Source organism: Schistosoma haematobium, chromosome 7, assembly GCF_000699445.3.
Source record: "Schistosoma haematobium chromosome 7, whole genome shotgun sequence".
Lineage (NCBI taxonomy): Eukaryota > Metazoa > Platyhelminthes > Trematoda > Strigeidida > Schistosomatidae > Schistosoma > Schistosoma haematobium.
In genome coordinates, this window is record NC_067202.1 from 18,423,026 (window position 1) to 18,495,114 (window position 72,089).

General features: G+C 34.7%; 1 protein-coding gene across 2 annotated transcripts; it reads right to left on the reverse strand.

Moving 5' to 3' along the window:
* Positions 1-2,849: 2,849 nt before the first annotated feature.
* Positions 2,850-35,475, reverse strand: MS3_00009754 (uncharacterized protein; the record flags this gene model as incomplete). Of its 2 annotated transcripts, none has more annotated exons than XM_051218154.1 (3): positions 34,276-35,475; positions 6,921-7,031; positions 2,850-5,492 (listed from the first exon to the last, which is right to left on the reverse strand). In XM_051218154.1, exon 3 carries the CDS (start codon positions 5,016-5,018, stop codon positions 3,858-3,860), a length of 1,161 nt encoding a protein of 386 aa, XP_051064597.1. In that variant the 5' UTR covers positions 5,019-5,492; positions 6,921-7,031; positions 34,276-35,475. The 2 variants fall into 2 exon arrangements, with proteins under 2 accessions (XP_051064597.1, XP_012800545.3); XM_012945091.3 differs by having other exon boundaries at positions 3,858-5,038.
* Between the last annotated feature and the right edge of the window lie 36,614 nt (positions 35,476-72,089).

Genomic DNA, 72,089 nt, shown 5'->3' on the forward strand with positions numbered 1-72,089 from the left:
GACCTAATTTTTAACCGTAATCGACAGTTGTAAATCCCAATTCTAATTCCTCACACTGGTTTATAGTTATCATTCATTTCAAGTACATAAATGAATGTTTTCAAAGTCATTTTAACACTGCTCAAAGGTCGTCTATTAATTATAGTCTCACCACCTACGTTAGGAGTGAGCACTTTTTATTCATAATATGTGATTTATATCAATTGCGACGATCAATTCACCGAACTAAGATTGTTACAATGAATAATCTAAATGAAGAGTTATGACCTAAACTCTTATCATGAGGTCTCACAACCTACTAACTGTTTTGTTTCAATGAAGACTGAGTCGCTTGTAACATATTTCCAACAACTGATTGTTTAAACAATGTTAAAACTTTGTTTATTTGTTTATTTCAAGGCATTATGCTTTGACTTTAGCCAGTTAGGGAATTCAAACACTATTCAAATATCATTTTAAAGGCAGTTAAGAATATCTTTGTCCTTCGATACTAAAAAGAATAACTTTATTGACCTTGTCCGATGTAATAATTTGTCGACTGATCCCATTTGGGATAAGGTGGTGATTTATAGGTAGTCGACCCAGGTTTCATGTTATCTGACACTTGTCAGCAAGGTGTGCCTGTAATCGTGAGGGAGCTAATGCCCCCTGACGGACCTAACTCCTTGTCACCCAGCTTCACAGTAAGTCGATTACCTCCAACTATCGCTTCATCTCAGTATAATGCAGGCAACATCAAGTCATCTAGATTAGTGGCCATATTATAATTTGGCCTATGGAATTCGATCTGCATTAAGAAGGACTTGATACAAATTATATTGGTCACTATCTAGTGATCAATCAATACCAGTGAAAGCCAGGAAACACATGGTAACTTTTTCTACCTAGTATGGGGCTCTTCTGAAATGCGCACTTATGATCCCGTAGGCATAGAAACCAGGATCTCCAGGTCTCATAATCAGGTTATTATCTTAAGTCCATTGGTTTGGGGTCCTGTGGTCGGGATTTCCGAGTTCAATTGATTCATAATATGGCTTCACTGCTTATCCAACTGAACCCCGTAGACCACAACTTTTGAGTGGAAAATTTGTAATTCGTCAAGAATTATGTTATCAGTAAGAACGTGATCATAGTTTTATGCCAAGAATGTTGAACAGTTCGAAATCATAACCCATAGATCAGGGAGATTGTTTACATTTGAAAAAAAACAGAGAGAAATGAAAATCACATACTATTTATCGTCAATCAACAATAAGCATGATATAGATATTCTTAAGTCACCTTGAACAGTACTTATATTTGCTAGTCGACTTATATAATCTTTCCATAAGACTATAATTTATAGACGACCTTTGAGTGACGTTAAAATTACCTTTTGAATGTACATTCTACTTACTAAGACTGAATGAGAGTTATAAACCAGTGTGAAGAATAAGGATTATGATTTACAGTTGATGATTAAGGTTAGGAATTAGATTTAAAGATTTTCATCACGAACTGTCATCAACTAAAATGACCAAACTCTAAATAGCCAAATGGATGAACGAATTTTGCACCAAAATCCAAGATTTGATATCCTAAACTGGATTGGTTCGTTCATAAATCGTGGTCTTATCAATCTTTCTCCTCAATTGTATTTTAATTGCAAAAATTGTCTACTCATGTTATTTCCTCTTGATTGTTTAGGCTGAAGTTATTAACTTAAACAAATTAAATTTTGCCCTGGTACGGCCGAGAGTAAGGAGAGTCCGCTCTCCCTCTTGAAATGCTCTCACATGGTTACGCATATATAGCCTCTGACAGGGAAGCCCTATTCACTGCCTTCTCGCACCACGGGTGTTGAGAAGACGAAAAGCGAATGCCTGGCGCTTTCACCGAGTTGGTGGACATGGAGAGTCCACCTAGGAGAGTTGGAAAATCCTCATTCCAAACCAATGGTGCACATGAGCTTCAGTATCCTGCGGGAACAAATGGCGTATGAACCAATCGTTGGTCACCGGTTACCATGGGACTGCATCTCCTTACGATGCTCCACTGCCCTGTAGATCCGACCTTTAGGTTGGAGGCTCCGGGTGTGGTACCCTAAGAAAACCACCTGCTTCGGTTTGGGCACCCGGGCAGTATCACAGCCCTCACATAAATCAAATGAGATCTGTGTGGCGCATGTTTATTTGGTACCCCCTTGTACCTTGTAGTTGAAGATCATGTAGGCACTAATAACTTGATAGTATTTATCCTCCCAATATGATTATCCTTAAAACAGTAAATTCTGTTCTGTGAATATATAGTTGATTCCTTACTCTGAATCTGCCTTTGAATACTGTTATGTCTTTGTCAATGTGGTATCCAGACACACTGTTCTGTATGTACATATAATAGCAGACCATATTATCTTTCCTATGTCAAAATGGATTCAAAGATGAGATAAAAAAAATTTTTGTATAATAAATAGGATTATGAACGGCGTAAGGTTCTTGTTAAAGACTTTAGTCATCTCACACTTGTCTACTGAAATATCCCGTTAACTTCACTTGGTATTGTTGGCTTGTATCTTCCCATTGTCGTTGAGGACTGCAATTGATCAGTCTCTTGTCGGCATATGTTCATTCTGTGCGGACTGCCTCAATATTTCGTTAATTCACAAGAATTGTAAGCAATGACAAATGATGACTAACAGTGGAACCCAGGACATGAGTTTCGTCTTATTAGGGACTCATCAGTTGGATGTACCTGCATCTCAAAGTTGATGTTCACTCTAGGACAAACAATACCAAGTGAATTTATACTTCACATCATTGCACAAGCAAGTGGCTATCAGAGCCCAGTAACTAAGTGGATAACGCGATGGCGTTTGAAGCGAACCGTACTAGTAAGAAGTCCAAGAGTGGACATCCAGCTGACGAGTTCTGACTAGGATGAAACACGCCTGCTGAATTCCACTACTAGCCACTAACCATCTTTGCTTATATCCTGCTAACTGTTTATATAAGTCATTACTATCAGACTGACTGAACAAGACGTAAATGTTATGTTTTGTAGAGAATGAACATAGTATATCAGGCAACATAAACCATTCTAGGAAAAAATAACAACGATTTAATTAAATCCACCGTCATTTTACTTTTTATGGATTATCACAACTCAAAATGAAGGTGTAGAAAGATTCTTATCCTAGAATTCTTTTCAAAAACAAAAAAAGAAAAGAAGTCATCAACGAAATAACGAAATACAATATTCCCTAATGATAACCATGCAATATATATTCTTCCAAGAAACTTTTTAATAGAAAGAAACAAGGTACTTATTTATTAGTCAGTAGTATAACTAAATAAACATAATTTTCAAATGAATTGTGCTTAGGGTTTATGGGAAGAAAATAATGATTTATTTTTTGTAGGAAAACATTATTATTTTTTTCCAGTGAAAATTGATTTTCAGAAAAAGAAAGAAAGAAAGAAACTTTCCTATGATTATCGTTATTATTATAAAAGAGTGATTCATTGTAGCCATTCTTGGCTTAGTATTTGATGTTTGTTTTTTTGTTTATGGTTCGTATTCAAACCATGAAAATTATGACTAGTATGTGTAATTTTAAAAGAAGAAAAAAGACTTCCATTTCTCTTAGAGATTAAATTTTGTAAATAAAAGATAAACATTTAAATAGAATATTATTTTGATTGTTTGGGAAGTTTTCCACTCTCTCTCTTTCTCCCTCTCTCCCCATTCACCCCCCTCTCTTCTCCTCCTCCACACCCCTATCACTCACACACACATACTCTCTCTTTTGTCATGAAACTTTATCAATATCCATTTTAATAAATAAATTGAACATTGAATCTCTCTGTCTCTCTCATTTATTAAAATGAATTAATTTTATTCTCTGATGAATCCATTGAAATTTTTCCACTTCCTGAACCAGCTCCACTATCTGATTGTGAATTTAAAGTATCACTAAGAGTTGATAAATGAGTTAAAATTTGTTCATTATGAATTGATTGATTATTAGTAGTATTATTAGTAGTATTAGTAGTATAATTTAATTTATTCATTAATGTAATTAATTGTGATTGTGATGATCCTATGGGTTGTATACGATTGATATTTGGTGTTAATTGATTAGTATAATTATTGATTAATGGATTTATTGAATCTATAGGTATGATATAATTCGATGGATTCATAGATGAATTTGTTAAGGGCATTATATTGTTTAATATGATATGATTATCATTATTATGTCTATTCATTATAGGTGATTCACAATTCATTGCATTTGATGGATTGATGTTAATATCTGATAAAATACTTGAATCTGGTTGACCAATACTACCAAAACATGAATTCATACCATCGGAACCAAGTTGATTCATTGTAACCGTATCTATATTACTATTATTATTAGTAGTAGTATTAGTCGTATTAGTATTATTTAAATGATTTTGTAATTCTTTAAAATGTTGTTGATGTTGTAAATAGAAATTAGTAACAGCTTCGGTAATTTGTTGTTGAGATGAATGATGTGAAGCGAGAGAATTACCACCATTACGTTGGATACTAGTTATGGATCGACGATGAGCTTCAATATTACTATTACTATTATTATGATGAGTCCATGATATTGGAAATTGACCGGGTACAATAGAGAATGCCGATATAGATTGTCTATTACCTGATTTACCATCTGGTAAATATCTTAAATGGATATCACTTGATAAACCATTTGATGATTGATTATCATTCAATAAAAATCCAGGACAATTTAAACCAGTTAAATATTCTGATCCATAATCAATAGATGGTTGATATGATTCATAACCATTAGATTGTGATTGAATTTTATTCATTAATAATAGACTGCTTCCTTTTTTATTCATTTTATGACCATCATGAAGTAATGTACCTAAATGTTGTTGTTGTTCATATCCTACTTTATCACGATAATTAAAACCTTTCCCATTGATTTGTTTCACAATACGTGCATTACGTATTTCTTCAGCCATACAGAATAAATGTTGCATATGTGGTTGATCTTTTGATCCTGAAATATAACAAAAAAAACGAAGTGAATGTGTGTACTTTTATTGGGGATCTTAGATCCCCAGAACTCACTTGGGAAAGGACCTAAGTTTGTGATTTTATTTAGAACATTTGAATTTCTTTGTTTTTGCGCCAAAGGTGCTCTTGTCACCGTCATGTCGTGTTTTCCACTGGGAAGTATCTCAAATGTTATTGGTCCGTTGCATCTTTTAGTATGCTATTTGGTAACTCTCCCCAAGGACAGTTTTGTACTGTATACATGTATACGTTTTGAATTGTGTTTGTTGTTATCGCTCGTTTCTGGCGGTTTGCAGAATATACTTCCCTATTCCAAGCTTGAACTTCTCCCTCTAGTTAGCGGAGCTTGGACGCATCAAATAGCTAGCTTATTGGTCTTTGGTCACTGAGTCTTTGTTCTCGTTCGCAGATTAAGTGAACTCGTGATAGCTTCAAACCTAGCAAGTTTTGATAGACAAATGAATGATCTAATAGGCAGATATGAAACTGTTGTTAGTTACAAATGTTACCTGATAATATTTAAGAAGGTAAATGGTTCAGATCAATAACGATTGTTACTATTTATATTAATGGAGCAAAATATTATCGTTACATAATTCTGTTATATCTACAGATTAGTTTCTTAATATACTGCGTATGACCTAAGCATTCGAATGGGGGGACCCTCACAAGTCATAAAGAAGAAAGATAGAAGAAGATTAGAGAAATTGATTGTTGAGCAAGAATCAAAATGTATAGAAATTTATAGGTATTTATAGATATAAGCGTTTGTTAAATCAACATTATGATCCAATCAATCCACAAAGAGGCATATTATGATACTGACTAATTGTAACATGCCACGTTAGTATTCTACAAAGCTCCATTACGTTCTCATTGGATGGAACTCTTTAGCTTTTCTAGAGCCTCGTGAGGCTTCGTCATAGTTCATGGAAACCGTATCAACAAATTCTTTCTTTTTGTCACTTCCAATCACAAGTCTATATCCACTAACAGATCAAAAAGTCATTTAATCTTTTATAATTGTAGGTTATATGTGGCAAATTGTACAGGATTTTTTGATGAGTCTTACTAATTGAACGCTGGATTTGGGTTCCTAAGCTCTTCTAGTAGTCCTCAGGTTAAATCTTCACTTTTGATTGATGATACATACTTTAACATACATATGCGCCACACAGATCTCATTTGATATGTGTGAGGGCTGTGATACTGCCCGGGTGCCCAAACCGAAGCAGGTGGTTTTCTTAGGGGGCCACACTCGGAACCTTCGATCTGAAGGTCTCACCCACAAGGCAGTGGAGCATCGTAAAGAGATGCGGTCCCATGGTAGCCGGTGACCAACGATTGGTTCATACGCCATTTGTTCCTTCAGGATACTGGAGCCCATGTGCACCATTTGTTTTGAATGAGAGTCTTCCAACTCCCGGAGGTGGACTCTACATGTCCACTAACCCGGTGAAAGCGCCAAGCATTAGCTTCTCATCCTCTCAATTTCGTAAACAACACGCATGGTGCGAGATGGCAGTGAATAGGACTTCCCTGTCAGAGGATATATACGTGTGTAAATGTGAGAGCATTTGGGTAGGGAGAGCGAACTCTCTCCACTCTCGGGCGTACCAGAGCATTTGGCTGCTGATACATACTACTTATATCTACGGATATTAGTAGTACATATGACAATATTGTTTAGAAAGACAATGAAACTTTTATGATCATACTTATTTAGAACAAAGAATATAATCTGTTCAACATAGATTGTCACAAGACAACATGAACATATTGAATTATGTAATGACTAATGAACATTTCTCAATTCAGGATACACTTTATTGAGTGATTATCAAAATAAACTATTGACTGCTTACTTGAATATTGACGAATTAATGCACATCGAATACAACAGAACACATTGAGTATAACTGAGATGAACACTATAATAATTGCACCAATAATTAATACTTCACGTGTTAAAGCAGCTAGAAATAATAAAAAAGAAGAGATGAATTTACATTCGACTAAAGCTCCAGTAATTTTAAAAAGAAATATATAAAAGTTCTAGAGATTAAGCGTTCTCACATGAGACCGATAGGTCCTGGGTTCGAATCTCACGAGGTGGAATCGTGGATGCGCATTCACACTGAGTAGTCTTACAATAGGACGAAACGGCTGTCCATTGCTTCCAGGTTTTCCATGATGCTCTAGCTTCAATTGACTCATGATCTCAACTACTGAAATGTTTATATTGATACTGTGTTAATCATTAATCATGAGTCATACAAAAAGTACTTGCTCCAGGTATACTTTCAAGGAAGTTAAAAAACGTCGGCTATTACAACTGGAATATTTACAAACATATCATTGCTAAACTTCAGAGAATGGACGATTGTGAAAAGTAGTCTTGTATTTATGTTAAATGGTTGGACCAAACTAGAAAAAAAGATTTGAATATAGATTTCACGCTAGATGGATCCAGGATGTTTCTGTTAAAATTTGTGGCCCTGTGCCCCCTCAAATATATGACGTAATAATACTGCCAATTAGAGAACAATGATACATCGACCGGACCAGTGACACATAAAATCCGTACTAGCGGTTTAGAGTTTTTACCGGTCCTGGATGTTGAGTCCAGAACACCAATCTCAGCTTTTGAGATATGAGTCATGTATTTCAAACATACTGCGTTTATATACCAACCACACAGGCCACATCACACCATAAAATGGAAAATAACATTTGTACAAGATTTGGCCAAATGTGGCTGTGAATGAGGGAGATAGTAATTGATAGAAAGGGCATAAATCAAGAATGGTAAATCGTATAATGACAGTTCATAGGTCAAAATAAAGCTCATAATAATAGGGAGATGAATATGTATAGTTTAGTTATTGAAGATTATTACATAAATAGATTTCAACAGTTACCATTCATTATTCTCATAGGGATATAACAGTTTCAGAAGTCTTTTTGATGTGCTTCACTGTTAACCACTATTTCCAGTCGATTAAACTTATCCATGGAAATAATATTATGGGATTTATTTAAAGGATTCGTATTACAACATAGATGGATTATCAGTATAGGTTTGTGGAGATTGTTGAGTTCTTATTGAGATCATGAACCGATCAAAGTTAAAACACCATTAAAAACCTTCAACCACTGGATAATCATTTTATTCTAGTATGAAACCACTCATTAGTGTGCATCCACTATCCTAAATATGGGAATCGGACACAGAATCTTCAGTCTTACGTGAACATTTTACGTCTAGATCACTGATCCGGCAACCAATGGTGTTAATGTCTGACTTCAACTAATCCATGATATTGTGCGACCATCTTCTAGTGTTTTCGATGGGCAACTGACCCACACCTAACACTGTTCAACTCTGCTAGTCACGGCTTCTCACTAGAACTCCGAAAATCACTTATTGACACTAATCACTAATGAGCATATGAAAATTATCAGTATAGCGAAATATCATGGATTGATTGAAGTTAAACATTAGATTGTTGGATGCCGAATCGGTGGGCTAGACATCAAGCGTTCGCGCTCGAGACCGACGGTCCTGGGTTCGAGTCCCGCAAGAGGGAGAGAGGAGAATTTTCCACTTTTCTACTATCTACTATTTGTTCAACACATTTGGTGTGTTGACGAGAATGATAATGATTGGTTGTTGTCGAGTTTTGGCATGGAAATATATTTACGTTCTAATCAGGTGAATCATGAGTTCTTGATTTGAGTTCTGTTGAACACTTGTAGAATATAGACATTGGGAAAGAATCTAATGTAGATATTTTGTCTAAGATAACTTCACAGTTCATTCGTGTAAAAACGTAGGAAACTTCAAGTGTTATCACCATTTCACTGAATGTGTGTTATTATCAAATCACTAAAATGCGATCAACTAGATCATATTCACAATTTCCATTATAATACAATCAATATTCATTGTTATCCATAGTAATACCCTATTCATCCTTATATTGATTGAATTTGATTAGTTAGAGATTCTCATTGGTTTTATTGTGTTGAATAGTCATTATGATATTTATTGTTATTCATCATCAATAAGGTTAGTAACTAATAAGAACATGAATTTATTTACTAACGAATAACCTAATTATTTGACTAAACAATAAAGTAAAACATAGTTCATTACTGTTTTAGGGTATTAGTCATATGGTGGATGATGATGATCGGTGCCGAAAAAAAACAAGTAGTTAAACAGTAAACATGAAAAGTTATTCACTTTTATTTAATTAGTATTGTATAATAATTATATTACTTGTAAATAGAACTATACTATTAAAACTACTTATTAGTAGTATGATAAAACTAACGTAATTATATATTTCAACAGTTGAGATCATGAGTCAATTGAAGCTGCACCACCATGGAAAACCTGGAAGCACTGGATGGCCGTTTCGCCCTATTGCGGGACTCCTCAGCAGCGGAGTTCAACCGGCTCGCTTGTGAGGTAGTAACTCACTAATGACAATGTAGGATCTGTGAAATTTCTAAAATCTCCACAAAACCCATTCTGATAATGTAGGATGTGTCGCTCAATTTCGTGGATTAGTTGAAGTTAGACATTAACACAGTTGGATGACGGCCAGCTCAGTGGTCTAGTTAGTTAAGCGCCTGGTGCGAGACTGATGGGTCATGGGTTCGAATCCCTTGAGGCGGGGCCGTAGATGCGCACTGCTGCGGAGTCTCACAATAGGATGAAACGACCGTCCAGTGCTTCCGGGTTTCCCATGGTGGTCTAGCTTCAATTGACTCATGATCTCAACTGTTGAAATTACTACAATCTCCACAAAACCCCTTCTGATAATAATTATATGTTGTCAGAAAGGGGTTTTATGAATACTATAGTGATTTAATAGTTGAGTTCATGAATCCATTGATGTTAGATCACCACTGAAAATCTGAAAGCACTGGACTGTTGTTTCTTCCTAGTATAAGACACCTCAACAGTGTGCATCCACGATCCCGTTCGAAGGATTCAAACTCAGGACCTTAGGTCTGACGAGCGAACGCTTAACCTCCAGACCATTATTTTCACTGATATTTATGTATCAGGATGGTTTGTAAGTTGCCTTTGATATTATGATATAAATCGTTAGCTATGAAAATATCATGAAGTGGTTCCCCACTAGACTTAATACTGAATATCACTTGACTTGATTCTGTACAGACCATATGTAAAAGTTTGATTAGAAGTTGGAGCTTTTAGAATCCAATTAATTGATTTATTTTGAGCTTCTGCTGACCATAATAAATTAATGGCGTTAATTAGGCATTAACGTATGAGTTTAAATGGTTTAATTCGTTTCTAGCATGATTTTTTATACGGGATGGAGTTACCGACCCCACACCCAATCCTCCTCGTTTACCCTGACTTGGAACCGGCAGTATGCTTAGAATGAACGTTAATATAATCCTACTGTATGGAGCTGAAATGTGGAGAACGATTACAACCATCATCAATAAGGTACAAGTATTTATAAACAATTGTCTACGTAAGAAACTGAATGTCTGCTGGTCGAATACCATTAGTAAAAGCCTACTGTGGGAGAGAACAAACCAACTTCCAGCTGAAGAGGAGATTAAGAAAACACGATGGAAATGGATAGGATATACATTACGGAAATCATCAGACTGCATCACGAGGCAATTACTATCTTGGAATCATGAAGAGAAACGGAAAAGTGGAAGGTCAAAGAACACACTACTTCTGGAATTGGAATCAGACATATAAAAGATGAATAGTAACTAGATACAAATGGAAATGATTTTAGAGGACAGAGCTGTATAAAGAATGCTAGTAAGTAGCCTATACACTTTCACGAGGAATAACAGGCATAAATCAGTCAATCAATAAAACAATTTCAGTAGACAATAAGAATGAAATAAAAGTAAAATATCACTAGTTAGTAACTAATTTATATGAATAAATCAATAGAACATCTTTTCCATTGTACTACTATAGAAGAAAAACAAAAAGCCCATTCAAATTTGTGACATTTTGTTGTTGACATATACTAAATCTTATTCATCTCCTATTCATGTGTTTATAATGAAACGATCTTCTTATTGTCTATACTACTATACTACTTAGTTAGACTATTACTTATTAGAACAACCAAATATCAATATGATCAATGTTTACCATAACTGAGTCATTTCTTATTACAAAAGAATACTATACCGTTAACAATTCCTTCTTTCCCCTCCCCTCAATTTATAAATGTCTCCATGGTACATGTATTCATATATATTGATGTATATGTATATCAATAGAAACATGTATTCATCTACCGTTTATACAATATTCATTGAAGATTTCCACAAGCATTAGGAGTACATTCTATATGGTATCCATATATATAGAATAAGGAGATATGTTTATGTATAGAAAGATTTGATCTTATAAGTTAGTCATGAATTTCCACTTCCATCCCCATCCCACCACTAACCTCACCCCCAGCAAAAAAGATACCCAACATACATAGATAGATAACACATCGATGTAAAATGAATAATATTTTTCTTCAAATGAATAGTAATAGAAAACAATTGTATATTCTTTATGGTAGTTACACTGTTGACAAACTAAACAGGAAACTAGCAACCAAAAAATACGGGGGAAAACTGTGGGAAACCGAAAAAAATCAACTCACCAATCATAAGAGTAACTCATTCCATATCTAACCTTCCTAATTTAACTGAGCTCGAGATGAAGAATGCTACTGAGTGGCATATTTTACTTTATGAGGGGTAACAAGCGTAAGTAAGTAAGTAAGTAAGTGAGTGTTGAAGTAAGTAAGTAAGTAAGTAAATAAGTAAGTAAGTAAGTAAGTAAGTAAGTAAATAAATAAATAAATAAATAAATAAATAAGTATGAGTTGAACTCAGATTTCAAGAAAAGTCATTCATCTATTGACAAAATGAGATAGCAACTTTATTCATACAGACAAATACCTTCATGATGTTATGTATTCAGTTAAGTATAATTTTAACTCATAATAATGAAAAAATCTGTTATTTAAATAGAATTATTTTGTGCCTTGACATTCTTTTAGTTGAATAGTTTAGATATGAATGTTCTAGTGTCATTCTTGACAATGTTACCAACTTTTATTCTAAGTAATAATGAATTTCTTTTAAAGAAAATGATTCTGAACGGCCATTTCGTTTTGGAATGGGACTCATCAGCACTAAGCATTCATCATACCAAACGTTGGAATCGGACACATCATCTTCAATCTTGAACGTCAGTGCTTAAGCTCTAGACCACTGAGTTAAAATCCAACGTCCTTAATACACGACGAAGATAAATCCATAATACTGTGCAACTATCTTCTAATTAGTGCTACAAATCGTGAACAATTTCAATGAACATACCCTCAAAACTGTTGTACCTAATATTCAATTAATTTATCTCTGAAAATTATTTTCTAGTCGATATCAGTACTCGATGAAAACCGTCTTTTTTTTAAGCATTCATGAATTACAAACAAAATATGGAGTGAATTCAACAAATATCCAATTCATATCGGATAGAGATTGGTATCTGCATCAGATAATGAATGAAAGGTTGCGCAAAATCATGAATTGATTAAAATAAGACATGAACACCTTTGGATGCCAGATCAGTGGTCTAGACGTTAAACAGTCGCGCTCGAAAGCGAAGGTCCTAGAATCGAGTCCCGTCGGCGCAGGATTATGGATGTGCACTGCTGAAAAGTTCCATACTGGGACGAAACGGTTGTTTAGTATCTTTGGGTTTCTAATACTGGTTTAGCTTAAATCGATTCATGAATATTCAACTAGGAAAATGTTGTTATTTCTTCATTTACAACTTGGTACAATGATTAAAATGTCATACATTTGCTGAAAATTAGTTAAATCTCATAGAATCAATTATTTTACACGGATAAAGTAAAGGAAAGTTATTAATTATGGTTAATACATGTAAATGTCATGTATTTTAAAAAGGGAAGTTAAACGGTAAGAGAAACTAAGCAAAGATAGATAGTGGTTAACAGTAGAATCCAGGATATGCGTTTCTTCCTATTTGAGATTCATCAACTGGATATACTTGTATCTCAGTGTTAATGTTCACCCTGGGATTCGAACTTAATAAGGGAATGATCAATGACAGTTCTAAATATTGATCGAAAGATTCAAGTAAACAATACCAAATGAAGGTAAGATATAATGTTTGTAACCGTTAACTATTCATAATTGAAACAAATCTTACTTATCAATTAATGAATACAAACAAATTAGTCTCAGGAAGATGATAAACGATCAGTCTAAATCACAACTGGTTGAATTCATGAGTTGATTAAAGCTAGATCATCATCATAGGACTCTTCAGCAGTGTTCATCCACGATCCTGCTCATGGGATTCTAACCCAAGACCTTTTGTCTTGTATGTGAACTTGCCTACGGGATCGTGGATGGGTGCTTCTGAAGAGTTCAATACTAGGACGAAACAGCCGTTCGTTGCTTCCTGGTTTTTCATAGTGGTATAACTTTAATCGACTCATGAATTCAACTATTAAATTACTATAATCTCTACAAAACCCCTTTTCTGATAAATTACAAATGTTTATGGATGAATGGAAATGTCTTGAAAATATTCCAATCAATAACCATTAAGTGTAATATCGTAACATTTAACTAATTACAAAACTGATACTATGGAGTAGATCATTAAAAAGTTTATTAAACTGGATGAAACTAGGCTAGCTAGTGTTTTTCAGCGAGTTAGTTTTCTGCGGGATGGGGTTGTTTATTCCATGCCCAACCCTTCTCCTTTATCCGGTTTTTCGGACCGGCAGTGGCCCCAGAGGGGCTCAATGAGGGTTTTTTATCCTACTTGGGACTCATCAGCAAGGTGTATCTGTAATCTTGAGGGGACTGATGTTCCCTAGCGGATTCGATCCCGTGTCACCCAGCTTCACAGTCAGAGACGTTACCACTGAGCTATCCGGGCTGCCTCTAATTAGGTTAGTTGATCAATAGTTGGAAAGCTTAACTTTAAATGTATATTCATTTAGTGAGCTATTTTATTAATCCAAGTTAATTATTTCTACTCATGAAATGTATCATACATTAGGAAATTAAGATACTTCAATATAGTATGAGTCGTGTTAAGTAGCTATGAATTAGGTAAAATACTTTGCTTAATCATCGGAGTACTGTACGGAGCTGAAACTTGCAGACTTACTGCAACCATAATCAATAAGGTACAAGTATTTATAAATAGTTGTCTACGCAAGATGCTCAACATCCATTGGTCGGATACCATCAGTAACAGCCTACTGTGTGAGAGAACAAACCAGCTCCCAACTGAAGAGGAAATTAAGAAAAGACGTTGGAAGTGGATAGGACATACATTGAGGAAATCATCAAACTGAATCACGAGGCAAGCACTATCTTCGAATCATGAAGGGAAACGGAAAAGTGGAAGGCCAAAGAACACATTACATTGAAAAAAAGAAACAATTATGAAAAGGACGAATAATAACTGCAAATAACTGGGAAGGATTGCCCAGGGCAGTGTTGAATGAATTTTGCTGGTGAGCGACCTATGCTCCTCCACGAGGAGTAACAGGCGTAAGTAAGTAAGTTCATCATCGGACAGTTAGATGATTCATAGAGTTTTTGATTTAGAGAGTTGAAAATATGAATTCAACTTATGGGATTCTGGGATTCTGGATTATGTGGTTATAAGAATTCAAAGGGATAATTAGAAACAATGTATTTATATCGATCAATGATCACTAATGACACTGATGTAAGTATTATTTATCCATCAATAGTTCAAGAGAGTTAACACTATGCATACTGTGTTTTGATGTTATTCCATTGAAGAGAATCGGTAAGAAATTTTGAAAGCAAATTTTTGGTTGGTTGAAACAAGTCACTTTGTAAGTAACTTATCAGTCTCATCTCTGATAATGAAACGGAATACGATAAGAGAGAATCTAACAAGGAACATGACTTTCCTAAAGAAAGCAGGTATTTCTTGCTAACAAGCACTGACTTGTACAAACCGAATGTTCCAAGCTTTCTGTAAATTAACAATCAACACTCAATTTTAATGATCAGTATAGTGTTGTGAAGATTATTAAGTTATTGAATGATATTTTGAACTGACCGATGTTAGACCACCATTGAAAACCTGAAAGCACTGGAAGGTCGTTTCGTCCTAGTACGAGATTCATCAATAGTGCGTATCCACGATCCCGCTTCGCGAGATTTGAACCTAGCTCCTATCAGTCATGCGCCCAAACGATTAATATCTAGACCACTGAGTTCAACTATAAAATTACTAAAATCTCCACAAAACCCCTTATGATAATAATCATCGTATGCTCATTAATGAATGACTTCAAGAGGAATTTCTTGGAGTTCTAGTGGGAAGCAGTGACCGATGGAGTTCAACCAGGTCTGTTGTGAGATAACAAATCACTAAAGACAATGGTTGACGTGTCGCTCAATTTTGATGATTAGTTGGAGTAAAGCATTAACACAATTGGATGCCCACTCAGTGGTCTAGACGTTGAGCATTCGCATGCGAGACTGGTAGGTCCTGAGTTCGAATCTCTCTGAGTGTGATCGTGGATGTGCATTACTGTGGAGTCACATATTAAGATGAAACGGTCGTCCAATGCTTCCAGGTTTTCGATGATGGTCTAGTTTCAATTAACTCATGAATTCAACTATAAAATGACTGAAATCTTCATAAAACCCCTTTTGACAAATATGAATCAACGTAATAATCTAATAGAATATACTCAATGTTTTATATAAGGCAACTATTATTAATCAATTTATAATCGATTTCAGTATATAATAAGTAGTTCAACCAAAAATCTGTGCTTTTTATTACGTATCAATAAGCTGATACAAATATGTTGGCATTACTGTGTGTGTGTGTGTGTATTTTTATAAACTATTGTACTTCTTAAATGATTACTAAAGGATTTCACCTTTTGTATTTATTTATGTGGGCAGTTGTGCGTACGTACTTGTGTGTGTGTGTGTGCGTGCACGAGTGTAATGAGTGTACCAGTGCACATTTGTGGTTACCATGTGAATAGGATGGTTTAAAGAAACTATCTATCAATAAAAAGAAAATTAGTCAATAATTTTGAAGAAACAATCTTTATTAGAATATACAAATGTAATGTGATATATACATATATCAATGTATCCCCCCCCTCTCATAAGAATAATCAACTACGGAATAGTTCATTGATTTTAATGTTACATAACAAAATAGTTGGTATATCATGATTATTATGATTGGATTATAATGAAATCTAACTAACATTATCCCTATTACAAGAGATTCATGGGAATAATTCTTCATCAATCAAAATATACGATGATATTTAAGTTGTATGAATTGACAGTGATAATTAATTATCAGTATGGGATTGTGAAGATGATTGATTGAGATCATGAATAGATTGATGATTGAATCAAACTGAATTGGGTTTAAATCCCACGAGTGGGATCATGGATGTGAATTGTTGACGAGTCCCATAAAAGGACGAAATGGCCATCCAGGTTTTCGTTGTTGGTCTAACATCAATCAATTCATGATCTCAATCAATAATGAATTTTATTTTATTATGTATCTTATTACTAAAGAGTATTATTGATTAACATTGAATTGAAAATGATCTGTTAAATGTTGAATGTTTTGATGTTTGTATATTGTGGTAATAAACTATTTTAGGAAAATGTATCTTAGAAACCATTATCATTTAGTGGTTTTAACTTGATTTATGTGAACAGAAAGAAAAAGATGGTTAACCTTTAATGATATGATGGTAGTTAATAGGAAACCTTAGATCTAGGTTTCGTACTACTTGACACTTGTTAGTAAGGTGTACCTATAATCTTGAAGGGACGGATGATCTCTGACGGATTTGATCCCGTGTCAAGCAGCTTCATAGTCAAAGAAGTTATCATTGAGCTTTCTGGGCCGTGACTGACCTCCCATAGGAATGAGATGTATTTCAATTGGTTGATCATTGTGTGGTGATCATTGTCATGTATTTCAGGTCTTTTTCAGTGCAGATCGAATACTATCGACTAATCTAGGTGATTCGACATTGTATGTATTATGTTGAGATATGGTGGTGGTTAGAGATAGTCAACAGGATATAAGTTATATATTATATAATATACTCTTGTGGGCCAGTGTAATGTTACATTGGTTTTCAGGAGAACTAGACACCATCTAGTCTTTTACATGACAACCCATACAGTGTAGCTCAATCCCGTTTAACAGGAGAGCTAGACACCATCCAGGCTTAACCTGAGCAGTACAGCTAAATCCTACTTCACAGGACAACCAGATACCATATAGGCTCTAACGCTACAATCTGAATAGTACAACTCAATTCTGTGGCGCAACCACACAGGTAACAAGCACCCTGGTGGACTACAAGGATCAAATTAGGTGTATAAAAAGGGTCATAAAACAATAGTCAGTAATAACCAGTAAGATTGTATGTTATTCGAATAAGTTGTGTATGACATATTGAGTGATCGCTAGTTAGATATTAGCAGTTCAGGAGTCGACATGTGATTTTTGTTCATTGTTTTCAATGTATATTGTCAGCGACCACGATCTCTCTAATTGAGTTCTTTCCTAATTTGTACAACGAAAGGTTGTACACTTTTCAGAAAAACACTTGCATAGGTTATGCAATTGATAGGCATAATGATGTATTAAAAACAAACAAAATTAGATAACTTGTTAAAATATCCAGATTGCAGGAAAAGTAGCTAACATATTCATGTAGGTCGTTGGATAACCAGAAGGTTAATGAATGTTTCATTAGTAAACCATTCAAGCTTATAAAATTCAGTGTTACCAAAATGTCAGTCAATCAGTCAGTAACAACGTAGAACTTCATACTTACGTACATCAGATCGAGTTGCCATACCACATTAGCACAGACATGCATTTGTCGATTCGAATCCCATAGTGGTCGAGGTGGTAAGAGTATAAGCAGTAGTCGAAAAGATTAGCATTTGAAGATGATATTCAAGGAGTATAATACATTGAAATAAATTTGGAAAGAGAACATGTAAAGGGACATGAAGAATTCAGAAGATTAGAATTTGGGAGAACACAAAGAGTGGATGCACCTGCGTCATTGCAAACGATCTTGAGCCATGTCATTCAGATCACCAAAATGTAAGTCACACTGAATAAATTAGAATGTAAATATAATATACTATTTTAGGAAAGAATAAATGAGGAAATCTGAATATAAATGGACAAGCTCCAAGTGTAAATTTATATTTAACCATTGTAGTATACTCTTTGATTAGTTTGAGTTTTTAATAGTTGAATTCATAAGTCCATTAAAACTAGACCACCATGGAAAATCAACAAGCATTGGATGGCTGTTTCGTCCTAGTATGAGACTTCTCGGTAGTGCTCATTCATGATCCCGCCCCACTCACTAGTGACTGTATCCAAAAGGTATTTCCTGGAGTTCTAGTGAGAAGCCGTGACCAGTGGAGTTCAAACAGGTCTGTTGTGAGATAGTAACTTACTGAAGACAATGATAAACAGTGGTTCAGTATCGTGGATGTCCCGTGGGGTGCACTGTTGAGGAATCCTCAAAGACCAATCGATTCATGATCCCGATCAAAAGATCAAATATTTTCTGGACTTATTTAATGATAAATATGACATCTTTAAGTCTAAAATTATACTTGATGTTTGTCTATCATTTAGACTAATAATATAACAGTTAGAATATTCGGTTTTTGGGCAGCTGAATAGTATCGAAGCTCTCATATCGATCGGTATACAGAAGCTTTAATTGTCATCAATTACAGAATGACTAGAGATCATATACAGCTAAAGGGACTGAATTTACTAGAATGGAACTATAGTTCAGTAATTTTTCTCATAACAAACTGTTCTTTTGTACTACGGTATACAGCCAAGTGGTTAGAAGTTTGCAAGTTTCATTTCTAAAGATCACAAAAGGAATATTCCAGAATTCTTTCCCGAAAATAGTTTGATACTAACCTAAAGTGAGAATCTTCGATATGAACATCAAGACAGTTCCTTCTACTTCATGGAACTGAAACGTGGAGAACTATTACAACCACCACCAAGAAGGTATAAATATTTGTAGGCAATTGTCTACGTAAAATACTCAATGTCATTTGTCTAAATACCATCAGCAACAGCCTACTGTGACAGGGAACAAACTAGCTTCTATCTGAAGAGGAAATCAGGAAAAGACATTGTAAGTGGATAGGACATACATTACAGAAATCACCAAACTGCACCACGAGTCAAGGACATAACTTGGAATCGTGAAGGAACGAGGAAAAGAGGAAATTCAAAGAACACACTGCAGATATAAAAAAGATGAATAACAGCTAGAAAGAACTGGAAATAATGTATTCAAGACATCGTTGGATAAAGAATTCTGATGAGTGACCTATACTGTCAATATTTACATTTTTCAATTAAATTGAGTTATCAAGGAAAAGTAATAAATCGAACAAATTATATCACTTATCAATGTGTTAATTTTAATAAATGCATAGTACGTTCTAACTTCTCCTGGAGCTCCTCTGAGGATACTGCCGGTCACAAACTCTGATAAAGAAGAAATGTTGGGCATGGGGTTAGCGACCCTATCCCGTAGAAATCTAACTCGCCAAAAAAAACGCTAACGAGAAAGAATTACTCAAACCACTTAAACTCTGCCCTAAGAGTCAGAAGGTTTTCATTTAGAAGAGTTATGACGCCTCATGTTGAAAGCTGAGTTCCTTCGGATGTCACGATGCTGATGCTACTTTTGACAACCAGAGTAACCATTTATTTAGGTACATGGAATGCTCGTACAATGTGGGAGACCGGGAGAGTTCTAAATTGCAAAAAATAATAAATTCTACCCCGATTTTCTTTCTCACATATGAATTTTATAGATGGATGAACTGTATTGAATCACTATGATATCTGTATGGTTGTTACAAAGGATAAATGTATCACCCATATATCGGAATTAAAATGATCGTATTTGTACAAATGACGCAATTGATGGTGATGTTAAGTTGCTAAATAAAACATTAATGGAGAACGGCTATCTTCTAAAATTCATTAATAGATGGAAAATCCATGGTACAGTGAGATCTACTGTAGCCTTGGTAGGAAAAAAAGCCTGTCTGCATCACTTTACCATTCAGACGTGGTGATTCAAATAGCCTTTTTATTGAAACAAAAGTTTAAATCAGTCATTAACAAAACGTATTGCGCAGCAAAGGTCATTATCAAAGAAAGAACAAGGTGCATGCTTCATCCAAAACCTAAAAGACATGAAAACAGTTGTGTCACATCCTACTGTGCTTATCAATTTCAATGTGTGTGGTCACACATACAAAAGGAGGAGGAATCGTGATCTCAAAATAAGGGTGTGTGAACGTGTACCAAAATGGTTGCAGAAACAAAGAGAATCAAATGACCCAATAAGGGTAGAGGTTAAACATCCATCATCCTCTATTGCTGAACCCATAATTGAAACAGGTCATTAGATTGATCTTAACTGGGCTTTTGTGGTGTTGTACAGAAGTGTAAAAGGGCATATACTAAGGTTTATTGAAGCCTCAGTCTTACGAAAATTCAACCCCCCTCTGTATATTCAAAAATAAGTTGTTCTCACTTTAAACCTACCCTGATAATATTAGCTTACTATCTAAAGTGATGATGAGGCTTCAAATCATTTTCACATTATTCCTTTATTATCCTTGTCTCCTTTTACCTTTCATTTCTAGTCTAGTTAACTTAACAAGTATATATGTGATCAGATTGTTCGAAATGTACTACGCTAATAGCCCATCACGTAGTTCTGATCACCTTTGTCTTCTTATTACAGTATCGAAAAAAAGTTGTCGATCTGTTATGCCAATAGGCCGTTTTCTAGTTTAAACACAATGAATAATGTCATTAGTTAAGATCATTAGTCAATTAAAATTAGATCATCAAGGAAAACCTAGAAGCATTAGACAGCCGTTTCATCCTATTGTGAGACTCCTCAGCTTTAATTGACTCATGATCTTAACTTATTTTGTTTATTTTTCTGAATACAAAAATATTGGTACAGGGGGGGCACCATTTATATATGCGCCACACAAATCTCATTTGATATGTGTGAGGGCTGTAATACTGTCCGGATGTGCAGACAGAAGCAGGTGGTTTTCTTAGAAGGCCATACTCGGAAACTTCGACCTAAAGATCTAATCCACAAGGCAGTGGAGCATCGTAAAAAGATACAGTCCCATAGTAGCCGATGATCAACGATTGGTCCATACTTCATTCGTTCCTTCAGAATCCTGGAATCCATGTGGGCCATTGGTTTGGAATGAAGATTTCTCAACTCCTCTAGGTAAACTCTCCATGTTCACTAACCCGATTAATGCTTCGGACATTCGATTTTCATCCTCTCAATTTCGTAGACAACACCCCCACCATGAGAAGGCAGTGAATAGGAGTTAACTATTCAAATGACTACAATCTCGACAATACGTCTTCTGATATATTGAATAATGATGACTTGATAAAGACAGAAGTAAATATATAGTTATCACTATGATAAAATATGAATCCTTTTAATTAATATATATCTCAACTGTATTCATCTGTGTACAAACGCACACACACACACGCATATATATACCTTGTGTATTAGATTAACAAGTCAGTTGAATATAGATTAAATAATCATTTACATCAAAAGGATACATTTGGCTTTATGCCAAATAATTAGTGTAATTTTTAAGCAAATAATTTTCTTTTATTTTTTGACAAATTTTATTGATTTTTTTAAAGTTTGTTAACCTTTTCTCTCTTTCTCTTCTTTTTTATTTTTAAATGAGCAATGTATTCCAGTGATTTAATGTAGTTTTAATGAGTTTACCATGACAGTTATAAATATATCTTATAGTAATTTGATCATTGAATTCATGAATTCATTGAAGATAGACTATCATAGGAAAACTTGAAAGTATTAGACAATCATTTCGTCTTAGTATGAGACTTCTGAGCAATGCTTATCCATGATTCTGATCGCCGGGTTCGAATGCAATACTTTCGGTCTTGCACACGAATACGTAAACTCTAGATCACTGATCTGGTATCCAATGGTGATAAGGTCTAACTTCAAATAATACACGAAATTATGTCACCGTTCATTATTGTCGATAGTTTCTGGGTTCGAATCCCGAAAGGCGGGATCATGCATACACACTGCTGAGAAGTCCCATATTATTAGGACGAAACGGTCATCTTATGCTTCTAGGCTTTTTATGATGGTCTAGCCTTAATTGACCCATGGATTCATTTAATAAATGACTAAAATCTCCTCGAAATCTTCCTTCTGTTAATATGATATAACTGTTGGTAATTAAAACCAAAAAAATATTTGTTTGTCTGAATATTAATGGTGTCTCATTTCTAAATAGGTTTCTTTTAAGTTGAATTCCTAACTAGCGATAGAATTAGTCATTAACCTTTTATGGTTTACTGTAAATTACTTAGCATAATGAAACATTTACATAATGGGAAGATACTACATTCAAAACTATAATCAATTAACCTAAATAGGTCAATAGTGAAATTTTTGACTATAGTATTGGATGACATGGGTTCGAACATAATCTTCCTTCTTTCCTTCCTTCTTTACTTACTTACTTACTTACTTACTTACACCTGTTACCCCTTGTCGAGGAGCATAGACTGCCCATATAATCTTACTTAGGATTACCAATATAACTTATTTACTCTGCTTTGAACTACACTACTTATATAACAAGTAGTTATCATTTTTGGTGAAGTAGAGTATAAATTTAAAACTTGAGCAGCTTAATCGTTTAATCATCATTCTACTTCAAGGTTTATCATTATCTCACAAATTAAAGTATTGAGTAAATGAAACTTATCAGACGATTCAACTTGGAAATTCATTCAATTATATGTTTAATAGAGCTTCTAAATGTTTGTTTATTACAATCGTAACCAATAGTTCGAGATTCTGTGTGACATGGCTCGGAATCGATCACAGTGGCGTCAGTGTATACACTCTCTGTCTTCCTTTAAACTATGAGATAAAAATCGCTTCATATCTTTCTTTCTACAAACTAATTCTTTCTTCCTTTACTATATCCTTATATACAATCTTTCTTTTATATATTACCACCACTGAATTAACTACTTTTATGAATCCGGTATTCATTTTGTTGTGCTAATGAGTGAGGAATGGCAACTTGAACCGATACATATGCTTGCCTGGTCCTACGTTATAGCTGACTGACTGAGAAGTTTTACAACATTTTGACCTAAAATTGACCAATCAAACTTTAAACTATTTATGTTAAACTGATACCAGATTGTAGTGCCGTTTGTAAGGTCAGTTTTCTTCGGATTAAAGAATTTCAGTCAATTACCCAGTGTAATAATAATTATCTACTTATTGGTGACTAGGTATAAGAAGAACTAATGGTATTGAAATATATCATGGGTGAAATGGTTATCACTGGAGGGTGGGAAGCATTGAAATGACCGTGATTTCATTTCATATCATGAGTTAAGTTAAAAATATAGCGGATTGATTTGGTCCTAGTATATACAATCTGAGAATCGAAATGTGTGTATGTTCATAGTTATGTATTGCTGAATGGTTTAGAACTATGATGAAACAGCTTTCTAGTGAATCTTGATTTTCATTATACAGTAATTTCAATGAAGTAAATAGATTTTCAACAACAAAATAAAATTGAACATGAATACATCTCTGTAAGCAAAGATCGATACTGGTTAGCGGTGGAATTCAAGATGGGTGTTTCGTCCTATTTATGCTTCGTCAACTGGATGTACCTATATACAATCAAACAACACTTAGTGAATGAATACATCTTATCTAAATGTGATCAACATACGATAAATGAATAATTAATACTGATTAATTTAAAATTTGTTTTAATAAACAGATGTAAAATCTGGATCAGAAAAAAACCCTGAAATATGATATATCATATGATTGATGAGAACAGGATTAATGAAAGCAAAACGATCAGTATCCTATTGAAGAATGAAGTAAAATTAAACAGGTAATATGATTAATGTGATTGATTTTTGTTCACAAGACAACTAAAACATGACAATAGTAATTAGGTGTTTAGACGTCATCGAAAGAAAACTCTAGATCTGAGTTTTGTAGTATCCAGCACTCGTCAACAATGTGAAGGGAGCTGATGATCTCTGAAGGATTCACTTCTATATCATCAAGCTTCACATTCTAAGACGTTATCACTGAACTAGTTGGACCTTGATTGATCCTCTGTAACACTAAATATTTAGAACTGATTATTCGATGAGTAGTGACCGAAGTCGTGTATGTCAAGCCCTTGGTACTGACTGAATTCTGTCAGACAAGTTGCAATATGGCTATTAGTCTAAATGACCCGATATTCCATGCACTATGTTGTGATGGTTTGGTTATTAGATAAAGTCAACATAAGACAGTGGACCTAGGTTACGTGTTGAGGACGATAATTGGTAGCTTGTACAGCTCAGTGGTAACGTTAAAGTCTGTGATATGGGTTCAAACCTTCCAAGTAACATAATTTACCTGATCAATATAGGTACACATTGTTGACAACTGCCAGACTGCAACATTTGGGTCTAGAGTTTCCTGTCGACTACCTCCAATCGCCTAGTATTTCATCAATATGCATGCGTTCACTAATCACTTAGACTAGTGGCTACATTGCAACTTGACTGATTTGATTCTATCAGCATTACTAAAGGATTTGACAAATGTCACATTGACCATCACTCAGTGATAAATCAATTGAAATTAATTCGCAAATTAGATCTGATCAAATATTTGTTTTAAGCATCAATTGTATTATGATATATAATTGTGACCTGGAATCTTCAACGCCAAAGAAAGAGAGGACGACCAAAGAACACATTACGCCGAGAAATGGAGACAGACGTCAGAAGAACGAACAACAATTGGATAGAACTAGAAAGGAAGGCTCTGGACAGAGTGGGTTGAAAAATGCTGGTTGGCCATCTATGTTCCATTAAGGGTAACAGGCGTAAATCCCAAATCCATATTAATCGTTATAATTCGATATGAGGGGGGTAATTTATATTGTCATTAAATGTTTGAATTGAATGGATCGTTAAACTATACAGAAGTTGTATAGAAAATCACTAAGCTAAATAGTATTCTTGTGTTCATCAGTGATTAACCTTAAAGATGGATTTCATGAAGTTTACTTATGAAGTCTACCACATTATAATTGAAAGAGTTACTCATCTCTGGAACAGGATGATGGCCACATATTGCAGTATATCTATACTGATGTGGCATAATATAAGTCATGAATATCTGACATATATCTTAATCGCTTTAAGACCGAAAGGTTTTGTTTGTTCATTCGTTGACACTTCCATAAAGTTTTAAACTGGCTGTAAACTAGTTCATAGTCTATAATCAAAGTTATTTTCAAATGTTTAAAATTCAATAACTCTCAATAATCTGTTTGTTATAACTTATGCCCTGTGTCCTTTCAATATTATAACGTTATGATACCTCCAATTAGAGAACAGTGATTTATCGACCGTGCGAATGACTCATCAAGCAAGTATGAGCAGTCTAGACCACTTATCGGTCCTTCTTCCTGCCTAACATTGCCTGTTAAGTCCAGAACATCACTATCAGCCTCCACGATACGAATCATTATATTTCAAACATACTGGGTTTATATACGAAACAAACAGACCACATCGTACCATAAAACAGGAAACAACATTTGTACAAAAACGAGCCAAATGTGGTTGTGAATATAGGAGACTGTAATGAACAGACTGGGCATAAATCAAGAACGGTAAATCGTATAATAATCATCTATGGATCAAAAGGAAGCTTACAATAAGAGGAATATGAATATGCATAGTTTAGTTACTTAACCAAATATACCTAAATATTGGTCTACAAATGAATCTTAAAAGTTACCATTTATTATTCTCATTAGGATACAATACTTTTACTTATATCTATCAGTATCTTTGGTATCCTAGAAATTCATTTATTAAAATCAACCTAACTACTGATCTTATATACTACTTATAAGTTCATTAATATCAATCAACAAAAAGAAAAAAATAATCAATATTGATTACATGGTGTTGTGTAATAAAACAGGTCGCATTATAAATGATAAAAATAGTTGAGTATACTAATCAATAATTTAATGACAAACCACACGATAATCGATCATTTTTTTCTAAAAAAATATCAGTAAAACTGTAATGGTTATTATTGGATTTGTTATGGCTGATGATCTGACTCCAATTGGATCGTACGATGATTGTGATAGGACTATACATCCTGACTACCCTCATGTATAATTATCGACTGAAATTGCGTTAGTGAATAACAGAATTAAAATAAGCGAAATACGTGAAATGATAAGATGGTGGTTGGAGGTAGTCAACACGTAACCCTGTACACAGGTTTCGTGCTACTTGGCACTCGTCAGTAAGATGTACCTGTAATCTTGAGGGGACTGATGCTCCCTGACAGATTTAATCTCATGTCATTCAGCTTCAGTCACAGAGTTTACCATTGAGTTATCCGGACCATGAATGACCTCCTATAAGAATGAAATGTATTTACAATTAGTTGATCACCACCCAGTGATCATTCAGCAAGAAAGGATTTTGGAGTACGTATATTTTGTACAGTCGTTGGTTCAAACGAAAGAGCAAAGAAACGAAACGAAGAGAAGAGAGCGAAACGAAATAATGTACAATGGAGAGGGTGAGTAAACCAACTCGATTTAGTCAAGCGTGAATCGATATTGATAATGACACAAAAATAAACTACAGACATCTGATAAATGAGATAAGAAGGGCACATACATACACTTACATAGAAACAGTCAAGACTGATAAGCAAATAACTGACTAGGTCAAAATGTGACTACTTCAGAAGAATGAATAAATTGTCCTGTCCAAAAGCTTGAATAAGTTATATGAACTTAACATAGCAACTGACACTACGTCTGAGATACATAAAACTGAAGTAGTGTTTCCACTGGATGAATGACATAATTTTGTAGTTTTGTAGATGATAACTAAGATTCATCAAATTTAGGTAAATGGTAGAGCTTTTAGATTATTTTGACAGGTAGTTAGTTATAAACTGTATTCTGTTTGATACAGTAGTTCATCAGTATAAGTCACCACCCATTATATAAGTACAGTGAGAAAGAGATCTATCAAAATGATAGTACTAGTATAGGGGTTGTAGAGATTACTAAGTTTTTTGATTGAGATCATGAACCGATTGATGTTAGACCACCACAATTGAAAACCTGGAAGCACTGGACGGCCGTTCATCCTATTGTGGGACTCTTCAGCAGTGAGCATCCACGATCCCACTAGCGGGATTCGAACCCATGGCCTTCGGTCTCGCGCGCGAACGCTTAACCAACTGGACCACTGAGCCGGCATCCAATGGTGATGTTAGACACTATCCAAATCAGAATTTCACATTTAATAACATGACTTAACCTATCAGTTAATAATTCAAATGATTGATGTCAGGGTTTGATTTGGTTACTCCTCAACTTCCACCATTCTAACTACTGTCGAGTTAAACGTAGCCTGAGGGGAGGGAGTGTTCAACATATATGACGATTCATTGAAACAATACAAGTGTATGAACCCTATCAACTGATTTCTTAGTTTCATATATAACAAATCTCAAAATTACTGTAGCAAAACTTTAAAGAAATTTGTTATGGAATTATAATAACCTACGTGAAGGAATAAAACATTAATACACCAATCTCATAATCATCTATCTATTCCATGTGCTGCAGCTTCCAGTAGTTTAGAATGTAAACAATGGTGAATGTAAATCAAATATGTGTGATATGTGTGAATGAGAAATGAATGCTGGAATAAATTGATTTTTGTGTCATAAGATCCAAATTCCCAATCACTAATTAAGAATAATCGGTTTATTTAATTAATATCATAAACCGATCGATTTTAGTCAACTGTTGAAAACCTAGAAGGACTGGATGACCATTTCATCCTAGTATGGAACTCCTAGACAGTTAGCATCCATGATCGTGGACGCGGGATTCGAACCTTGAATCTTCGGTCTCTTGTACGAATACTCAAGATCGCCATTAAAACTTAACAATATAACCTTATAATGATATTTTAGAATTACCAATTTTGGAGATTTGTGGAGATTATAGTATTTTCAAATTTGAACTCACGAATCAATCTAAGCTAAAACATGATTAAAAACCTGGAAGCACTAGATCACCGTTTCGCCTCGGTATGGGACTCTTCAGCAGTGAGGACCCATGATCCCGTAAGCGGGACAATTCACAATTGATAACTAAATAATATGAATACAAATGTCCTTAAAAAATATTAAGATTCAAAAATTAATGTCAGTTTATGAAGTGAATAGTTTACTAAAGTTGGTTATAGTAAAATAAAACAATTTTATATAAACAGTGAGAAATCAACTCACTGAAGACAATGGTGTACAGTGGCGCAACTTCGTGGATTGGTTGGGTTCGAATCTCGCGGGGTGCGGGGTCGTGGGTGCGCACTGCTGAGGAGTCCCATACTAGGACGAAACGGTCGTCCAGTGCTTCCAGGTTTTCCATGGTGGTCTAACTTTAATTGACTCATGATTCCAATGAATGAAATTTCTAAAATCTCCACAAAACCCCTTCTGATAAACAGTATTTGCTTAATATCTATGTGATACTGATTGTGTAACTAAGCATGAACAAATTGTATATTGATAGTATATCAAGTCAAATACAATGTATAACCTGGTACATGTATACATTGTAATCTGCTAGCATAGAAATGACATTGTTGGAGTGAATTCTACAGAAGTAGAGAGAGGTCATAGAATAGGTAATAGATGAAGAAGACAAAAAGTCAATGTATATAAGCTACTGCAAACAATTGCAAGTGGTATCAGTCAAAAGCTTCAACTATTGATTGGGATAATCAAATGAACCCTAACCAGATAATATAGATCTGTTAAAATGATTCAATTCAATTGTTAAATTTTTCATAGTCTTATATCACATCTTGATACGATGGAATTCTTCATATTTATCAAAAATCGATTAATTTTGCTAATCAGTCAGTGGTTGTATCTTTAATTTATCATGAAATCAAACAAGGAAATGTATACAAAATGTTTAAGGTTTGAATCCATATGTCATTTATATTACATATTGTTAAAGACTTTCCTAGTTGATGACAATGCTTAGAGATGACGACTATCTTTGTATATTGCATTCATTATTTGTGATAGGTATATGTCATGGTCACTATACATCAATTTGATTGCTTATAAAAAGGCATTTGACAGTGTAGATAGGAGAACATTATGGAAACTTCTTTGACACTATGGAGTTCCTGAGAAGATTGTCAACATTAACCGGAACTCACTCGACGGAATACAGTGCAAAATAGTGCATGGAGGACAGATGACAGATCTATTCTAAGGAAGGACAGGAGTCAGACAAGGCTGTCCTTTCTTCTTTCTTCTGATGGTCAGCTGGATTATGAAGACCTCAACATCTAAGGAAAAACATGAAATACGATAGACAGCTCGGAAGCAATTAAACGATCTGCACTTCGCAGATGATCTAGCTCTCTTATCCCATACACAAGAAAAAGTACAGATGAAGACAACTTGTGTATCAGAAGTCTCTGCATCAACAGGCCTCAACATACACGAAGGGAAAACCAAAGTCCTGAAATACAACATGGAGAACACCAACCCAATCACATTTGATGGCGAAATTCTGGAAAAGGTGGAATCCTTCACATAACTGGGAAGCATCATCGATGAACAAGGAGGATCAGATACAGACTTAAAGGTGAGGATTGGCAAAACAATAGCCACATTCCTACAATTGAAGAACATATGCAACTCAAAACAACTCTCAAACAATATCACAGTGAGAATCTTCAATCCGAACGTCAAGGCAGTTCTACCGTAAGGAGCTGAAACTTACACAACTACTACAATCATCATCAAGAAGGTACAAATACTAATAGATAGTTGTCTGTGCAATATACTCAGCATCCATTGGTCGGATACCATCGGTAACAGCCTTCTGTTGGAGAGAACAAACCAGCTTCCAGATGAAGAGGAAATTAGGAAATGACGATGGAAGTGGGTAGGACATAAATTATGCAAATCATCAAACTACATCACGAGACAAGCCCTAACTTGAACTCGTGAAGGGAAACGGAAAAGTGGAAGGCCAAAGAACACATTACGTTGGGAAATAGAAGCAGATATGAAAAGGATGAATAACAACTGCAAAGAGCAGGGTTTGATGGAGAATGTTGGTGAGCGGCCTATGTTTGTTGACGAGGAGTACCAGGCGTAAGTAAGTACTTTGTCATTGTTCTACTATAATTCTCTCTAATAAGGATGTGAGGACGGTTTACGGGTGAACTCATTGAAGCTTTAAGAAGTTCAGAAAGAACCAAACACATTCCATCTAATCATCTTTTGGAAGAATATTCCAGAATCTCTAAGTATAGTTTCTCTATAGAAAAAATGCTGTAAACTCCCAAAATGGTGATTTCACTTTTACTAAAACTTATAAATACCTAAGAGTTTTGTATCATATTTGACACAGTTTAGAATAACATTCCTTCTCAATCATCTTCTGTCTTCTCATTTGACACTTAGAGGGTTCTAGCATTCAAGTACTCAAATTGTAAAGGGTATATCAAGGCTCTCAGCTCTAAATGTAACAATGTTCTTGTTAATCAGTATGAGCTTTTTTAAAACAAAGATGACAGCAAATTCTATTCTATTTCATAACTTACATCATATATAACATGAATGACACGTCATGTCATATATCATGTGACAGTCAAGTTAATACTAACAAATTATTCAGTCATTAGTAGGTCTTGTAATACTATGATCACAGACATCCCTAGTATGGTATTCCAGTTGTCAGGGCTGTACAATCATAATGCCAATTATACAATTATAAATGAATTCTTAGTATGAATCTGAATTTTATGTTATTTGAAAACTGAATGATCAGTTATGAAATAATGGAGAAGATTTATAGCTTAGGTGAATGATTTTGATAGAGTTTTATTCTCTGAACTGGATGGTTTGCTCGTGAAGCTTTCATCGCCCTTCTGAACGACACCATCAGCACAAAGTTCAGGAAGTTGTCATTTATGAAGATGTAAAGTATTTATTCATATCTGTGATAGATGGAGTTCAAGAATATCAGTAATGAGATGTGCATGTATCACTGAGAGCTGAATGAATATCAAAATGCTAATCAATGGATTCCAACTTTGGTGATCTAAAGGGAATGAACTCATCAATGAGACTTAAACATACTTGATATTATCTCTAGTAGGTCCACAAGTACTCACCTCTATGTAATCATGTATTAAGATGGCATATAGATCGATTGGTTTGTTGTTCTCAATTGTTTTACATTTGATTCTTGTCCGTAATGAGAAGTATCTTTAAGATAATGATTATGAATATGTTTGAAATCTTATGAATGATTTTGTACAGAGTGAGCCATTTAGACGGTAAAATACATTCTTATGAATTGTTTACCAATATCAGTGATAAATTTTATCTACCATAAGCTAACCATGATATTCAAGATTAACGCACTGAACTGTTTGAATATTCAATGAAGGAAGTTGAAAGATGATTATGTAAACATGGATTGAAACCAAAAAATATTATTGATTGTAAATTGATCTGTTCATTAATGAGAATTATATTGACTATGATAATTAAACATGATCAGTTCATGTTAGGGGTAACTTTTAAATGATCAAGAAATGAAGTGTAAATAGAAACAAGAAAACTATCTAGAGGTCCATGTTTACCAACTATATACTTGTGTACACTTATATTTATTTGATACATTTCAGTCAGTTAGACAGTCAGCTAAAATGTAGGACCAGGCATATATGTGCATCGATCCAAGTTTTCATACCTCATTAGCACAACAACGTGAACACCAAATTCATAAAATTAGTTAATTCAATGGTGGAAATATATAAAAGAATAATTGAACGTAAGGATATAGTACAGGAAGAAAGAATTAGTTCATAGAAAGAAAGATATAAAGTAATTTTAATCTCATATTTTAAAGGAAGATAGAGAATGTATACACCTACACCATTGTGATCGATTCTGAATCATTTCACACAGAGTCTCAAATCATTGGTCAGGATAGTCACGCGGACCCCAACCAAGTTGTCTGCATCTACCAACATGGCTGAGGCCAGAGGTTAGTGACTTCAAGCACTGATGCCACGTGTTGGTTTGGCCGCCCCTAACGTTCTTCCAACCATCTCCAATACCGAATAGCATTGCACGTCGTGGTAATCGGTATTCAAGCATACGTAACACGTGGCCCAACCATCTCAGTCGACGAAGATTCATAACCTCATCAACTGATTTACCATCATTTCCTAATACCCTGCGTCTATTATTATTATTATTATTATCAGCTTTATTCAATATTATATTTTTGGTACAATATAGAATTCTCAGCGTAAAGTATTTCAACAAGTTTCCGTTTCTTTCGTCTTGGTCGGTCCTGTCGATAAATATTGAGTGATCGCCAGTTAGGTGTTAGCAGTCCAGTAAATGAACATCTGAATAATGTATATTCTTTTCTCTGCATATTGCCAGCGACCACATTATCTCTTATTACGCTCTTTGTAACTTTGACAATGAAAGGTTGTACACTTTTCAGAAATGCACCAGGATAGGTTAATAAACATAATGATATATTAAAACAAACAAAAATAGATAAATTGTTGATATATCTAGATGGCAGGAACATGTAGCCCAGATGTTCAAGCAGGCCGCCCTAACCTCACTATTACTTATCCGGTAATCAGTGTTCAGGCATACGCAACACGTGGCCCAACCATCTCAGTCGATGAAGACTTACAACCTCATCAATTGATTTATCATTATTCTCTAATACTCTTTGTCTAACCTGCCAATTACTTATTCGATGATTCCAGCAGATGTGAGTGACATTTCTAAGATATCTGTGGTCAAACACTAGCAGCTTACTAGTATCTACTACTCGTAAAGGACACGGTTCGCAGCCGTTAATTAGAATATTTCATCAGCTGTATACAAACACGTGGTCTAGCCATCTCACTCGATGAACATTTACAACTGAAGATACATTTCAGTAGTAAATATAATTCTGTATCAAAATTTACTCTAATCATAAGAAAATTTAGGTAATTCTTTAAGAAATTTTCTGATAAAATAATTGATCTTCAGCAAAACATAAACATGAAACCACATGGATACAACTGAATTCTATATTTTTTCAAGGATAATAATAAGAAGAAGATAATCACTGATCATTCATTAAGATTATTTCTACGGTCTCAATATAATCAAAGTATACTACTCATTACTTAATCATAAAACTTTAAGAATTTCCATCTAGAAATGTATAATAATCATGATAGGACCTTTAATGTAATTCATGTTTTAAAAGGTGTATGCTTGTTAATGAACAAGTATAATTAGAGACAGACATCAGAGGAATGACACAACGATTGGATAGAACTAGTAAGGAAGGTTCAAGAAAGAGTGGGTTGAAGAATGCTGGTCGGCCGTCTGTACCTCATTGGGAGTAACAGGCTTAAGTAAGTAAGTAAGTAAGTGATATGATGGGAAGAAAAGTCAGAATTCGATTGATTTAGTGATTATTTTATGTATAGTAATGTTAATAACAATGATAAGAAACTCCTCCTGGAGTCCCTCCGCAGGAGGGTTGGGTATGGGGTTAGCGATCGCATCCCGTAGAAAATTAACTCACTAAAAAAACGCTAACCAGAAAAAGTTATTCAAACCACTTGAACTCTGCCCTGGGAGTTAGAAGGTCTTCATTTAAAAGAGTTATGACGCTTCATGATGAAAGCCGACTTCCTTCGGAAGTGACGATGCCGATGCCCCTTCTGACATCCAGATTAACCATTTATTTAGGTACATAGATGTAACAATGATAAGAAAAAGGAAAGAATGACTATAGACTTACCTTTAAGTTCAGAATTGATTCGTTTAATTGATTGATTCATTCCATTATTCAATCGATTAGAATCATCTTTTTGTGTATTATATTCATTAGATATAGTTTCATTCAAATGAGATATCATTGAATGAGAATTAGATGATGATGATGATGATGTTTTAGTCTTTGATAGACCCATTATATTCGATTGAATATCATTGGGTTTAACTATAGTTAAAGGAATTCTTGGTGTTTCTAATCCAGCTGTTTTACATGAGAAACCTTCTATTTTATTACGATGATTATCCTTATCCATTGAAGTATTATTATTATTATTATTATTATTATTATTATGGTTTAATCCTAACCATGTTTCAGTTAGATTTGGTATTGTATATTCATAAAATAAATAACCTTGTTCAGTCATAGCAGTACGACATTTAATAAGACTTAATTCATTATCATATGGACATTGATTAGGTATTTCACCAACACATGCTGATTGACAATTATGAAAACAAAATTTACCCCATGGGGCTATAGGACATTGAAAGAACATACTATAACCATTAAGTATATTATTATTATTATTATTGACTTCTAATTGTTTATTATTGAATGAATGAACTTCACAACGTATTATTAATGGTTGATTTAATTGTACTTGATTAGACGATGGATTAAAACTTATAGTTAATGGTGTATCTGATTCAATATCTAATGGTTTACTATAAATGATAATAATTCCATAGATCATTAGTAATAATAATGAAAGAATCATTTCTACAATTGAATGTAATGAATTTGATCTTGATTGATACAACATGGTCTTCTTCTTCTTCTTCTTCTCCTTCGTTGGAACTAGAACACTTCAATTAGTTGTTCTTTGTTCTCTTATCATGTAAAGTATATGATGGATAAAATAAGGTATTTCATTGAATTAAATAAAGGACATAGTAACTAAATTATATTTTAGTTATTCCATTAGTAATTTGTTTCTATGTAAAACTAAAAAAATTTTTTTTTCTGTCATAAACTAAGAGAACAGACGACAATTTTGTATTTTAGATCCAGGACATACGATTTTTAAAAAAATCATCACTTTCTCCAGAAAAGTTATTCACATGTTGTTCACACTACAATAAATGATCATCATTAAAAAATGATAATAAGCAACAGAGTCTTTTCTTTTTCTGAAACCCCCCCCCAAAGAAACCTTACTACACCATACTACAGCATAGCACACGCATACACGCACAGGCACACACACATCAGTGTCATCACCAATACCAATCATTATGTGCTTTAAAAATTAACCAATTAATTTGTAGAGTGGAAAAAAAAGTGATGCGTGGGCGTCCGGTACATTATTATGGTTAACAAATGATAGTAACATCAATATGTTGAATGATTTATTTGATTATCACTTTTTTTGTTGTTGGTTAGACAGAATTTTCAATGTTCATCTTAGTGAGGGATAATTCTGTTTTAAAATCATCAAATGGATAAGGAATACTATCAAGAAATTGAAGTATTCAATGGAAGCATATTTCAATTGAATTTGAATATGAAGTGAAAGATTTTAAGTGAGACGATAATTTATGGTTGATGTGTTGAGCGATGCCAAGAGAATCTTGAGATTGTCCACCTAATAACCAGGATTAAATGAACACTGATTACCACGATGTGCAGTGTTGACTAGTGTAGGGGATAATTAGAAGAAAGTTAGGGGCGGCCAAACCAACACGTGGCAGCAGTGCTTGAAGTCACTAACCTCTGGCCTCAGCCATGTTGGTAGATGCAGACTACTTGGTTGGGGTCCGTGTGACTATCGTAACCAATGATTGGAGACTCTATGTGACATGGCTCAGAATCGATCACAATGGTGTAGGTGTATACACTCTCTGTCTTCCTTTAAACTAAGAGGTTGAAATCCCTTCATATCTTTCTTTCTACGAACTTATTTTTTCTTCATGTATTATATCCTTATACACAATGTTTCTTTTATGTATTACTACCATCTTGTTGTTCTAATGAGGTATGGCTACTTAGATCAATGCATATAAATACCTGCTCCTACATTTTAGTTGATTGACTGACTGGCTGAGCTATAATGCTGAAACCCTAATTAACCAAATGGTTGATTGCATTTCGCGCTAAATGAAGGCGAGGCTATAATTTATAGAAGGACCGATCAGATTTAAGATGATAGATTTCGGATTTTGGATCGAAATTCATTCGTCCATTTGGGTAAAGAGCATTTTGTCATTTTAGTTGATGTCAATAAGTGATGAAAAACCGTAAATCTAATTCCTAACTCTTAACCATCAACTGTAAATCATAATCCTTAGTTTTAAAACAGGTTTATAACTTTCATATTTAGTCACAGCAAGTAGAGTGAACATTCTCAAGGTCACTTTGGCGTCACTCGAAGGTCGTCTATAAATTATAGTCTCACCTCTTTGTGATTTTTGTTTTTGTAGTGAACGAACACTCACGTGGGGACAATCAATTTATTTTTAGTACACACAGAAACTCTTGAAAAAAATATGAGAGTCAGTTAGCTACAACATAAGACCTGATACACATATACATTGGTCCAAGTTTGCCATACCTCATTACCACAACAAGATGAACATTGAATTCATAGAAGTAGTTACTTCAAAGTTTAGTCTTGAATGCTGTTGGAGATATGAGGTCGGTTAGCACTTTCCAGTTGCCCGCAACTTGGACGGGTTCTTCTAGAGGTACCTGAAAAGGAAATTGTATTAGAGGTGTTCTTAGTGACTTTAGAGCGTGACGGCAGTGCCCAGAGGACAACTGCTTGAGGTCGGTTACAGATGACCTTTTTTGAGATAACTTAGTACTTGTTGATACCATATCGCCAGATACGGAATTCAGTGGGATAAGGCGAGGTGTGCATTTGTGAAAGGTCGACCTTTTCTAACCCCACCCTTTCTTGTGCGAAGGCAGCATCGCTGTTATGCTGGTTGTCTGAAAGAAACACCTTACTACCGTCACATCACTGTACAGTTAGCAGTACGACTTCGCCTTGGATTTGCTGTTTTTATTCTTACTCTTCTTCAACCAACCTGTCTGACATGGTAGGACTTTGAGGAACGATTGTTCCAGCCAGTACAGCACGATTGATTCATCACAGTGGGTGGGATAGGCCACCACATCAAAGTAGCAGTAACGGTCAGTGATAAAATATGAGAACCATGCATTGAATATTTTCGGTGAGAAATTCCATTATTTGTCCTTCACATTCTATATGATTCTTCAGTCATAATTCTTATCTATTTCCATTTCCGTTTTCTTCAAGTCGATCTTCAAAGCCTACTGTTGTCATGCATTTCTCTGTTGATTGACGTCACATACTACTTATGTCGACAGATATAAGTAGCATACACCACATATTTATCACTGAACTGACAAACAAGTTTTACCTACATTACTTTGATGTTTATGTTTTCAGTACGATCCGAATTTCATTATTTCTTAATTTATAAGGTAGATTGATATCTATTAGATAATTGAGTTAATGCTGAATAGCTCTTATTCAAGTATTTTCAATCTAATGGATCTTTGATTCACAACTGATCTCGATATGAACTTGAACGTAAGCAAATATACCTCAGGATTGATACGTTGATTCTAAACTACAATTAAGCAATTGCTATCACAATATAATTTAATGAAATTGAATTCACATTCACTTGATATTGTACACCTGAATCTTCCGATTCATTTTTAAGCCTGCAGATTGATCAGTCTCTTATTGGCATATGTGTAGCTTGTGCAGATTGCCTAGATATTGCTTTCATTTACAAGCATTCACTCTGGGATGCAGGTACACTAAGCTGACGAATCCCAAATAGGACGAAACACGTAGCCTGGATTTCACTGCCAGGCACTATTCATTTTTGCTTAAAATGCTTGTGACTTAAGGCAATATCGAGGCGATCCGCACAGGTTGCATATATGCCAATAATAAGAGATTGATCCATTATAGTCCTAAACAACAATGGGAAGATACAATTAAACAACAATACCAAGTGAATTTACATTTTAATGATGGTTGTAATCATTGATAAAATGATAAGAAAGGAGTCCTAAGAATAGTATTCTTCTAATTCCAGCATGACGTTGTAGAGATAATTATGTTTTGATTGAGATCATGAGTCGATTAATGTTAGACCACCATGGAAAACCTGGAAGCACCGAACGGCCGTTTCGTCCCAATGTGAGACTTCTCTGCACTGAGCATCCACGATCCTCTTCGTGGGATTTGAACCCGTAGCCTTCGGTCTCGCGGACGAACACTTAACCTCTAGACCACTGAACAGGCATTCAATGTTGTGAATTTCAAACCTCAATGAATCCACAAAATTGCGTAACCATATTCCACTATACTAAGGTAGATACCTGTCTCTACCCAACATGGATTAGCTCCACTGGTGACAGTTCCCCACTAGAACTAATTTCTAATTTCATTACACTATTCGTTGAATTCATTAAAGTTTTCATTATTCATCAATCAATGTTGAAATTAATCTAAGAGACAATGAACAATATTATCAATGGTAAGTTTAACAATAATCAATTTGTCTTGTGATATATCCCGATGAGAATAATGAATGGTAACCGTCGGAATCTATTTCTGGACTAATACTATACAGACATTCTTATTGTATAATTGTTAAGTAGCTAAACTATTCATATTCTTGTTCCTCCTATTATAAGTTTTGTTTTGACCCATAGACTATTATTATACGATTTGCAGGTGTTGAGTCATGTTTAGTCTATTCATTACAGTCCCCCACATTCACAATCACATTTGGCCAATGTTGTTTCCCGTTTTATGGTACGATGTGGTCAGTTTGGTTTGTATATAAACCCAGTATGTTTGAAATACTTGATTCATGTCGTGGAGGCTGAGATTGGTATTCTAGACTTAAAAGGCTGAGCTAGGCAGGAAGCAGGATCAATAAGGACTCTAGACTGCTCATTGGCCCAGTCGATAATTATATTATATTAGTATTGTTATTACTAGCTTTATTCAATATTATATATTTTGGTAGAATATAGAATTCTCAACATAAAGTATTTCAACAAGTTTTCCATTTCTTACTTCTTGGACGATTCTGATGATAACTTATTGAATGATTGCTAGTTAGATATTATCAGTTCAGTCAGTCGACATCTAAACAATGTATAGTCTTTTCGATGCATAATGCCAGCAACCACAATATCTGTGATTGAGTTATTTTATAACTTATACAACGAAAGGTAGGAAAGCACCCAACTGCGTCACAAGACAAGCTCTCACATGGAATCCTTAAGGCCAAAGGAAAAGAGCAAAACCAGAAAACATATTACGCCGGGAAACGGAGATAGACATGAAAAAGATGAACAAGAATTGGATGGACCTAGAAAAGTAGGTCCAGGACAGTGTGGGTTGGAGAATGCTGATCGGCGGCCTATGGTCCATTAGGAGTAACAGGTGTATGTAACTAAGTAAGTAAGTACAACGAAAGGTTGTACACTTTTCGGAAATGCACTTCAATAGGTTATGCGATGTATTAAAACATCTAAAATTAATTAACTTATCAAAATATCTAGATAGTAGGAAAGATCAGGTAGCCCAAATATTCAAGCAGACCACCGCTATTGTTCTCTAATTAGCAATATCATTACATTACATATTAGTAAAACACAAAGTTATAAGTTATAACAGTTAGAACATTGAATTGATCTAATTCTAATCTAATTACATCACTATGTTACCTTAATTCAATTACTTAGGGTATCCCATAGTTACTAATGTTTTTTTTTATTTTTATGATTCAACTGATCTATTCAACTTAGAAAATCCTTTCATAAATGATTCTATTCCTTGTCAAAATGTATGTTATTAGTATCTAACTATATTTTTTATAACAGTCTTAGGTTGAATTGATTCAGGTCATATTGTTAGTGTAGTGAATAGGTTATATTTCTTTTTATTACATAATTATGTCATTGACCTATGTAAGGATAAGTGAATAAGGAATTAATATGATTATTCGATAGAGATTTATCTAATTTATTGTTTTATTGAATTGTATCATGGAAAAATTGAAATCAGTTAGAAGGGAAATATCTAAATATACTACTATTCATGGTACATTTCGACTTAGCTAGTGAGTACTAAAATATGGATAGTGCAATGACGTTTGATGCGAACGTTACTGAGTCCGACTCTCAGAGTGAATATCAATTCTGAGATGCAGGTGCATCCAGCTAACGAGTCCCAAATGGGACGAAACGTGCGTCAAACTAGATTCCACTGCTAGCCATCAACAATTATTGCTTATAAAAGCTGGTGAATTAAGGTAATATCGAGGCAGTCCACTCAGTATGCACATATGCCAATCACAGACTGATCAATCGTAGGGCAAAATATCAATCGGAAGATTCTAATAAACAATGCCAATTGATTAGTTATGTTCAACTGCCACTGATAGGAATAAGTTGTTATTAAATAACATGGTAGATTAACTAAAGTTTCAAATCTGGATCATTATATCATGAATCAGTAATTTTATGATATTGTGTATAATATATCCAGTGTAAATGATTTGTAATAGATTATTATGAGCGAACAGATTTATGATCAATATATTTTTTAACAGTTGACTTGACGAGTTGATCTAAGCTAGACCACTGATGGAAACTTGGAAGCATTAGACAACCGTTTGGTTCTAGTATGAGACTCCTCAGCAACTCGCAAATGTTAGTTTGCTGTTGAAATACTACAACCTCCACAAATAACCATACTGATTAAACGTATATTTCTCTGATCTATTATATAATTGTCATGATGTACTTCCGTTCTGATCTCTAATTTATTTTTAATCAACTGCAAGATGTTTACATGAAAGTGTATCTACGTGATGTCTATTGAATAGATAGTAGTCCATGTTATATAACCGTCAACTTAAGTAATAAAAATAATAACTATAGTCTAGTTTCAATTGACTCATAACCTCAACTGTTGAACTTACTAGAATCTCCACAAAACCTCTTCGGATATGAATCAGCATATGCTCACTAGTGAGTGGCATGTTTCTTATTACTTATCAATTTTAAAAAATGCTTCATTCTTATTCCGGGTTCTTAATGTGGCTTTTAAATTAGTGTTAATCAGCTATCTAAACATTTTGTTGCCCACAAATGCCCCGGTAAATCCGAGAATGGGGAGAGTCAGCTCTTTCTGTCCAAATACTCTTACATGACCACATGTCACGAAAGCCTCCCTGACTGCCTTCTCGCGGCACTACTGTTGTTTACGAAATTGAGAGGGTGAAAAGCGAATGTCCGGTGCTTTAACCGGGTTGGTGAACACGGAGAGTTCACAAAGGGGAGTTGAAAATCTCTCATTCCAAACCAATCGTACATATGAGCTCCATGATCCTGATGGAACAATTGGCTTTTGAATCAATTGTTGGTTACCAGTTACCATGAGACTGCATATGCTTACATTGCTCTAATGTTTGGTGCATTAAACCTTTAGGTCAAAGAATCAAGCTGTGGCTCTTCCTACTTACAAATCAACTAACTTATATGATACATATCTATTTGATACCCCCTTTTGTACCAATATTTATGCATGAACATAACAGTGAGGAAAGAAACGGTAATGTTACATTATTATTTCAGATTGTTGTTGATTTCATTTAGTAATCATTATCTATTGTCGATCTATTAGTTATTGTACAACTACCATTTATCATTATATGAATAATCTAAATTATAAACACACACACACAAACCCATACACAACATTCACACACATACACTTGACATTTACTTTCACTTGAAAAGTAATTGTATAGTTAATTACATTTCATAAAACCTGATATACCCAGTTACATAGTTAATATTTCTCATTGACATCATTATTAGACTGTTTTATTGTTTACTTATTGTGAAACATTCAATATAGAGAGATGAAATAAGCGGTGAATTTCAATTTTACACTAGTTACTTGATTCACATAATAAAGTTAAAGATCATGTTAAATGGTAACTGTGAATAGAGAATTGGATCAAACTAATTGTAAGACGTAACATGTTGATTGTTGTTGTTGCGGTTGTTGTGGTTGTGGTTGTTCAAGCAGAGAGTATTGAGCTAATTGTTAGAAAATATGTTTACAATTGACCTGATTTTTGGATTTTCTGATGTTGTCTTTTTCAAAAAATAAACAAAAACTAATGATTGTAGGAACTTACTCAGTTCTACTTGTTATCCCTTATGAAGGAGCAGAAGCGATCCATTAGTTTTCTCTAACTAACTCTGTCTTGGACAATCCTTTCTAGGTGTTGACAGTTATTATCCATTCTTTTGATATCTGCTTCTAATTCCCAATGTAGTGTGTTCTTTGGTCTTTTTCTTTTAAGATTCCAGGTAATCACTTGCTTTGTGATGCGATAGTTGATATAGGAATTAATTAATGTTTATTTGGATGTCACTAGGTTAGAATGTGGAAGATAAAAAACACACCAACTTACATGTGTATTCATTGACAATTCAGTCAGTCAGCCAGTCAATTGCAACGTAGGACCAGGCACATACATGCATCAGTCCAAGTTGCCATACGTCATTAGCACAGCAAGACGAACATCGAATTCATAGAAGCAAATAACTCAATGGTGTAATATACAAAGGAAAGATTTTATGTAAGAATATAGTACAGAAAGAAAGATATGAAATAATTTTAATCTCGTAGTTTAAAGGAAGACAAGAAGTCTATGCACCTACGCCACTGTGATCGATTCTGAGCCCAGAGTCTCCAACCATCGGTTATGATAGTCGCGCGTACCCCAACCAAGTAGTCTTCATCTACCAATTGACAATTACTTAAGGCTATAAAGCATAATTACTTTGACAATGAAATCTAATGATATTATCATGTCACTTCTAATGCTAATAGACTGAAAGAATCATGAAAGTTGTAAGCAAAGATCGATAATGTCTATCAGTGAACTCAATAGCTAACTGGATAACACAATGTTGCTTGAAGCAAACGTTACTGGGTTCGAGTCCTAGAGTGAATATCAATTCTGAGATGGAGGCATATCCAGCCGGCGAGTGCCAAATAAGACGAAACGGGCTTCAAACTTGAATCTACCGGCAATTATTATTCATCTTTGATTATAATACTTTTGAATTAAGGTAATATCGAGACAGTCCGCAAAGTATGCACATACCCCAATAATAGATTGTTCAATTGCAGTCCTGAACATCAATGAGAAGATTGAAGTAAACAACAACACCAAGTGAGTATAAACATTGTCTTGAGAAAGTATTAATAGAAGTATCAGTAATTTAGTAATCTTGTAATCTGTTGAATATCAAGTATTCATGAAGGACTCATGATCTCATCTATTAAAATTATTATAATTGCCAGAAAACCTCTTCTGATATGAATCAATATATGCTCATTAGTCAATGGTTTCAAGAGGTATTTCCTGGAGTTCTAGTGAGAAGCAGTGACCAGTGGAGTTCAACAGGGTCAGCTGTGAAATAGTAATTCACTGAAGAAAATGGTGGATGTGTCACTGAATTTCGTGGATTAGTTTAAGTTCGACAAAAACACAGTTGGATGCCAGATCACCGGTGTAGTTGGTTAAGCACCTGGCGTGAAGGTGATAGGTCCTGAGTTCGAATGTTGCGAGGCGGGATCGTGGATGCGCACTGTCACGGAGGAATTCCATAACAGGACGAAACGGCCGTCCAATGCTTCTGAGTTTACCATGGTGGTCCGACTTCAATTGACTCAGGATCTGAACTATTAAAATTATTCAAAGAAGTGTGTGATCTTATACTTAAATCTTCATGTATAAATATAATTTCAAATTTTTGTAGTACCATATAAATTCTTGGTTAATGTATCAATAAAAATTAAAAAAATAGAGATGGATTATGGTTAACAGTGGACACGAGTTTCGTCTTATTGAGGATTCATCAACTAGATATACCTACATCCGAATGTTGATGTTCACACTGGGACTCGAACTCAATACAGAGATGGTATTAACTTAATCTAGTCACATTTATTACATAATTAATATATTAGTTCATATTTAAATGAATATTTAATAGCATCTATTTCGTTTATAGTAAATTGTACATTGTATTATTCTTATTTCATATGCTTCACAGAAAAGAAAAACAAAAAAAATTGTCAACTGATGAATAATTGACATATAACTAATGAGAAAATTTGTACTCCCGCTGTCTAGTTAGTACATTATTTTTAATTGATTCGATTGGATACATCTCTCTTTCTCTATCTTGTAAGTAGTTAATTACTGGTCACCATGGAAACAACAATTTAGAATGACAGTTTGAAATGTATTCAATGGTTAATGGTTTGTTCATTTTAAAATTTATGTCATTTTATTTAAAGTGATTTCGTTCGTTTGTTTGTATGTTTCTTCTTTTCTTCTTCTTCTTCAGCATCAGAAATACGTGATGTATGTTTTTGTTGTTGTTATAATCTCACTTAGTTTCTTATCAATTTACATGTTACTTAACAATATAGAACAAACTAAAAGAAAAAGGATAAAATAGAGGGGGGGGGTGAGTAGAGAGTGAACGTGACAAAATCTCAACAAATCACCGTTTTACTTTAAACAGTCTGATTTACTGAAATAATAATATGAATTATTGATTATAATGTAGAGATGTAAATGTTGCATCATTTCAATTCTTAGGTAAAATTGTAATTATTTCACAGTTATATAATATACCTTTGTGGACTAGGGTAATTATAGATTGATTTCCAAGAGAACTAGACACCATCCAGACTTTCATGTGACAACACAAAACAGTCAAGTTCAATTCCGTTCAATAGGAGAGCCAGACTCTGCCCAGGCTTAACCCGAGCAGTACAGCTCAATCTCACTTTCAAGAGAACCAGATGTTACCCAGGTTTAGACTTTATAATCCGAGCAGTACAGTTCAATCCCACTTCACAGGAGAACTAGACACCACATAAGCTTTAACGCTACAATCTGAAAAGTACAGCTCAATCCTGTGCCATAACCAGACAGGTACCAAGCACCCTGGTGGACCATTCGCACCATTCATACATACATTCACGTTACATGTATAGTTATTCCGATCAATGATTGCGTGAATCAATTATGCACAGCATGAATAGGCCAAAGTTGACCTATCCTGCTTACACGACAGTCAAACTCATTAATGTTAGCAACGGCAACATGCCTTTCAATGTCCAAATAACAATAGCCCTTGAGAACACTGATAAGTGACCACCAGTATAAATGAAATCTGTTAGCCAACAAACCAATTTTGTGCATGAACAGTCAGCAAAACTTACCAAAGTAATGCCAAACCATCCACAATACCAATGGCGAACCTCCAGTCTCATATGAGACCTTCAGCTTCACAATAATAACTACCTTTAAAAACTTTAAATATACACTTCCATTTGTTAATATTTTGAATTCTGTACACATTTGTGGTAATCGATTTCATATTGTCTAACCCATGGTGTTAATCGAATTATATCGATCAGGTTTAAAAGTTTGTGGGAATACTTTCAGTGTTATGTATCGAGCTCTTGTGAGAATTCTAGGATTATGGATTTCATTGTGAATAAATTGATTATATGATATGATTATATGATACCCTAAAAACTGAAGTTATAGTAGTAAAAATTTAGATGTTAGCTCGGTGATCTAAGAAACCCAAAGATCGTAAAACCGATCCCCGATAGGGTTGTGGATGGGCCCTGTCAAGTCCGTTAATAAGATGTAATTGATTTCAAACACTTCCTGGTATTTAATAGTTATTTTACTGAAAACAATTCATGATGTTCATTACAAAATTCATACATATTATGTCATAAAGTTGGAATTCGACACCGTAATAATCTGTCTTTACGGAAATATCATCTTTATTTTACATATAGTCTTTGTCTGAAGGCAATATACTGCACACTGATTGCATATATAGTAGAGAAGAACTTAGAAGTAATGTATGATACTTTTACGACGTTATCGAAACGACAGTTTTATGCATTAACAATAATTAAGGCCATCTTATAAGATATTATTACTTATTATTTGAACACATCAATATTGGTACAAGGGGGCACCGAATACATATGCACCACACAAGTCATTTGATGTGTGTGATCTTTGATGCTTCCCGGTGGTCAAGCAGGAGCAGATGGTTTTCTTAGGAAGTCACACCCTGATCTTTTAACGTAATGGTCGAATTCAAAAAGCAGTGGTACAACGTCAGGAGATGCAGTCCTATGGTGAACAGTGACTAGCAATTGGTTCATACACCACTGGTTCCTTCAGGATCCTGGAGCCAATATCCGCGATTGGTTTGGAATGAGGGTTGTAATACTCCCCTTAGGTGGATCCTTTTTATCCACGAACTCGGTTAAAGCGCTGGTCATTCGTTCTTCGTTCTCTCATTTTCGTGAAAAACACCCTGGTCGTAAGAAGACAGTGAGTAAAACTTTCATGACAGTGGCTGTATCATTCAGTCAGTCACAACTTAGAACTTCGTACGTACGTACATTACTTCGAGTTGCCTACCACATTAGCACATACATACAACTGTCGATTCAAATCCCTTAGTGGTAGGGGTAGTAAGAGTATAAGCAGTGATCAAAAAGATTAGGGCTTGAAGGTGTTATTCAAGGAGTATAATCTAGTGAAATAAATTTGGAAAGAGAAAAGATAAGGGATGTGAAGAATTCAGAAGATTAGAATTTGGGAGAACACAAAGAGTGGATGCACCTGCGCCATTGCAAACGATTTCGAGCCATGTCATTAAGGGTCTCTAACCATCGGTTGCTATCATCTTGTGGTCCCCAATCAGATAGTCTACACCTACCAATATGGCTCAGTCCACTTATCAGTGACTTCATGGATTTGTGCCATGTTTTGGTCTGGCCGCCCCTACCTTTCTTTCAACCTACTCCTACACCACAAAACATCGCGCGTCAAGGCAGTCTGTGATTGGGCATACATAACACGTATCCCAGCCATCTCAACTGACGAGGTTTCACTACTTCCTCAATTGACTTGCCATCCTTACCTAGTACCCGTTTCCTAACAACCGCGTTACTTCCTCGGTGGTCCCAGGAATACGAGCAATGTTTTGAAGACACCTATGATCGAATACTAGTAACCTACGAATATCCTCTACTCTCATCGGCCATGTTTCACTGCCACAAAGTAGGACGGAACGAACTACTGTGCAGTAAACACGCCCTTTGGTTGATAGACGGATATCTCGCCTACGCCATAAATGACGCAAGTTGATAAAAGCTAGTCGAGCCTTCTGTATCCGTGTTGAGATTTCGTCACACACCAGACCACAAGGGCTGATGAGACGTCCCGGAAAAGTGAAGCGGTCGACACACTCAACTACTTCACTCCCTATCACTAGTTCGGGTGTCGATGTAACCCAATCCTGAAGCAAAATTTTGCATTTCGAGGGAGAGAATCGCATCCCGAACATGCTTGCATTGTTGCTTAGAATGGTCAGAAGACCCTGCATTTTAACAGCGCCTTCACCAAATAGAACTATATCATCGACATATTCTAAGTCAACAAGTGAATCTCTCGGTAGAATTTCAAACTCTGGAAATTTAGATGAAAAAAGTGTTATCCCTAAATGCACATCAAATCATTCAAATTCTTCTTACACCTCCTAATAACTCTCTTATTTCCACGACCGTGGGTGTATACGTGTGGTCATGTGAGCGTATTTGGAGAGGGAGAGCTGACTCTTCCTACTCTCGGCTGTACCAAGGCATTTGAGGACAACACACATTTAAACCTATTTGGGACTTGTCAGTTGGATGTACCTGCATCCCGGAGTTGATGTTCACTCTGGGGCTGGAACCCAATACTGTCCGCTTCATAATATTGAAAACATCAACGATAATCATATAAAATATGACTAACAGGTTCATCAAATAAATTGTTGAAATTCATTTCATTAAGTTCATATATATAATCGTAATTCTTACATTTAGATCATCTATAGATCTGATAGAAACTATCAAACATAAAATAGTAGTTTCAAAATTTGTTTTTCGGAACATTTCAATATGGTACGTCATATCTCAAGACTTTTAGTTCCTTCATAATAAAAAAAGGTTCCATAGAGAATTGACGATGGATTAGAGATAGAATAAAACAAGTTCTACTAACATGGGGAAGTAAAAATGTTAACTGTACTATTTATAACCCAAGTTTCAGGTGGTTTAATTATCTATCACATATTTGGATGTATCTTAAAGTGGTAATCAATTGGCTCGCAGTAATCAGATATCTGATATTTAAACTACTTAACATATCAGAAGGGGTGTAGTAATTTCAGTAGTTGAGATCATGAGTCGATAGTAGCTAGAGCCAGGTTTTTCATGGTTGCCTAGCTTCAATTGATTCATAATCTCAACTACTTAATATATATTACTCCTTATTATACTAATGTCAATATTCTGCTTGATACATGCTAACCGATATACACAGTTGAGTGAAACAACTTCGGTCCAGTTCCAAATGTAACGATGAGTATAGTTTGTCGTAATCGTTAGTTCAGCATTGATTATTCCTGAAACATTATAATGTTTATAGTTCAATTCACTTACGATTGATTATCTTATCCTGATATTCTTCATATTTATTCAGGTATCAATTGAACTGTCTTCATTACAGTTAAGTGGTAGTATCTATTCGTCCAGAGCTTAGTTAAAGACTTTAACTGTTATTTGATATTTGTGATATTCCAGATGAATGGTCTTTAATACTACAGTTTACTTCTTCCCATATATCTTCAAATAAGTATGTCGCTTAGACTATATACACTAAAAGAAGTTGTCCATTTGGTGAGATCATTTCAGGACTCTGATATCAGTCACTTAATTTTGGAGAGTTTTGGGATAAATTTTATATGTTGATTAGAATAGTAATAGATACTTACTATTGAATTGATTTACTTCAAGTCTGTGTCTCATTATCATTTCCTGTTACATAACGCCCATATCGGCTTACAACACAATAATCAACATAAATAATATTCATTGTTAGAATACATGTCACCATACCTCATTACTCCAACATGATCTGTGTTCATGTGATGATGATTCATTTGGAGGATCGATGTGGGATTACACATTTATTTGTGTGTGTGTGTGTGTGTGCGAAGAGGGGTAAACTAATATGGGAAGACGTTATTTATCGTTTCTACAAGTAACACCATCCATCCTACACATGAACATTTAACACAAATTTGTGTGATGAAAAATTCCCACAAACCATCCTTCTATCTTAGTGCACTTAAGGCAAACTTAATTCATCACAATTATGCGTACTTCTCTTTTCAATATTTATTACCTTCTTCTTTCCTATATCACTAACAGAATTACTATGACCATTTGTATCTGTTAATAATTTTGTTGTAACGTCATCCATGTCAACATCACGTTACATTTGAACAAAGCTACTTCAATTCGTTCAAAGAAATACAAGTTACATAATGTTTGTTTACATTTTATTAAGTAACTATAAGGTCATATTTGTGTTTTTAACTAACTACCTAATGTAAGTAATTTATAACATGACCATCAGTAATAGATTAGTCTATAATTAATGTTGATTAATGATATCGAGTGTTGTGACAATAAATAGTTAATCATTAAAGACAAATTTTATAAAGTAGAATGCAAGTACTCGAATTATCTTCTGATTTCGATTATGAAGAATAACGTGATCAATATGATTCGATCTGCATTAAGGACTTGAAATACATGATATTGATTATCACCCAATGATCAATCAATTGTAATTACATCTCAGTGCTACAGGAGGTCAGTCGCGACACGGTTAGCTCAATGATAACATCTCTGACTGTGAAGCTGGTTGACATGGGATTGAATCTGATAGGGAGCATCAGTTCCCTCAAGATTACAGTTACACCTTACTGACGAGTGCCAAGTAGCATGAAACACGAGTCCAAGGTTATCTGTGGACCACCTCCAATCAACATCTTATCTCAACATAGTACACACAATGTCGAGTCACCTAGACTAGTGACTACATTGCAACTTGATCGATAGTATTCAATGTGCACTGAGAAGGACCTGATATACATGACATTGATCACAACCCAGTGACTAATCCATAGGAAAAGAACAATTTCATTTAAGTTCTTATAGAAATGATCTAAAGACTAAATGTTACAAAGAATAATTCATCTTGTTAATAAATTCTCATCTTCACTTCAAAGTATTGAGTAAATGGAATGACCCTAAATTTTTTCTCTCATTGGTTAACATTTGAACTGTCTTAATAACACCTTGTTTAACTTCATTATGCGTATTGATTATGCGTTAGCTATTACATAATCTTCTTGTTTGCCTTTAATTTATCTGGTTAGTTGAGTGAAATCAAGCGCGCTCTCTCTCTTTATATATATGTAAACATGGAAATGAATTTATTTGTTACCATGCAGTGTGCTATTTTATCATTTACATGTTAACCTAAATTTTATACGAAATTTATGTAACTGATGAAGTGATCTACTGATAAAACTATTGACCTTAGATTATTCTTATACTTTTTTTTAAAATGGTTAAATGAAATGCAGCAATAAAAACAAACAAACAAACAACGAAAGTCAACAGTTATTTTATCAGAAGGGGTTTATTTGTAGATATAATAGTAAGTTCAATAGTTGAAATCATTAGTCAATTGAAGTCAAACCACCATGAAAAACCTGAAAGCACTGAACCGCCGTTTGATCTCATTATAGAACTCATCAGTTTTAATGAGAAGCAGTGACCAGTGGAGTGCAACGAGGTCTGTTGTGAGATAGTAACACACTGAAGACAATGGTGGATATGTCGCTTAATTTCGTAGATTGGTTGAAGTTAGACATTAACAATACTGGATGCCGGTCAGCCCAGTGGTCTCATGGTTAAGCGTTCGCGCGCGAGACTGATGGGTCCTGAGTTCGAATCTCGTGGAGTGGGATCGTGGGTGCGCACACATGAACTATGAATCTTCTCCAACATCTCAAGATCATTGGAGAATATTGATAAGTTCAGCACTAAGAACTGGATAAACATGACATTGGTTAAAACTCACTAATTACTCATTTTAAGTAGAGTTTTATATAGTTTGGTGATAATATGTCTAGATGTGACACTAAGTTGGCCGGACACTATAAGCAACAACCTGCTGTGGGAAAGAACAAACCAGATCCCAGCGGAGGAAGAAATCAGGAAGAAGCGCTGGAAGTGGATAGGACACACATTGAGGAAAGCACCCAACTGCGTCACAAGACAATCCCTCACATGGAATCCTCAATGCCAAAGGAAAAGAGGAAGACCAAAGAACACATTACACCGGGGAATGGAAATAGACATGAGAAAAATGAACAAGAATTGGATAGAACTAGAAAAGAAGGCCCGGGACAGATTAGGTTGGAGAATGGTTGTCTGCGGCCAATGCTCCATTAGGAGTAACAGGCGTAAGTAAGTGACACTAAGTAACGTAGCTTTTAGTCCAACAGAAAGTATAATCCTCCCCTCCTCTTTAGACTCATTCCTGGATAATAACTAGTGAAAGCTTGAAATTTGTAACACCCTGTTCTTTCTCTGCAGATTCGAACCCAGGACCTATCTGTCTCGCGCTAGATGTTTAACCAACTCACTGAAGAAAATGGTGTACAGTGACGCAACTTCATCGATTGATTGAAGGTAAACATAAACACTGTTGGGTGCTGGCTCAGTGGTCTAGTTGGTTGAGCGCCTGGTGCGAGACTGATAGGCCCTGGGTTCGAATCTCGCGGGGTGAGGGATCATAAATGTGCACTGCTGAGGAGTCCCATACTAGGACGAAACAGTCGTCCAGTGCTTCCAGGTTTTCCATGGTGGTCTAACTTCAACTGACTCATAATTTCAACCATTTAAATTATTATAATATCTACAAATAAACCCCTTCTGATAATATCTGATTATTGACCATAGAAAGGTGAATAATTAATATTAAGGACTAGATAAACATGACATCAATCCTTATTCAATAATCAATTCATGTCCTTAACATTGAATTCATTCTAACATCTACATTGAATACTTATGATTATTGATAATTAAGTAAGACTAGAGATGAAAATGTACTTTTATATGAGTGAACCGACGTTTTGTAATTTTTGAAGGTAATAGAATCTTTTTCTTTGTTTTGTCTTCACACATACTATAGGGAATAGTGATAAGACGTTTCATGACTAAGCATACTTGTTTATAATCCTTCAACGTTTTAACTATGTCATAACCTTTATACAAGGTCAATATGATTGTTGCATTAGAAAAGAAAAGAGAAACAAAGATTAGTATATAAATTATATCAAACTAATAAAAGTAATAATGATGGTATTAACGTGAGGTAATACAGTTTGCAATTGTTATTGTTACGGTGATGTATGCTACTAATATCGACAGATATAAGTAGTATGTACCATCAGTCGAAAGTGAAATGCCTAGAGGTAAAAGGTTAAGAAGATAGAAGAAAAAAGAACAAGAATAGTGAGTGATTGGTGTAGAAATGAAAGAATACTGAAGTGTCAGACGATTGGTTGACATTTCGTAAATGAACTATTTACTGTATAGTTTTCTGATTGTCTAGGACAGGGTTAGATAGCAAGTGTTGGTGAGCGGTCTATGCTCCTTCACAAGGAGTAACAAGCGTAAGTAAGTAAGTAAGTAAGTGGGTGAGTCTTTGATTTTACTCAGAGATTCTGTAATGTTGTATTCAAATATATTTGATTGTTTCCACTTGTGTTCTCGTCCAGTACGAAGGTTGTCAACATAAAGATCGGTTCATTGTTAATTCTTATCTAACCTCTACTTCATTATATTATTCACGGATTGTATTTTATATTAGGAGAATGCATAAACTACGATAATACATTTCTAATTTTAGAATCTTTCATACTAGGATAACCGTAAAATTCTTTGCGTGATCTTGTCATGTTCTTGTACTGCATGGGATTGATCGATTAAGACATAAGTTCACTTGTTATTGTTTACTTGTATGTTCCCATTGTTATTTTGGACTGCAATTGATTAGTTTCCTGTTGGTATATGTGCATCTTTCTGCGGAAAGTATCGACATTTGCCGTAATTTACAAGCTTTATAAGGAAAGATACCAGTAAGAGATTGACCGATTGCAGTCTTAAATAACAGTCTGAAGATACAAGTAAACAACATCAGGTGAACTTAAAACTTCACCCCATTGCACAAGTAAGTGGCTATCAAGACTCAGTAGCTAAGTAAATAACGGGATAGTGTTTAAGGCGAGCTATAATTGATTCGAATCTCAACTCTGTAATGTAAATAAATCCAACTGACGAGTCCTACATAGGACGAAACACGCATCCTGCTAAATTTCACTACAAGCCATTATCCATCTTTACTTGTAATATAACGTTGTAATTTGTAAATGTTCATCTTACTTTATTAAAATCATTTACTTTTCACTTCACATGGACTATAATCATAGAATTCATGAGTCAATCATTTGACTTCATATTGCTATTTGCATATTACATTTTGTAAATCTTTTAATTGACTGTTAATGATAAATAGAACTACTGTTGGTGACATGAATCAAATTCAATATTCAATTATCAATTAGGAAAGAAGATACATCTATATATTAATGAATAGAGATGATTGGCGTATTTGTTATGACCAGATTTTCTTTATCATTCCATTGTTTATATTTAACGATTATCTCTTATAAGAAATAATCATAACAAACGATTTTTAAGAAAGAACATCCATTATGAACTATTGATAATGGTATACTATACAAGATAAGATAGATTATTACTATTGTAAAGGATCATGTTACACTATAGTCTGATGTGCCAGTCAGTCAGTCAGCTACAACGTATTACCAGGCACATATATACATCGATCCCAGTTAGAACAACTCACTAGCACAACAAGATGAACACCGGATTCATAAAAGCAGTTAATTCAGAGCTGGTAATATGTAAAAGAAAGATCGCATATAAGGGTAAAGTATAGGAAGAAAGAATTAGTACGTAGAAAAGAGGAAATGAAGCAATTTTAACCTTTTATTTTAAGGGAAGACAGAGCGTGTATACACCGACGCCATTGTGATCGGTTCTGAGCCATGTCACCAAGAGTCGCCAACCATTGGTTATGATAGTCACGCGGAGCCCAACCAAGTAGTCTGCATCTCCCAACATGGCTCAGACTAGAAGTTAGTGACTTCAAGAACTGATGCCACATTTTGATTTGGCTACCCCTAACTTTCCTCAAAACATCCCCTACACTAATCATTATTGCGCGTCGTGGTAATCGGTGTTCAGGCATACGTAACACGTGGCCAAACCATCTCGATCGATGAAGATTCACAACAACATCAACTGATTTACCATCATTCCCTAATACCCTGCGTCTAACCTCATTATTACTTACCCGGTGATCCCAGAAGACGCTAGCAATATTTCTAAGGCATCTGCGGTCAAACACTAGTCGCTTATGAGTATGTTCTACTCTTAATGGCCATGTTTCGCTGACGTAAATTAAAACAGAACGGATCACCGTGCAGTATACTCGTCCTTATATTAATAAACGGATATCTCGCCTTCGCCATCATTCGACTTATTGATGAATTTATTAATTACTGAATGTAATTTGTGTATTGTGAGGACAGTCCATGGGTGAACTCGAGGAAGCTCTAAAAAGATCAGAAAGAGTCGAAGATATTCCATTCAACCATCTTTTGGAAGAACATTTCAGAGTCTCGACGTGTAGCTAACCTATCGGACAAATGCCAATAACCTCCTATATTCTGATTGCATCACTATAATGATGATTTCGTTTTCACCAAAATCTATAAATACCTGATAGTTTTGTACTACAATTGACACTATTTGGAATAACATTCCTCTTCACTCGTCTTCTGTCTTCTCATTTGCGACTTGAAGGGTTCTAGCATTCGAGTGCTCAAGTAGTACACGATATATCAAGAATTTAAGCTCTAGATATAACATGTATGGTGAAGAGTATCCATGAGGGATCTCGCGGGGAGGGATCGTGGATCCACGTTGCTGAGGAGTCCCATATTAGGACGAAACGACCGTCCAATAATTCCAAATTTTCCATGGTCGTCTAGCTTCAAATGACTCATGAATTCAACTATTAAGAAGAAGAAAATTATTCAATGTCTGCCCTTATTTCAAGGAATTCATCTCGATGCTGACTTACATCATTTAAAAGACCAACATTTTAGTGAGAAGTTGTAAAGAGTGAAATTAGTTAGTATCAAAGGTGTAATGTTCATCGTCAATGGGATTGGATGGTGGTTGCTTTATACTGTGAATTGAATGATATTGAAAATGTTCAGCATTGCATTTCAACTTAGTAATCTAATTATTAAGATTTCGAAGTGAAACTCGAACTTTCTAGGTCCACTGTATCATGAGACCACCGTCGACAGTGACAAAACTGCTGATACACTAATTAGGTTACAGAGGTTAGTATCCTCTATATGTGACTCCAATAAATAGTATCCTGTTAACGGAGTATTTAATGAAGGATAAATCTCCTAGTGGAATTATGGATTTACTCAAGATTATTCAAAAGCTTGAACACTAGTTATAGAGACAATTTATTGGTAACGGTTGGTAAAATCCACAAGCGTACACTAAGCAAGCACACAGTTAAACCAAGAGTGTGTGTGTGAGTGAGAGAGTGTTAAAAATCCATATACATTTATGAGTGTTAATCCAGTACGGATAAATCATTGATTGTGTGTGTATTACAACCAAGATTATGCCATTTCAGTTTAGGTGATTCTATATGTGATCATTTTCTGTTATTGTGAGAAGTAAATGTAATCTTTGTCATGTGTTAAAGAAATATAGTTGGTTTGTTTATTCAATGTGAGTTATAAAACGAGTTACATGTGTAGATATTCAGATAAATAATCCATATTGAAAGTATAGTTGAAACTTCTTGTCGACTGAACACAGTGAACAAAGTGGACAGTGGCTAGCAGTCGAATCCAACAGGCGCGTGTTTCGTCCTATTCGGAACTCGTCAGTTGGATGTATTTGCATTTCAGAGTTGATGTTTACTCTAAGATTCGAATCATTTATAGCTCGCCTTAAACACTTTCCCGTTATTTACTTAGCTACTGAGTCCTGATAGCCACTTACTTGTGAAATGGGGTGAATATTTAAATTTACCTGATGTTGTTTATTTGTATCTTCCGATTGTCATTTAAGACTGCAATTGATCAGTCTGTTATTGGCATATGTGCATACTGTGTGTATTGCCTTGATCTTGACTTAATTCACGAGGATTATAATCAAAGATGGTTGATGGCTAACAGTGGAATCTAATAGGCGCGTGTTTTGTTTTATTTGGGACTCGTCAGCTGGATGTAACTGCATCTCAGAATTGATGTTCAATCCATCGATACCAAGTGAATGTGAACACACTAAGTTTTAATAGCATGAGGAAAAACTTCAACTGTTCACATTTTTGAATTATTTTTGTATTATCAATTTAGGAGATTTGTGAAGATTGTAGTATTTTTAAAGTTGAATTCACCAATCGATCTATGTTGGACCATCATTGAAAATCTGGAATCACTTGAAGTCTGATCCGTTCTAGTGTGGTACTCTTTAATATTTAGTGATCCGATATCTGAGTCCATTTACATTACGTACTGACCATTTTATCATCATCAGTGCTTGAAGTCACTGACCTCTGGTCTCAGCCATGTTGGTAGATGCAGACTACTTCGTTGAGGTCCGCGCGACTATCATAACCAATGGTTGGAGACTCTAGACGACATGGTTCAGAATTGGTCACGATGGCGTAGGTGTATACACTTTTTGTCTTGTAAACTGTGAGATCAAAATTGCTTTAAATCTTTCTTTCTACGAACTAATTCTTTCTTCTTGTACAATGTCCTTATGTGCAATCTTTCTTTTTTATATTGTCACCACTGAGTTAATTACTTCTATGAATTCAGTGTTCATCTTGTTGTGTTAATGAGGTATGGCAACTTGGATCGATGCATATATGTGCCTTGTAGCTGAATAACTGACTGACTGATGTAATGATCATTATCCAAAATAAACATCCCGGTTACTCTCCTATATAATGATCGACTTAAATCGTGTTAATGAATAGGTAAAATGAAATAAGTGTAATGCGAGAATGAATTTAAAATTCGTATATTCCGCATACTCATTGGTCTAAACAAACTATCAGAGAAATGAAGTGAAAGAAGCGAATAGAAGCAAAATGAAGTGAAGCGTAGCGAAGAAGGCAAGTGAGTCAATCCATATGCATCAAGCGTGACTCAATATTTCTATTCAAATCAAAATGAGTTACAATTACATAATGAATAGGGTAAGTGATTAAGATACATAAGATCATATAAATATAGTCAGAGTTAATAAGCGAATAAATGATAAGGTCAAAATGTCACTTGAGAACAATGAATAAATTAGTTTGTCCAGGCTTGACATATTGTGGTGTGTGCTACTGATATCGACAGATATAAGTAGTATGTATCATCAATCGAAAGTGAAATTCCTAGCAGCAGAAGGTTAAAAACATCTAATGAAAGACAACAAGAACAGAAAAGGATTGACGAGGAAACGAAAGAACAATGAAGTCTTAGGCGATTAATTGACATTTTGCAAATGAAGTATTTACTGTATGGTTCTCAAATTTCACTAAGATGATCTGTAATTTTGTGTTCAAATACATTCGATTGATCCTAGTTGTGTTCTCGTTCACTACAATAGTACCAGCCACTATAAAGTTTTGAATCTGTATAATGGAAAAAATTCATTGTATTCCATCTGTTGTGCCATGACGGTGTGTTTGAAAGACATTGCTATCCCGTTCAACTTATCATTGTCCAATAAAACGATAATGCAGTGATTACTAAGTGTTTTAAGGATCATATATTTGCATTACAGAAATGGCTTAATAATTTCATTCTCACTGTGAAAATTGTTTACTCTTGTCGCAGACGTAAAGACGAGGATTGGCGAAGCAAGGACCGTATTCCCAAAACAACTGTCAACCAATATCAAAATTAGAATCTTCAATACGAACGCTAAGACAGTCCTACTTCATAGAGCTGAAATGTAGAGAACTACTACAACCAACATCAAGAATGTACAAGTATTTCTAAACAATTGTCTACGTAAGAAACTGAAAGTTCGTAGTTCAGATACCATCAGTAAGCACATAACTTGGAATCGTGAAGGGAAACGGAAAAAGCGCAGACCAAAGAACTCACTGCGTTGGGAATTGGAAGCAGACTTAAAAAGGATCAACAGCAAGCACAAAGAGTTGGAAAGGATGGCCGTGGACAGAGTTGGATGAAGAATGCTGGTGAGCAACCTATGCTTCTCCTCGAGTAGGATAAACAGATCTAAATAAATGTGTTTGTTATTCCCGTGTTGCATGCAGTTGATTTCACTTGATCTACTTACTTACTTACGCCTGTTACTTCTCGTGAACGAGCATTGGCCGCTCACCAGCATTCTCCATCAAACACTGTTCTTTGCAGTTGTTATTCATTCTTTACATATCTGATTATATTTCCCAACGTAATGTGTTCTTTGGCCTTCCACTTTTCTGTTTCCCTTCACGAGTTCAAGTTAGAGCTTGTCTCGTGATATAGTTTGATGATTTGCATAATTTATGTCCTATCCACTTCCATCGTATTTTCCTAATTTCCTCTTCATCTGGAAGCTGGTTTTTTCTCTCCCACAGAAGGCTGTTGTTGCTGGTATGCGACCAATGGATGTTGAGTATCTTGCGTAGATAACTATTTATAAATACTTGTACGTTCTTGATGATGGTTGTAGTAGTTATGCAAGTTTCAGCTCCGTACAGTAGAACTATCTTGACGTTCGTATTAAAGATATTAGTTAAGAGTTGTTTTGAGTTGTATATGTTCTTCAGTTGTAGGAATGTGGCTATTGCTTTGCCAATCCTCACCTTTACGTCTGTATCTGATCCTTCTTGTTCATCGATGATGCTTCCCAGGTATGTGAAGGATTCTACATCTTCCAGAGTTTCGCTATCAAGTGTGATTGGATTGGTGTTCTCTCATTTCATCTAAGTTTATACACTCTTTAATCATATTCATAATTTGTTTATTTCATTTAATACATTACATAATCAAATCATTCAATTTTCAATTGATCCATTTCAACTGTAGAAATCTATTTAGATGTAAACAACATTATATCATAGTTCATATTAAGTAAACAAAATAAACAATCAATTAAGGTTAAATGTACTAAAAGGAATGAATAGATGATTATGTCTACTACATATTTATGTTCATATTAGTTATAATGAACTATACTATTGATTGATTGAACATTATTAGTATAAACAAATACCTACAAACATTTCGCCTATCTTCTATTCATTTTAAAAGTACATAATCTTCCCATGAACATTCTACTGTTAATAGAGGTATCTTTCACGGATTGAAATCATGAGTCAATTGAAGCTAGACCACCATGGAAAACCTGAAAGCATTGGATGGCTATTTCGTCCTAGTATGGAGTTCTAGTGAGAAGCCGTTACTAGTGGTGTTCAACCAGGTCCGTTGTGAGATATCAGCTCACTGAAGACAATGGTATACGGTGACGCGACTTCGTCGATTGGTTGAAGTTAGACATTATTACCATTGGATGCCGGCTCAGTGGTCTAGTTGGTTAAGCGCTTGGCGCGAGACTGATAGGTCCTGTGTTCGAATGTTGCGAGGTGGGATCGTGGATGAGCACTATCACGGAGGATTCCCACAATAGGAGATGGCCGTCCAGTGCTTCCAGGTTTTCCATGGTGTTCTAGCTTCAAATGACTCCTGACCTCATCCATTGGGATTGAGTAAAGCGTTTGAACTAGGCTCTCTAACAAATGTCTCTTTAAAATATGTATCTCAATGGGTGAAAAACTCTTGACAATTATGATTTAGAGACACTTGATGAATAACGGAGATGGAGTGTTTGTCTGTATATTTTTCGAAAAATCATAATAATAACTAACTTCAAGCAAAAATGGATAGTGGCTAGTGGTGAAATCCAACAGGCGCGTGTTTTGTCCTATTTTGGACTTGTTAGATGGATGTACCTGCATGTCTGAGTTGATGTTCACTCATGGACTGGAGTTTAGTAACGTTTACTTCAAACGACATAGCGTTGATTAATTAACCACTGAGTCCTGATAGCCACTTGCTTGTGCGATGGGGTGAAGTTTTAAATTCACTCGGAGTTGCTTACTTTTCCATTGTTATTTAAGACTGCAATTGATCAGTCTCTTGTTTGCATATGTGCATCCTGTACAGATTGCCTCGATATTGTCTTAAATCACAAACATTGTAAGCAAAGATGGGTAGTGGCTAGCAGTGGAATCCGTCGGGCGCGTTTCGTTCTATGTAAATTTGTCAATAACAGACTGGTCAATTTCAGTCTTAAACATCAATGAGAAGATGCAGTTAAACAATACTAAGTGAGTTTCAACTTCACCGCATTGCACAAGTAAGTGGTTATCGGGACTCAGTAGCTAATTAATTAACGCGATGCCGTTTGAAGTGAACGGTACTGAGTTCTAGTCAGTGAATGAACATCTACTCTGAGATGGAGGCATATCCAGCCTACGAGTCCCAAATAGGACGAAACATGTACCTGTTGGATTTCACTGTTAGCCATCAACCATCTTTGCTTAGAATGCTCGTGAATTAAGGCAATATGGAGGCAATACGCACATTATGCACATACTCCAATAACAAGCTGACCAATAGCAGTCTTAAATATCAATGAGAAGATTCATGTAAACAATACCAAATGAATCTAATGAACAGCTCTGTCCTTAATCTATCCACTATGTATTTCCTACTTGATCCATATAGACAGAAAGCAAATAGGACAGTTCTGTTCTTTATTATGATAAAGATGGTTGTAATACGATAATTTAATCTGTTACATAATCATATTTTTCGTTCATTCACTGTCAATCATTCATTCAGTTTATTTTAGTTTGAATCATGATGATTAATTATGCAACTGTTTATAATGTTTTCTATGATTATTACTAATTACAATCTCATCATTTTAACTTTGAAAGATTAGATTTTCAACGCATCAGCTTACTATCAGATGGGGTTTATGGAGATTTTAGAAATTTTACATATTGAAATCATCAGCCAATTGAAGCTAGACCACCATGGAAAACCTGGAAGCACTGGACGGCCGTTTCGTCCTAGTATGTGATTCCTCAGCAGTGTGCATCCACGATCCCGCACCCCGCGAGATTCGAACCCAGGATCTATCATTCTCAGCTTACATCAGATTTCAATACTAAGTTTGGTAATATGTCCTGGGCCTTTTCTTGATTTCTCATGATTATCTAACTTTAGATATCAACCTCATCACACTTATTTACTTCGGCCTGTTAACCCTTTTGAAGGAGTATAGGCCGTCGATCAAGATTCCCCATCCAACTTTGTCCTGGGCTCTCCTTTCCAGCTGTTTTCAAGTACCATCCATTGTCTCGCTATCTGCCTCCAATTCACGATGCAATATGTTCTCTTGTTTACCACTTTTGTTTTCCTTATCAGGATTCCAAATTGTGACTTGCCTCATGATGCCATTCGATGATTTCCTCAATGTATATCCTATTCACTTCAAACAACTTTTTCTAATTTACTCTTCAGTTGGGAATTGGTTTATTTTCTCCCACAGTAATCTGTTGCTGATGGTATCCGATCAAAAGGCATTGAGCATTTTGTCTAGACAATTGTTTATAAATACTTGGAATTTTTAATGATCGATGTAGTTATAATCATTTTAAACATTCAATCAACCAATAAACTTTAATACAATGAACTGAGATTAATTTAACAGTTAAGTTCATGAGTCAATTAAAGCTAGACCACCATGGAAAACTTGGAAGTATTCGACCACCGTTTCGTCCTGGCATAGGACTCCTCAGCAGTACACATCCATGATCCCACGTACGGAATTCGAATCTAGGATCTGGAAGTAGTTGAAACTAATTAACTAACAATTTATATATACATATATATATATATATATATATATATAATTTTTAAAAAGTCAATAAATTTACTTCTTTAACTTAGTAATATAACTAATTGTTGAATCATGTAATTGTTTTTCGTCTTGAAAACTGATAAGTCTTGGTAACTGAACGTTAGATTCGGTTCCTAAGCTCTTCTAGTATTCTCAAAGCTAGAACTACACAGCGACTTGAACACGAGAGAAAAGGCGCAAAATATGAGAGAAACACTTTACTCCGAAGGTTCATTTTAATACAGAAAATATAGGGTTTTTATAGTACTTTAGATGTCCTTGGTTTTTCCTGAAAATTCTGGAATACTATTAAACATAGTAGCAGTGTAATGACTATCTAATCAAAAACTCGGAATGTAACTTTCCAACTTCTAGATGTTTCTGGCAAAACTTGTAGTGAGCTCTTATTGGATAAAATGCTTCCTAGTGTTTTCAGAGTATTTCTTGGCTTTTTTTGAAGGGTTTTCTGGATATCCCCAACAAAAGCCTGTCATGTATATCAGGTCCTTCTTAGTACACATCGAATACTATCGATCAAGTTGCAATGTAGTCACTAGTCTCGACATTGTGTGTACTATGTTAAGATAAGATGTTGATTGGAGGTGGTCCACAGATAACCTTGGACTCGTGTTTCATGCTACTTGGCACTCGTCAATGAGGTGTAACTGTAATCTTGAGAGGACTGATGCCCCCTATCAGATTCGATCCCGTGTCAACCAGCTTCACAGTCAGAGATGTTATCGCTGAGCTATCCATGTCGCGACTGACCTTCTGTAGGAATGAGATGTATTTACAATTGATTGATCATTGGGTGATAATCAATATCATGTATGTCAGGCCCTTCTTAATACAAATCGAATCACATTGATCACGTTATTCTTCATAATGTAAATCAGAATACAGAGGTATTACACTACTGTCAATACCAGGGAAAGTCTTCAACAGAGTTTTTCTGAACCGGATGAAAGATGCAATAGACGCCCAACTTCGAGTTCAACAAGCTGGGTTCCGTAAAAATCGGCCGTGCACAGAACAAATTGCGACACTACGGATCATCGTCGAACAAGCAGTTGAGTGAAACTCGTCACTGTACATCAAATTCATCGATTATGAAAAGGCATTTGACAGTGTAGATAGGAGGACGTTATGGAAACTTCTTCGACAATACGGAGTTCCTGAGAAGATTGTCAATATTATTCGGAACTCATTTGATGGACTGCAGTGCGAGGTCGTGCAAGGAGGACAGCTGACAAATGCATTCCAAGTAAGGACGGATGAAGACATAAAGGCGAGGATTAGCAAAGCAAGGGCCGCATTCCTACAACTGAAGAACATGTGGGACTCAAAACAACATTTAACTAACATCAAAGTGAGAATCTTTAATACGAACGTCAAGATAGTTCTACTGTACGGAGCTGAAACATGCATAACTACAACAACCACCATCAAGAAGGTACAAGTGTTTATAAATAGCTGTCTACGCAAAATACTCAACATTCCTTGGTGGGATATCATGAGCAACAAAATTCTTTAGAAGGGAACAAACCAGTTTCTGGCTGAAGGGGAAATTAGGAAAAGACGATGGAAATGGATAAGACATACATTTCAGAAATCGCTAAGCTACATCACGAGACAAGCCCTACCTTGGAATCCTGAAGGGAAGCGTAAAAGAGAAAGGCCAAACAACACATTACGTCGGGAAATAAAAGCAGATATGGAATGGATAAACAACAACTGGAAGCAGCTGGAAATGATTACCAAGGACAGGGTTGAATGGAGAACGACGTTGAGCGAACAATGCTCGTTCACGAGCAGTAACAGGAGTAAGTAAGTAATTGAGTAGGTAAGTAAATAAGCAAATAAGTAAGTAAATAAGTAAGTAAGTAAGTTAGTGTGGAAGTAAGTAAGTAAGTAAGAAAGTGTGGAAGTAAGTAAGTAAGTAAGTAATTAAGTATGTGTGGAAGTAAGTAAGTAAATAAAGGAGTAAATGTGGGAGCAAGGAATTAAGTAAGAAAGTAAAAAATTAATTTCGTTTGAAATTAGGTACGTAAATATGTAAGTATATAAGTAAGTGTGGAAGTAAGTAAATAGTATGTAAGTGAGCAAGTGTGGAAGTAAGTAAGTAAGGAATTAAGTAAGCTGGAAAGTATTATGTGAGTAAGCAAGTCAGGAATTAAGTAAGTAAGTAAGTAAGTAAGTAAGCAGGTAAGCAAGCAAGTAAGTAAGTGTGGAAATAAGTAACGAATTAGGTAAGCAAATAAGTAAAAAAGTTTGGAAGTAAGTAAGTACGTAAATAAGTAAGTAAGTAAGTGGGTTAGTGTGGAAGTAATTAAGTAAGTAAGTATGTAAGTAAGTATGTAATTATTTATGTAAGTAAGTAGGTATGTAAGTAATTAAGTAAGTTAGTAGGTGTGGAACTAAGGAAGTCAGCAAGTAAGTAAGTATGTAAATTTGGAAGAGGGCAAGTAAGTAAGTAAGTGTGGAAGTAAGTAAGTAAGTTAATACGTAATTGTGGAAGTAAGTAATTATATAGATAATTAGAGAAGTAAGTGAAGATGTGAATAAGTAAGTAAGTAAGTGAGTACGTAAGTGTGGAATTAAGTAAGTAATTAAGTAATTAATTGTGGAAGTAAGTCAGTAAGTAAGTAAGTGTTCACGTAAGTACGTAAGTAGGCAAGTAAGTGTTGAAGTAAGTAAGTAAGTAAGTAAGTAAATAATTGTGGAAGTAAGTAAGTCATAAGTAAGTGAGGTAGTAAGTAAGTAAGTGTGGAAGTAAGTAAGTAAATAAGTACTTGAGTAGGTGTTGAAGTAAATAAGTAAGTACGTAAGTAAATGTGGAAGTAAGGAATTTGAGTAAGTAAGTGTGGAAAAAGATAAAGAAAGTAAGTAATTAGGTTTGAAGGTAAATAAGTAAGGATGTAAGCACTTAGTTGTGCAAGTAAATAAGTAAGTGTGGAAGTAAGTAAGTAAGTAATTAGGTAAGTTGGGAAGTAAGAAATTGAATAAGTAAGTGTGCAAGTAAGTTAGTTAGTTAGTTGGTAAATAATTGTGGAAATAATTAAGTAATTAAGTAAGAGTGGAAGTAAGTAAGAGAGTAAGTAAGTAAGTGTTTATGAAAGTAAATAAGTCAGTAAGTAAGTAAGTAAGTTTGTAAGTAAGTTTGGAAGTAGGGAAGAAAATTAATAAATAAGTGTGGAATTATATAAGTAAGTTAGTATGCAAATGCGGAAGTAAGGAATGAAGTAAGAAATTAAGAAAGTAATAAAGTGTGGAATTAAGTAAGTAAGTGAGTAAGTAAGTAAGTGAGTAGATTAGTAAGTTATTAAGTAAATAAATGTGGAAGTAAGTAAGTAAGTAGGCAAGTAAGTAAGTAAGTGTGGGAATAAGTAATTAAGTCAGTGAGTAAGTGTGGACGTAATTAGTTAAGTAAATAAGTAGGTGTGGAAGTAAGTAGGTAAGCAGGCAAGTACGTAAGTGTAGAAATAAGTATTTAATTAGGTAGGCAAATAAGTAAATACGTTTGGAATTAAGTATGTACGTAAGTAAGTAAGTAAGTAAGCAAGTGTGTAAATGTGGAAGTAAGCAAGTAAGTAAGTAAATAAGTAAGTGCGGCATTAAGTAAGTAATTAAGTAAGAAAATAAGTAATTGTGGAAGTTAGTAACTAAGTAAGTAAAAGTGGAATCAAGTAAGTAATTAAGCAAGTAATTTGTAATTGTGGAAGTAAGAAAGTAAGTAAATAAGTAAGTAACTAAATATGGAAGTAAGTAAGTATGTAAGTGTGTAAGTCATTAAACAAGTAAGTAAATAAGTGGGTAAGTAAGTAAGTAATCAAATTATTAAGTAATTCAGTAAGTACGTAAGTAAGTAATTAAAAAAGTAATTAAGTGTGGAACTAAGGAAGTCAGTAAGTAAGTAAGTATGTAAATTTGGAAGTAAGCATGTAAGTGAGTAAGTAAGTGTGGAAGTAAGTGAGTAAGTAAGTATGTATGCAAGTTTGGAAGTAAGGAATAAATTTAGTAAGTAAGTCTGGAAGTAAGTATGCAAATGTGGAAGTACAGAATGAAGTAGGAAATTAAGTAAGTAATTAGGCGTGGAATTAAGTAAGTAATTAAGTAAGAAATTAAGTAATTGGGTAGGTTGGGATGTAAGTAAGTAAATAGGTAAGTAAGTAAATAAGTTGGAATTAAGTAAGTAATTGAGCAAGTAAGTAAATAAGTGTGTAAGTAAGTAAATAAATAAGTACGTGTGCAGGTAAGTAAATAAGTAAGTATGTAAGTAAGTGTGGAAGTCAGTAAGTAAGTAAGTAAGTAAGTGTGGAAGTAAGTTAGTAAGTAATCAAGTGTGTAAGTAAGTAAGTAAATAAATAAGTAAGTAAGTAAGTATGGAAGTAAGTAAGAAAGTAAGTATGTAAGTAAGTAAGTGCGAAAATAAGTAAGTAAGTAAGTAAGTAAGTAAGTGTGAAAGTAAGTAGGTAAGTAAGTAAGTGTGAAAGTAAGTAGGTAAGTAAGTAATGAATTTATATCAGAAGATAATTCGAGTACTCGCATTCTACTTTATAAAATTTGTCTTTAATGATTAACTATTTATTGTCACAACACTCGATATCATTAATCAACATTAATTATAGACTAATCTATTACTGATGGTCATGTTATAAATTACTTACATTAGGTAGTTAGTTAAAAACACAAATATGACCTTATAGTTACTTAATAAAATGTAAACAAACATTATGTAACTTGTATTTCTTTGAACGAATTGAAGTAGCTTTGTTCAAATGTAACGTGATGTTGACATGGATGACGTTACAACAAAATTATTAACAGATACAAATGGTCATAGTAATTCTGTTAGTGATATAGGAAAGAAGAAGGTAATAAATATTGAAAAGAGAAGTACGCATAATTGTGATGAATTAAGTTTGCCTTAAGTGCACTAAGATAGAAGGATGGTTTGTGGGAATTTTTCATCACACAAATTTGTGTTAAATGTTCATGTGTAGGATGGATGGTGTTACTTGTAGAAACGATAAATAACGTCTTCCCATATTAGTTTACCCCTCTTCGCACACACACACACACACACAAATAAATGTGTAATCCCACATCGATCCTCCAAATGAATCATCATCACATGAACACAGATCATGTTGGAGTAATGAGGTATGGTGACATGTATTCTAACAATGAATATTATTTATGTTGATTATTGTGTTGTAAGCCGATATGGGCGTTATGTAACAGAAAATGATATTGAGACACAGACTTGAAGTGAATCAATTTAATAGTAGGTATCTATTGCTATTCTAATCAGAATGCATTGCTTTTTCATTAATTTGATGATTGATATCTGATTTGATCTATAAATGCACCGGTTGTTTCAGTTTACTTGTGCTACTCAGTATCTTTATCTGAAATGATGTATGAAAAATTCTGTAGAAAATAACATATTTTGTGAGTTTTAAAAATGTCGTAAGATGGTGTTCGAACCTAACTAGTCAGCAACGAAATTTATTACCAATAAGCTGTACCTGTATTCTTGAGGGAACTGATGCTACCTGACGAACTCTGTACCGTGTAACCCAGCTACACAGTCAGAGACTTTACTACTGAGTTATCCTGGCCGCGACTGATCTCCTGTCGGACTGAGATAACAGATACACCTAGCTAACAAGTGCCAAGTATTACAAATACTAGGTCCAGCGTTTCCTGTTGACTACCTCCAACCAACAAACAGACGAATGAATTCGATTGTTCTGGACTGCCGTTTCTTCATAGTTTTGGACTCTTCTGCAGTGCATATCCAAGGTCCTGCTCAGCGAAACTAAAATCCAGGACCTTCAGTCTCACGTGTGAACACTTAATCTCGAGATCATTGAGCCGGTATCTAATGGTTTTAATGTCTAACTCCAACCAATCCATGAAATTGCGCGACTATCTTCAATTGTACTGAGATAGTTACTTGTCTCTACCCGACATGGATGAGCTCCAATGGCTACGATTTCTCACCAGAAGTTAGTCACTTGTGAGTAGATTTTCAATGGTCATCTAACATCAATCGATTCATGATCTCAATCAAAGTCTCATACTGATCATAACTGGTTGTTAATTCATTAGATATCTTTGATGAATATTATTTTCATTAATCTGTTCAAATAGCTCATCATTCTTCTATAGAATAGCTATAGTTTATAATTAAAATGTACCAAAAACAAAAGGAGAAAACCTATTCAGTCTAATCGGTTGATTTAATGGGGTCTGTTAAAGAAATATGGCGCCGGTACTACAATTAGTTTAGAAAAAATAAAAAAATTGTCTCTATTTTTTTTGAGAAAGAATGAATTAATGTTACGTAAGAATAGAAATTGATTAATTGATTACAAAATGGTCATAGCAACTAGGTAAGTATTATATAACAGACTGAATTAACACATGAAAACAATGGTAATAACATAATATTAGTGAGTATTCTCCGGTGGTTGAACAGTGTGCCAAGTTTTTTTGTTGTTGTTTGAAACAATGAATTAATGAAGGACTCCTTAATCTAAGTATTAGATTATAGAATCAAACAGAAGAAGAATAATCAATTCATTTGATATTGTTTAGTACTGCAATTGATCAATCTCTTGGTGGTATATGTGCATCTTCAGTAGCTAAGTGGATAACGTAATGGTGTTTGAAGCGAACGACACTGAATTCGAGTCTCACAATGAACGTCTTACTGATAATAACGAAATTTTTTCTCATTTAAATACGAAAAGAAAAAATGCTCTCACATGGCGACGCGTATACAGTTACTACCAAGAAGTCCTATCCACTTCCTTTTAGTGACATGGGTGTTGTTTACGAAATGGAACGGACGAAAGGCGAATATCAGGAGGTTTAACCGGGTTGATGGATATGGAGGATCTACCTAAGGGAGTTAGAAAACCCTGATTCCAAACCAGTGATACACATGAACTCCAGGAATTTGAAGAAATAAATGATATGTGAATCTATCATTGTTCGCTGACTGCTATGGAACTGCATTTCATAACGTTGCTCCACTGCATTGTGGATTAGATCTTTAAGTCAAAGGTTAAGGGAATGGCCTTACTAAGAAAACCACATGCTTCAGTCTGGTCATCCGAGCAGTATCACATCTCTCACACAAATCAATAACAACTATTATTGGGCTCATTATTAGTGTATGGCGCATATCTATTTGCTGCCCCGTTGTACTAATATTTACACTAGTAAGTAAACTTATTGATGAATGATAGATAGTGTCTGTAGTGAAAAATAACACGAGTGGGGGACAATCGAATGTATTCGACATGAAATTACAGAGGATTTCAATAAAACCTAAGGACCATATAGTAAATAGTTAATTTGCAAAATATCAATCCATCGTCTCAAACTTGACTGTTTCTTTTGCAAATATCAGTCCAATGTCTCAGATTTCATTGTTCATGCATTTTCATACCAGTTGTGTTCTGTTTCCGTCCTTTCTTTATCTATCTTCTACTGAAATACATTCTATGCCTGACCACCGTTATATACTACTTATGTGGGTATAAGTAACATACATCACAGTGACCAGCAGTAGAATCCACGACATGCATTAAATCCTATTTGGGATTCATCAACTGGATACACCTGTATCTCAGATCTGATATTCACCTTGGAACTTGAATTAATTCAATCTCTTATAAATTAATTTACATAAACAAAATGGATAAAAAAACTACATGTGATTACAATATAAACTGTCTACTGATTCTATAAACAAAGATGGATAGTGGCTAGCAATGGAATCCAGTTTGATGTGCGTTTCGTCCTATTTGGGACTCGTCAGCCGGATGCACTTTCATCTCAGAGTTGATGTTCACTCTGAGAGTCGAACCCAGTGACATACGCTTCAAACGCCATCACGTTATCCCTCAGCTACTGAGTCCTGATAATCACCTGCTTGTGCAATGGAACGAATTTAAATTCACTTGGTATTGTTTTGTTTGCATCTTCCCATTGATGTTTAAGACTGCAATTGATCAATCTATTATTGGCATATGTGCATACTGTGCGTATGCCTAGATATATAAGCAAAGATGGATAGTGGCTAGCAGTGGAATCCAGGATGCACGTTTCATTCTAGCCACTATCCATCATTGTTTACAAAAAGCTTGTGAATTAAGACATTATCGAGGCAATACACACAGTATGCACATATGCCAATAACAGACTGATCAATTGCAGTGTTAAACCTCAATGCAAAGGTATAAGCAAAACAATTCAACTTCTCTCTCTCCTTTTCTCTTTTCTTTTTTTCTTTCTTTCTCTTACTTTTGATCCTTCTTCTTTTAATTCATTATCCTCATTATGATTGACAATTTAATAAAAGGAACATTATTTGTGCATGAATAATATACATTTATATGTTTACTCTATTCGATCGGTATCCCTTGGTTATAGCAAATTGTTTTTTCATTATTTCAAATTACATTATAATTTATGATTATTTCTCTTTTTTTCTTTTTTCTTTTTTCTCTATTTTTTTCTTTTTTTTTGCTTGTTTGTTTGTTAAAATCATCCAACATATTGAATCAATCTGTTTATTGTTTTTTTTTTCAATTTTTCATGTTTACAAAATAAAAATTAAAAAAAAGCAAAAAAGTGCACACACACACAAATAAATAAATCAACTTCCAATGTGTTGTGCTAATGAATAAAAACAAACAAACAACAAACTAGTTACATCTGTTATGTAACAATTACAGATGTAAATAAACATGTTCTATGATAGAAAGAAAGAGAGTGGGAGTGAGAGGAAGAGGGAGTGGAAGTGAGAGAGCGAGAGGGTAGGAGTGAGAGAGAGGGGGAGAGTAAGAGAGAAAAGAAGACAAATGAGATTTACATAAATGATTCATTTTAATGAAATTAATTAATTAGAAGTATATACATATTCATCATTTTATCAGGGATCGAACTCTTTAGTTTATTCATCATCATATTACAAATTATTATTATTATTTATTGGCGAGACTATGGACGAGCCAATCAGGAGTGTTTGAGAGGTTTCAAGATGAAGGCGCCAATTTTAGTACGATTAGTTCACAGAGGATTTTAAAGAAGATATTATAATTGAGCGGCTAGAACACATGGGATTGCTAAGAAGTTCTTTTCATTTTTGATTGGGGTAATCAGATGACTGCTGGACCTTGTGTAGACAACCGTAATGAAGTTGTGTGATGTGTTACTTATATTGACATAAGTAGTAGATGATGTTAATTGTGAACAGAATGTCTGGAAGCAGAGAGCCCAGAGGATCGAACAGTAAATAAGAGAAACAGGATGTGATTTGTATGAAAATGCAAGAACAATGAAGTCTGAGTCATTTTGAGACAATTGGTAGACATTTTGCAAATTAAGCATTTACTTGATGATTGTTAGATTTTATTAACAAGTCCTGTAATTTTGTGTTAAATACATTCGATTTTGCCACGGGTGTTCTGTTCACTACAGTTGTATTTCGCTGTTACTTATATTGCAAGAAGAAGACTGCCAAAACAGCAAATTTTTTCGTTTGATCTAGATTGAGATTAAGGCAGATGATGAAAATTGTTGCGAACTG